The sequence below is a fragment of the Schistocerca americana genome, chromosome 9, assembly GCF_021461395.2.
Source record: "Schistocerca americana isolate TAMUIC-IGC-003095 chromosome 9, iqSchAmer2.1, whole genome shotgun sequence".
NCBI classification, from domain to species: Eukaryota; Metazoa; Arthropoda; class Insecta; order Orthoptera; family Acrididae; genus Schistocerca; species Schistocerca americana.
In genome coordinates, this window is record NC_060127.1 from 103,315,953 (window position 1) to 103,383,665 (window position 67,713).

Below are 67,713 nucleotides of genomic sequence, written 5' to 3' on the forward strand. Positions count from 1 at the left end.
TCAAATGTTATTGCCAAATATGATCCAGTGTTATCAGAAGTCCAGGTCTCTGTCGTTATAGCCATAAAGTTCGCTCTACCCAACGTTAACACTATGTTACTTTTGCAACATTTATAAAACTGTCGCAACATACTTTATCAGCTGTTTTCATGAAGACAATTTGTATTTTAAGTTAAGTTTATAAACTAACTCAAGGTACCTTCTGTTTCAACAAAACAACAATGGCTTAAGACTTGTTACAATCATTTTCATCTTGATTCACCTGAACTGCCACTGCTGCTTTCCTGAAAATTTCCAATCTCTTCTGTCACATCGTGCCATTCCCCAGTATTTCCTAAATAACTTAGTTCTTTGTGGCACTAGCTGCAATAAACTGAAATGAGTTGACCACCCTAGACAACTTCTTCACAAAAACCACCAGTACATCAAGCTTATTCCTTCTTGAAGACATGATCAATCCTGAATTCAATATTCGCTAATTTTTAAAGGCACTCAACGGTATCACAGTCTCAGATACCAGATATGTTCCTACAAACAGAGATAACACGAGAACATTAGTCCTGAGCCACGAACTCCTGAGTACTGAATTCACTGACTGGGTAAACTGTTTTTCAGGGATGGCTAGAACATGTAATGGGATTCCATACAGGAATTCACCTCCATATACTCAATATAGAGAAAGATCCTCAACAGCAAGCTGTTCTGTTATTGGCTTCAACCATGAAATGTGCAGTACAAAAACGGATTTACAAAAGTCAGTGTAAGTGTTTGGATGATTAAAGAAAATTACTAGACCCTTTGCAGTATATGCCAAAGATGCTGCAACTTTCTTGTTAAATATCCACACATTTATTTCACTTTTCATTCCCTTTTGTAGTGAACATGAGAGTGACAACTTCAGACTGCTGATCAAACAAACTGTATTAAGAGTTTGGCACCATCTGTTGCCACAGTGCTTTGAATGCACCACTACACACATTCTGAAAAAAAAAAAAAAAACAAGTCATTGCAATTAAAGCAACCATTTTCCTTAATCCAACAAAAGCTGCCTTTTGTCAAAGTTGGTTCTAATTAATGCATGCTTGCCTTTTTACAGCAAACACCTTTTACAAACTACAAGTTTGAGAAAAGTTAAAGGTAGCTTTTCAATGTCAGTGCTAGTAACAGTTTTGAATGAGATAATAGTTTATATGATTTTGCTTATAGTCAAAATGTTTTGTGGCCTACAAAAACATATTGTGAACAGTGTTGCGATTCTTCAGCTTGCTGGGAATAGGAGACATTTCAACTTCTGAATTGCTTCTCATTACTACTGGTGTCAAAAATTTGGTTATAGTGTTCCTTTCTAAAAGGTAAAAGAAGATAATATTACATGCATTCATTAGAACCAACTTTGACACAAATTACTCACATATTATCCACAACCTGTCTCCGAACACATCAAGTATTATATTCAGTTTGTACAGTGGGAGTGATTACAGAAAATTTTCAACATTTTAAGCAAGTAACTGACAGTGATTTAACAATTTTTATGGTGAAGCTGGAACAATCAAAGTGCAGACCCATTAAACATGTATGGCAATGTTGTCCTGGTACTGTGCTAAATTTGCCAAACACTTGTACTAGACTCGTATAAAGCTGTCCATCACGCATTTGAGAGATGCTGTGTTTCTAATGTGCTTGACGGCACAGAGGACAATGCTCTCTACAATGACAGTAGCGACAAGGAATTGAGTGACAATTCAGGATCATCTAAATAATGATTACAACAGTATGTATATGTTTAGTTGTTCACTAAAATTTCTGTTTTGTACTTTTGCTTTTCATTTCTAACAAGGGGAGGCCGCCAATTGTGAAATTCAGATTCGATTCATACTGCGCATAATAAAAGCTCATGGCCAGAGGTGTAATGTGGCAAAGCACCAAGATGCACTTCTCAGCCGTTGTCGAGAAAATCGACAGTTAAAAGAAACCGTTGCGGTGAAATACTCTCTACGATTAGCAATTTTCCACAGCGTCTTGGCGCAGGGGTAAGCGCTCGGGTTCGTAATCCGAAGGTCGCCGGATCGAATCTCGCGCCATGCAACCTTTTTTTTAGTATTTGTTTTTTGTAATTCAAATGCATGTGCATCAAACCTGACGAACGTTAGAACAATTTTTCAGAATGTCAATCAGGTGTGTTTCCCAACAAATAATTTAAAAAACAATTGTTCTTCTAAAAACGTATCGTTTATCAGATGTGCTCGATGTCGTGCTGTTTTCTGCTTTCCATGTTTCTATGATAACTGTCACTCTGGTTCGTGCGATACTCCAGCTACTTCTGGTCACTAATTGTTAATTATGTGCGAGTGTATACCAAACTTTTCAATAAATTGTATCCACTTGAATATTATTTGTGATATTGTGTTTTATTTCAAGTATTATTTTTCCACGACAAACGACTTTCAACAACTTATTATATGCGTAATTGTTGCAACTAATAGCCGGGAATTACATATATACAGGGTGTTTCAAAAATGACCGGTATATTTGAAATGGCAATAAAAACTAAACGAGCAGCGATAGAAATACACCGTTTGTTGCAATATGCTTGGGACAACAGTACATTTTCAGGCGGACAAACTTTCGAAATTACAGCAGTTACAATTTTCAACAACAGATGGCGCTGCAAGTGATGTGAAAGATATAGAAGACAACGCAGTCTGTGGGTGCGCCATTCTGTACGTCGTCTTTCTGCTGTAAGCGTGTGCTGTTCACAACGTGCAAGTGTGCTGTAAACAACATGGTTTATTCCTTAGAACAGAGGATATTTCTGGTGTTGGAATTCCACCGCCTAGAACACAGCGTTGTTGCAACAAGACGAAGTTTTCAACGGAGGTTTAATGTAACCAAAGGACCGAAAGGCGATACAATAAAGGACTGTTTGAAAAATTTCAACGGACTGGGAACGTGACGGATGAACGTGCTGCTAAGGTAGGGCGACCGCGTACGGCAACCACAGAGGGCAACGCGCAGCTAGTGCAGCAGGTGATCCAACAGCGGCCTCAGGTTTCCGTTCGCCGTGTTGCAGCTGCGGTCCAAATGACGCCAACGTCCACGTATCGTCTCATGCGCCACAGTTTACACCTCTATCCATACAAAATTCAAACGCGGCAACCCCTCAGCGCCGCTACCATTGCTGCACGAGAGACATTCGCTAACGATATAGTGCACAGGATTGATGACGGCGATATGCATGTGGGCAGCACTTGGTTTACTGACGAAGCTTATTTTTACCTGGACGGCTTCGTCAATAAACAGAACTGGCGCATATGGGGAACCGAAAAGCCCCATGTTGCAGTCCCATGGTCCCTGCATCCTCAAACAGTACTGGTCTGGGCCGCCATTTCTTCCAAAGGAATCATTGGCCCATTTTTCAGATCCGAAACGATTACTGCATCACGCTATCTGGACATTCTTCGTGAATTTGTGGCGGTACAAACTGCCTTAGACGACACTGCGAACACCTCGTGGTTTATGCAAGATGGTGCCCGGCCACATCGCACGGCCGACGTCTTTAGTTTCCTGAATGAATATTTCGATGATCGTGTGATTGCTTTGGGCAATCCGAAACATACAGGAGGCAGCGTGGATTGCCTCCCTATTCGCCAGACATGAACCCCTGTGACTTCTTTCTGTGGGGACACTTGAAAGACCAGGTGTACCGCCAGAATCCAGAAACAATTGAACAGCTGAAGCAGTACATCTCATCTGCATGTGAAGCCATTCCGCCAGACACGTTGTCAAAGGTTTCGGGTAATTTCATTCAGAGACTACGCCATATTATTGCTACGCATGGTGGATATGTGGAAAATATCGTACTATAGAGTTTCCCAGACTGCAGCGCCATCTGTTGTTGAAAATTGTAACTACTGTAATTTCAAAAGTTTGTCTGCCTGAAAATGTACTGTTGTCCCAAGCATATTGCAACAAATGGTGTATTTCTATCGCTGCTCATTTAGTTTTTATTGCCGTTTCAAATATACCGGTCATTTTTGAAACACCCTGTATATATATATTATTATTATTATTATTAGCGAATGTCCCCATGGGAGAACGATAAGCAGGTGATTAACATTTCTTAATGTTCTTCTTATTTCCCCAGTATTTCTTCATTGCCTCCCCAAAGGCCTTCTTCCTTTCTTCGGTCCACTTTGGTCGGACAGGTTTAGATTCCGTCTCTGGAGTAAACTTCCACTTGTCGATTTTTCTTCTGAATGTATCCCGGTCTGATGTGTTTGTTATGTCAATTTTTGCCTTTTTCAAATCCTTCTTAACTTCAGTTACCCAGGGTATTGTTGCCTTAAGTGATGTCATATAGTCCAATAGACGTTTAGTTAACCTGTTTCCAGGTAATCTGTCTATATGTCCATAAAACTTCATCCGCCTCTTCCTGATATCTGCCTCGATGTTTGATATTTTTTCGGTTGTCTCGGTAGTCTGCAGCCTGTATCCATCTTGTGTGTATCGTGGTCCTAGGATTTTTCTAATAATTTTTCTCTCTACTTTCTTAATTTCGTGTAAATCTAATTTTCTATTCAGGGAGAGTGTTTCACTTGCATATGTGACTGTTGGTTTGATGACTGTGTTGTAGTGTCTGATTTTAGTGCCTTTTGATAGACATTTCTTGTTATATATATTTTGAATAAGTCCGAATACTTTCTTGATTTTCTGTAATCGGTTTTTTTGTGCTATTTTCTCAAGTCCTGTTGGTTCAATAACTTCACCGAGATACTTAAAGTGCTTGACTCTAGTTATTTCACCATACTTTGTTTTTAGTTTCGAAATATCTAATTTTGAGCAGATGAATTCTGTCTTCTCAAAGGAGATTTGCAGGCCAACCTTCTCAGCACATTCTTTAAGTGTCTCAATTTGTTTTACTGCTGTTTCTTCACTGTCAGTTATAATTGCCAAGTCTTCTGCAAACGCTAAAAAGGGATGTTCAATTTTCCTTTACCTCTTCCTAGTTCAATTGGCTTCCAAAAGCTTTGTTTCCTTAGTGTTACTTCCCACTCTTTCATAACTTTGTCCAAAACTATATTGAATAATAGTGGTGAGATCCCATCTCCTTGTCTTACTCCGGTTTTAATTGAGAATGGTTCCGAAATTTCCCCTCTGAATTTAATTTTTGATTTGGTTTCTGTTAGTGTTTGTTCAATTAGTTTTCGGGTTTTAGTGTCTAGGCCTCGTTCTTCGAGAATGTGACATAGAGACTGTCTGTCTATGGAATCGTATGCCTTTTTGAAATCAACGAATGTGCAGATTATTGGTTTTGACCTGATTGCTTTAATCTTTAAAATAGTTTTAAGGTTGAATATCTGTTCCGGGCATGATCTATTAGGACGAAAGCCTGCTTGGTAGTCTAAAATTGTATGTTCTAGTTGTTCTTGTGCCCTCTTTAGGAGACATGCAGATAGAATTTTGTAGGTAACTGGTAAAAGTGAAATGCCTCTGTAGTTGTTTACGTCTGATCTTTCTCCCTTTTTGTGCAATGGGTGAATTAGTGCACACTTCCACTCCTCTGGGATATTTTCTGTCTGCCAAATTTCTTTGATGATGCTAGTGATCTCTTTTAACGAATTTGGACCAAGGTTTTTCAGTAGTTCAGCTACAATTCCATCTTCTCCCGATGATTTATTATTTTTGAGTTTTCTAATGTGACTATAAATTTCTTCTTGAGATGGTGGTAGTGAAGTCTCATTCGTGTGTTCTGGTTGTAATCTGGGGAATCTTGTACTTGGTTGTGGGCAATTTAGGAGTTGTGAGAAATATTTAGCTAGTTCTTGGCAATTTTCTTTGTTAGTTAGTGCCAATTTTCCATTCTGTTTCCGGAAGCAGAGATTTTGTGGAGTGTATCCTTTGATTTGATTTGCGAATATTTTATAAAAATCTTGAGTGTTGTGGTTCTTAAAGTTTTCTTCAATTGTGTTTAGCTGTTCATTAAGGTATTTTCTTTTAGTTTGTCTAAGTATTTTAGCTGTTTGTTTTCTCACTTTGAAAAATGTTTGTTGTGTGGTTTCTGATTTGTCACAATTGTAATTTAAAAAGGCTTGTCGTCTCTCTTCTAATGCGTTATCACAATTCGAATTCCACCATGGATGCTTGGATATTTTCTTTAACGGAATCAAATCTCTTGCTTTCTGTATAATTTTCGTTCGGAAATCTTTCCAGTTGTTTGTTGGTTGTTTATCCCATATATATATATATATATATATATATATATATATATATATATATGCAGTGAAATACTGCAGTGAAATACTCTCTACGATTAATAATTTTCTACAGCATCGTGGCGCAGCGGTAAGCGCTCAGGTTCGTAATCCGGAGGTCGCCGGATCGAGTCCCGCACCAAGCAACTTTTTTTTTATTATTTGTTTTTTGTAATTCAAATGTACACACACACACACACACACACACACACACACACACACACACACACAGATATATATATGAGCCAAGAGGGAATAGTAACAGTGGACGACCAAGAACGAAGCGCTCGGGAGTATATATATATATTATATATACCTAAAAACAAAGATGATGTGGCTTACCAAATGAAAGTGCTGGTAGGTCGACAGACACACAAACAAACACACAAAATTCAAGCTTTCGCAACAAACTGTTGCCTCATCAGGAAAGAGGGAAGGAGAGGGAAATACGAAAGGATGTGGGTTTTAAGGGAGAGGGTAAGGAGTCATTCCAATCCCGGGAGCAGAAAGACTTACCTTAGGGGGAAAAAAGGACGGGTATACACTCGCACACACACACGTATCCATCCACACATATACAGACACAAGCAGACATCATTTCCTACGTGGAATGTTTCCCTCTATTTTTTTTATATATATATATATATATATATATATATATATATATATATATATATATATATATATATATATATGTGTGTGTGTGTGTGTGTGTGTGTACATTTGAATTACAAAAAACAAATAATAAAAAAAAAGTTGCTTGGTGCGGGACTCGATCCAGCGACCTCCGGATTACGAACCCGAGCGCTTACCGCTGCGCCACGATGCTGTAGAAAATTATTAATCGTAGAGAGTATTTCACTGCAACGGTTTCTTTTAACTGTCGATTTTCTCGACAACGGCTGAGAAGTGCATCTTGGTGCTTTGCCACATTACACCTCTGGCCATGAGCTTTTATTATGCGCAGTATGAATCGAATCTGAATTTCACAATTGGCGGCCTCCCCTTGTAAGTCATTTTCTTTGTAAGATGTATGCCAGTATACATCCAGATGCTAAGAATGAGAAGATGTGGTGAGTGTTTATGTCATAGTTATTTCCATATTTTTCTTCTATTATTTGTTGTAAATTTGTGTTCTTGTTTGCCACATTATCAGGGGTTTTTTCCTCAGCTCAGGTCTACCGTATTTACTCGAATCTAAGCCGCACCTGAAAAATGAGACTCGAAATAAAGGAAAAAAAATTTCACGAATCTAAGCTGCACCTGAAATTTGAGACTCGAAATTCAAGGGGAGAGTGTGGTGTCACCGCCAGACACCACACTTGCTAGGTGGTAGCTTAAATCGGCCGCGGTCCATTTAGTACATGTCGGACCCGCGTGTCGCCACTGTGTGATCGCAGACCGAGCGCCACCACAAGGCAGGTCTCGAGATACGGACGAGCACTCGCCCCAGTTGTACAACGACTTTGCTAGCGACTACACTGACGAAGCCTTTCTCTCATTTGCCGAGAGACAGTTAGAATAGCCTTCAGCTAAGTCCATGGCTACGACCTAGCAAGGTGCCATTAACCGTATCTGAAGATAGTCTTATTTGTATTATCAAGAGCGATGTACCACAAGGATAGAATAAAGTTAAGTATTCGAGGAGCTGCATACTTTTCTTATTAGAATTCACTACTTATCCTGTTCCAGAATTCGCGCCCGTCTTCGTTAGAGAGCGTGCATTTTGGCCGCCTCTATCTACAAGGTGTTGGCACATTTACCAACACATCAGAGAGAAAAGTTTTAGGCTGCACCTCCAAATCGAAACAAAGTTGGTCCATTGTAATATGAGACACAATTTAGGTCAAATGAAAGACGATACAGCTACAGTAGTTTGGTTCGAGTCGTAATCTTAGCAGTTAAGCTTTACCAGGAAGCCATTGCTATGCGTCAGGCGTTCCGTCCGTATTTATACGGATACCCTTCCTTTTTCACGTGCTTCGTCTGGTTTGAATTGATTGCTTATTTTGCTTTGATCTGATAAGTGCCATTTTCTTTGTTATAGGTGTTTACGTCACTCTAAGCTGAAAATGCATTACTGTACTGTGTCATGCATTGTTTGTCGCATTCTGATAGTGCGTGTTTACGGCGTGTTGCCGCTCGCGGCATGGCTTGCTTTTGTGCGCGCTACCGCCGCTTAAAAAGAGGAATCATCTCATTAGCGAAACAATGGCAAGAGACTGCTATTTGTTGTTACTAACACTGCTGCTTTCTTTGATAATGATTAACAAGAACCAAATAATAGACTGCGTATGATAGAACATGTTCTGAACGAGAGTTAGGCGCAAATTTTTCTCCGTTTGAAAATCTTTGTGGCCGCTTCTTTAGTACATCAAATTCTGCACTGAAATTAGTCATCTCAGATTTAAAAATCTAGTCAGTTGCCGTGCTTCATTTGACTGTATCACTATTAGGCATAAGAATAATACGAATATAAACTTGACACGATATGTATATTCTTATAATAGAGGGAAACATTCCACGTAGGAAATATATATCTAAAAACAAAGATGATTTGACTTACCAAATGAAAGTGCTGGCAGGTCGACAGACACACAAACAACCACAAACATACACACAAAATTCAAGCTTTCGCAACAAACTGTTGCCTCATCAGGAAAGAGGGATGATGAGGCAACAGTTTGTTGCGAAAGCTTGAATTTTATGTGTATGTTTGTGGTTGTTTGTGTGTCTGTCGACCTGCCAGCACTTTCATTTGGTAAGTCAAATCATCTTTGTTTTTAGAGATATGTATATTCTTCCGCGTTTGCTGTTGTCTCATTCGTTTCGTAGTTTATTAGGCAGACAGGATTTAAATGAGATAGCAGCAAACACGAAAGAATACATAGCAAAATGTTTATATTCGAATTATTCTTACGGTGATGAGAATACTGCATGTGATTCACATTTCATCAGGTTCCTATTAGCAACCATCTCCTCTCACAGGTAGGAAAAAATTCAGAATGTAGAGTTGGCCATATTGACAAACATCCCTAACAGTTTTGCTAGTCGGATTTTCGTAGTACATTGAAATTCTGCTACATTCGAAGATGAACAATACGGAATTTGGTTTTACTTCATTGGATAATGTATGAAAATGCAGTGGTCGAAACTCGAGGCGGAGAAAAAAAAGCTCGTCTTCCACCCTTTTTTTTAACTTTATTTACTGGCGCAGAGGTTTTGGCGCCAGTATTTATCTCTGTGTCTACAAAGCATGCCTGTGTAGCGCTACATATATTCGACGACAGAAGTTAGTTGTGGCGGCACCTACCAACATTTTTCAGAACTTCCGCTTACTTTGCACTCGATTCTAAGCCGCAGGCGGTTTTTTGGATTACAAAAACCGGAAAAAAAGTGCGGCTTAGATTCGAGTAATTACGGTATTTGGTGTGCAATGAGCCTCTCACCACATAAAAAAACCTGAAAGAGGTAGCCATCCTTAGGAGCCTTTATACTACCATTTCACCGACCACATAAGAAAACATGAAATATCCCGGCTGTGTTCAGGTATTCAATGCCGTGAGGCTCACCTGTGACATCCCTGGTCACAGCCCACCTGCGTGCAGTTCCTAATTATGACCACCCGTATTCTAGATGGCTGTGCCCTAACTTGTTTGTCGATCAATATTGACAAGTGTAGGATATGTTGGAGGAGAAATATTTTCCACAATGACGACACTACTTACAGTTCGCATTTTGCACAGATCATTTGTGCTGCAAATGATTCTGTGTAGATAAAAAAATATCGCTTAGTTTGTTGAAAAAGTAATCTAATAAAATATTGTGCCTATCTTCTACCAGAGATGATACAAATCAGTGTCTTGAATACAGTGCAATACTCTGTCAAGCCAAAACGTAACTTTCTTGGATGAAAACACTATATTTCATTGAAAGAAAAAAATACACTGGATGACATCATCAACACACTGCACTGCAGCCCCCGCCACTTCCACAACAATGTCATTTCACGTGCTCCTAGTGCCACACCCCGCAGGCGCTGCCACCGGTCCTAAAGTCAAAGGCACAAGTGATTCACACAGGCCGATACATGCGCTTTCAGCTGTCAAACATGGCCACAAGGCTGTCAACCTGTAACGAAGCTGAGGCCTTGCCTCCATAGACCTGCCACTCTACTCCTACTATGCAGCTGGATGTGCAGAGGGTGTTTCACGTCACGTCTTCTGCCAAAGATTATTAATTCCACACCTCGCATTGGAATATCACTATGCTGGTGAAACTCGGGGACGAGATTGCCACCTCGCTTGGCATCTGCTTGTTCCACTACACTGCACCTTTATCCAGTGCCAATCACACCAGCCTGAGACTTCGGTGGAAACTTATGAATTTTGATACTATTTGCTGTGTTTGTTTGTAGTTGTGTAATCGGTAATCAGATGTGTTCCTTGACCACGAATGAACATTGTTCTTTGTGTGGCGCCTACCATGCTTTGCTCTGCAATCGGGTAATCAACTTGCTCGGTGTCTGCATTTTCTACCACAATGCGCCTTTATCCAGTGCCAATCATACCAGCCTGAGACTTCGTTGGAAACTTATGAATTTCAAGATTGTTTTGTGTGTGTGTTTGTAGTTGTGTAATCGGTAATCAGATGTGTTCCTTGACCACGAATGAACATTGTTCTTTGTGTGGCACCTACCATGCTTTGCTCTGCAATCGGGTAATCAACTTGCTCGGTGTCTGCATTTTCTACCACAATGCGCCTTTATCCAGTGCCAACCATACCAGCCTGAGACTTCATTGGAAACTTATGAATTTCAAGATTGTTTTGTGTGTTTGTTTGTAGTTGTGTAATCGGTAATCAGATGTGTTCCTTGACCACGTGTGAACATTGTTCTTTGTGTGGTGCCTAGGTAAGGACATGCTCCTACAATTCAAAGAAATGGGGAAATTTTGAAAAGTAAATAATGTCATGAAACCAAATTAAAATATATATTTATGTCTTTTAATTGCAAAAATAATGCCATTTTAGAATACAATCAGTACAATTAATTTTTGAAGATGAAATCTTGCAGATGAGCTGCTTCTCTACGCAAACATTACTGCAGTCTCTTCGTTATTTTCTTCATTGCATGACGTAACATCTCAACTAAAATTTTGGCAATTGCTTCTTGGATCTTGGCTTTCAATTCTTCAATTGTAGCAGGTCAACTAAGGAACACTAAAAGGAATAACAAGCTGACAGATCAGGGGATCTGGGAGGCCACTGAATGTCACCAGCTCTCGCAATTGCACAATCCCCAAACTATTGGTGTACAGCAGCTATTGATATTTGTGCTGTGTGTGATATTGATACCAGCTTGTGCCAATAATGTCTGCAAATCTCTATAGTTGTTGCCTAACAAAGGTTTCAAACTGGACAACATAACAATTCAATGTGACTGTAATCGCATGACCATTCTTGTCCTCAAAAAAAAAAAAAGAAAAACAGGGGCTTTTGCATCATATGATGACACAACACACCACACAGTAGCTTTGTTGCTGTGCAATGCAGTGGATGCAGGCGCAGCTCCATAGGATTGTCTTGTGATCAGTATCTAAAATTTTGTTTGTTAACAAATCCACTGAGGCGGGAATGGGCTTTGTCCGACATCCACAGTTTGTCAGTAAACTCCTCGTCCTCGTTCACCATTTGAAGCATTAATTTACAGAATTGTCATCACATAACACAATTTCTGCACTTCAGTTTCTGGACAATCTGCAACTCGTGTAGGTGGCATTAGAAGTCCTGTACCAACATTCTGCGAACACTTAAATTGTGCAACTGTAAAGATGCTGAGTGAGGATGGATTGACGAACATGGACTTCCCCATTTCTTTGAATCATCCTATGCTACTCCCCACAAATCTCAGAGATGGGACCACTTTATCCATCAAGTGATGAGCCGTATCTATTTTGTGTTTTACGTGTTGCTTGAAATGAATACTAAAGAGTAGATGGGTAGCTTGTGTAAATAATGAGAAGGTACTGAACAGCACTCAGGAGAAAAAAAAAACTTGCAGCACAACCTGACTAAAAGAAGGGGTCATTTGATAGGACATATTCTGAGACATCAAGGTATTATCAATTTAGTACTGGAGGGAAGTGGGGCTAGGGTAAAAACTGCAGAGGAAGACCAAGGGTTGAATACAGCAAGCAGTTTCAAATGGATGGAGGTTGAAATAGTTATTTGGGTATGAAAAAGTTTGCAAAGGATCGACTAGCATGGAGAGCTGCATCAAGCTGAAGACCACAACAACAAAAAACATTTTCACAAATGAATTCATCATAAGTCAGTGAAAGTAATGAAGTGGCAGAAAAGAGAGAGAGAGAGAGAGAGAGAGAGAGAGAGAGAGGGAGGGAGAGAGAGAGAGAGAGAGAGAGAAAAGAAAAAGAAATTGTAACTGAAGATGACTTGTCGTTGGCATTTGGCATTTATCAGCTTTTAATGAACATTGTTGGAACACTTATAATGAACATTCTGCACTACTGAGTGCAGCTCATTACTTGCACCCTATTATAGACTGCATTGACAAACATTTTGATTTTGGAGAAAATGTAAACCAAGCTTTCAAACCATTTTTGTTAACATAGAAGATTAGAAGGAACATGTCAATACAAATTTCATGTTGATGACGATCTGATGTTCAAAGAATGTGTGCAATTAAGAACTTTTCCAAAGCAAGAGAAAGAGAGCCTTTTTAAGCTGAAGTAATGAGAAATTGGCGCAGAATTTCACTGTCATGCAAACTACAAGAACCTGTTTACAGATGTCTGTTTCATGTTATCAGTATTTCATCCTAATGCTGCTGAACTGTTAGTCAATGACTACATTAGAAGTTTAATTAATGGTGAAGGACAACTAGTCATTACTATGCCAGCATTTCCATTGGTTTCTCAACAGGGAAAAAGAGAATGACCTACTAAGAAGGTTGAAAAGCAACCAGAAATATCAAGAACATAATATGCAGTACTTTGCTGCAATTCAAACTTCGTCTAGATTATACCTTTTGTGCTGTCATAACACTTTAAGGATTGAAAATAAACCACAAATTGTACAATATATGTTTGAATTTTACACCTGTGTGTGTAAATTATAGGCTTAGAGATGTTAGTTAAAAAAATCACACTTTTTCAGTGTAGGGATGTCCCAACTCTGCTTTAAAAAAAGCTGGTAATCCTGGATAAAAAGTGCTGAACACACAAATGCAGCAAGGCCCTTGACCCTCGCTACTGCTACGTCTTTCCGGGACAGCATTATCAAAGCAATAATGCTGGCCACACAACGCCCTACACATAGTTTAACTAAAAGACATGGTAAATGACCTTGCACCTGTTGATATTGTATCAAAAGTGGCTAGTGAATTAACAAAAGGAACAGGAAGTCCAATACTTTGCAATTTCTCGCATGACAGACTATTTCCATTACTTTCAACAAAATGTGCTGTTATGTATGTGCTAAAAACCATCAATATGTACATGTTCCCCCATTTTTCTTTTTGCAATGTGTGTTTAGCAGTAACATTGATGTGCTGTCTTGGAGCCTTCCACCAGCAGGCACACCAAAGTATCATTACCTGAAGATGATGAGCAGATGTCCTGATAAAATTTTGGGAAGTTTCTGTAGAACATTTGATGTAACCCCTTCTCCTCCCCCCCCCCCCCCCCCCCTCCCCTGGGCACACAATAAAACTACTTCTACATACTAATCCTACAACCAACTTTTTCCATCACTTCTGTCAATGCGGTGACTACGTTTTAACTGAAGTTATAATATGACATAGTGCTCAAAGAGCACAACTCATGACTAATAAGATGTTTAAAAACTGAATAGAATCATCATCATCATCATTTGTTTTCTTCTTCTTCTTGGCGTTACGATTTCCAAAACATGACTACTTAACTGGGTGATGTGTTTTTATAATGTTTCACTATACTGGCACCAATTTCGTAACAACTCCTTGTGCAAATACCACAAAACTATCACCTTCAAGGCTGCTTCACAAAATTCAACAAAACTTTCCAAGTTGCCAAATATTAATGGGAACAAGAGAGATCATGTAGACTCTTCAATGTAGACACAATTCTTCCACAGACTTCTTCCTGTGAACCGAAAATAAATAACAGAAGTAATCAATTAAGTGTTTACATGAACAGCCTTAGAGTTATGTGCTAATTCACAATCTATGCAGAAAGCTGTTTATACACTTATGCCAGCTGCCAGCAGTTTTTCAGTCCATGAAACTCTTCTGGAGTTTATAATGTAACAGATTGAGACTCATTTAATACAAATTATACATCTGTTCAGGGAAGAACTCTTATACGCTTTATTGTGATGTTTATGTTGTTATTATGTGACTACATTCCACATTTACTTTTAATATTGTATGAAAGAATTATGAATTGTATGTTCACCTATATTAAATACTATGTGACTTTGTCAGTTTCACAAAATGTTAATAATTTATCATGAGACTGTGTCTGGCTGAAACACTAATTTAAAAGTTTATTATTTCAATTTTGTAGTGCATCTATGTTCCTGTAAAGGGGGTTATCATTTTGAAACTTCTAGTAAAGTAATATTACACCTTTTTAGTAGTATCAATCTTTTTTCACTATATATATATATATTTTTTTTTTTTTTTTTTTTTAAGTTGCCGCCACTTATACCTCACCTGTCATTCAACAACATCTTTGCCCCTGCACTTCTGCCTCGACTGACATCTCTGCCCAAACTTTTGTCTTTAAATATGTCTGCTTGTGTCTGTATATGTGTGGATGGATATGTGTGTGTGTGTGTGTGTGTGCGCGCGAGTGTATACCCGTCCTTTTTTCCCCCTAAGGTAAGTCTTTCCGCTCCCGGGATTGGAATGACTCCTTACCCTCTCCCTTAAAACCCACATCCATTCGTCTTTCCCTCTCCTTCCTTCTTTCCTGATGAGGCAACAGTTTGTTGCGAAAGCTTGAATTTTGTGTGTATGTTTGTGTTTGTTTGTGTGTCTGTCGACCTGCCAGCACTTTCATTTGGTAAGTCACATCATCTTTGTTTATATAAAAAAAATAGAGGGAAACATTCCATGTGGGAAAAATATATTTAAAAACAAAGATGATGTGACTTACCATACAAAAGCGCTGGCAGGTCGATAGAAACACAAACAAACACATACATACACACAAAATTCAAGCTTTCGCAACCAATGGTTGCTTCGTCAGGAAAGAGGGAAGGAGAGGGAAAGACGAAAGGATGTGGGTTTTAAGGGAGAGGGTAAGGAGTCATTCCAATCCTGGGAGCGGAAAGACTTACCTTAGGGGGGAAAAAGGACAGGTATACACTCGCACACACACACACATACCCATCCGCACATACACAGACACAAGCAGACATTTGTAAAGGCAAAGAGTTTGAGCAGAGATGTCAGTCGAGGTGGAAGTACAGAGGCAAAAATGTTGTTGAAAGACAGGTGAGGTATGAGCGACGGCAACTTGAAATTAGCGGAGGTTGAGGCCTGGTGGATAACGAGAAGAGAGGATATACTGAAGGGCAAGTTCCCATCTCCGGAGTTCTGACAGGTTGGTGTTAGTGGGAAGTATCCAGATAACCTGGACGGTGTAACACTGTGCCAAGATGTGCTGGCCGTGCACCAAGGCATGTTTAGCCACAGGCCCCAAAGGCCTCACACTTAAAGTTCCCATCACTGGCTGCAACCCTTCATTCCATCAGTCCCTATACCAGTTCCAAACTGAACAATCCATTGCCCTCACCCACCTAATCCTTCACCTACACATCAACTCAGCCAATGAACACACCCGTCAACTCCTATCCTTAATAAAAGTCCTCAATCTTTCCTCTCCCGCATCCACACCGGCTGTTCAAAGCATCCTCCTACAGGCCAACTGCAAATTAGAACACCATGCCACCCTCCACCTCAAAAAATTATCCAATCTCCTGGTTTCCCACATCCGGAAAGGCAACTCACTCACCCTTCACAACCTTTCCAGCAAACCTCGACCTCCTCTCATTGCACACAAACCCAGTCTCTCCCATCTACTCAATCTCCCACTTCCAGCTCCACTCCCTCCAAAACCTCAAAATTCCAATCAACGCAATCTGGAACCACAACACCCCAATTCAGTAGTTAACCTTTCCTCCAAACCTCTCTCCCAACCCGAAACCTCTGTCCTAGCCAAAGGCCTCACCTTCAGCCCCACACCCAGATTCAACCAAACAGCCCTCGTCACAGATTTACTGTCCTACACTCGTACTCTCTGCTGGAAATATCACTTTGCCACGAAGAAAAATGATCCTAATCCTACTCCTAATGATCCAACTCCCCAAGACACTATCCAAATTGAACCCTGCCTGGAACAGTTCCGTCCTCCGTCACAGCGGGACCCACCTCCTCTTCCTCAAAATCACCCTCTCCAAACCTTCCAGGAATTTCTGACTTCCAGTCTTGCTTCTCAATCCTTCTTAAAAAACCTTAATCCTACTCCCAACATCACCACTGCTGAAGCCCAAGCTATCCGTGATCTGAAGGCTGACCGATCCATCGTCATTCTTCCGGCGGAGAAGGGTTCCACAACCGTTGTACTTGATCGTCGGGAGTAAGTGGCTGAGAGACTGCGTCAGCTTTCAGACAACACCACATACAAAGTTTGCCAAGCGGTGGCTAAACTGGCAATGCCCAATCCGCAACCTGGCCAAAAGGACCTCCTCTCACCGAGATGGTCAGGAAGAGGTTGTCCAAGCTGTTGGGAACAGTTTTATGGCCCGGAGCTTATTTTCTCGAAGTGACGACCAAGTATCCCACCATAATGACACAAGCCTCTTACAAACCACCCCACTAATGTCAGACGATGGGACACAAAGGGAGGCTGGCCGAGGCAGGAGGACTGCAGCATCAGCAGCCTCAAAACCCAGGCACTCCTACATGGCCTGGAACCCACATAAATCTAACAGGAGAGACATCATCAGCAAAAGAATGGAGGGATTGCTGGACACATTGCACCAAGGGATGGACCAGATCTGGAGCTCCAAGGCTCTGAAGAGCTCTGAGTGAATCAGAGCAGAGTACATATGGAGAATGGCAGTGGTGGCGGACATACTGAACGGCCTGATTGAGAGCAAAATGCTCGGCCGTAAAGCTGGAACACTGGTCGAGGAACCGGTATTTAAAGGTGACGTCCCCGACAACAAAGTCACAGCCAACACCATCGTCAGTTTTGGAGCCATCAGTGTAAATAAAGGTGTTACTGGAAAGTTGCGCACGAAGTTAGACAAACCGTGAGCAATACACTGCACCCGGAGTACCCTACTTTGGGAGCGAGCTGAGGTCAAGATGAATGTGAACTGGAGCCTGGAGCCAAGATGGTGTCGGGCTCTCACCCTCTCTGAAGATGGTAGGGAGGGCAAAATCCAATTGTTGAAGCAGGCAACGAAAGCGGACTCCAGGGGGCAGCAGGGCAGACACATACAACCCATACTAACGGTCAAGAGAATCAGCGAAGAAGGACTGATAGGAGGGTGGTCGGGCACTGACAACAGCCGGCAGGCATACTGACAAAGCAGTAGTGTGTGTGTTTGAGGTTTACGGGCGCTAAACAGCGTGGTCATCAGCGCCCGAACGCATAAAAACAGGAACACATGCAGTGAAGGGACTAAGACGAACAGCGAACAAGGAGAACGGCTAAAAGACACAGACCTGACGCAGGTCCAAATCCTCACATACAGAGGCAAAACAAGAGGAGAAGGAACACACTAAAAAGGAAGGGAAACAAGGAAAAGAGAACAGAAACCGAAGGGAAACAAGGAGGTAATTGTGACTGGCTGACCTCTTACCTAAATCCTGGGTGAGCCAGTCACCCAGCAGCACATTAAAACCCTCTCCCTAAAATCTGAGGCAACAAATTGGACAGGACACAAGACCGTAAGACCTTAACTACAGTCGCTGCGTCATCTTGTAAAATAGAGGGCAAATCCGGTGGCAAAGAAACCACCGCCCTCTGGTCAGAGAATAAAAGACAGTCAAGTAAAATGTGGCGAACAGTAATCTGGACGCCACAAGCACTGCAGATTGGGAGGTCCTCCCACCGGAGTAAAGAACCATGCGTTAAGGGACTGTGCCTGATGCGGAGGTGAGTGAGGAGAACCTCACCCCGCCTGCATGACTGGTAGGGCGTACGCCATGGTCGCGTGGTGGCCTTGACCAGACGCAGCTTATTTTCACCGACTGCCAGCCACTCCTCTTCCCACTGACGCAGAACACGAAAACGCAGGCGGGAGGTAACAGCATGGAGGGGGACGGCACATGTAACAACGTGAGGGAGGGAACATGCATCTTTGGCAGCCACATCCGCCGGTTTGTTTCCCCTAATACCCGCGTGCCCCGGCACCCAGCAGAAGGAAACCTCCTTCCCCTGCCGTTGCAGGTGGAGTAGGGCATCATGGATGTTATGGACGACCGTATCCGCTGGGTACAAGTGTTGCATGGTCTGAAGGGCACTCAGGGAGTCAGAACAGATGAGGAACTTAAGACTGGGAACACATCTCATCTGCTCCAATGCCCGCAAGATCGCAAACAATTCGGCATCAAAGATGGTAAAAGCCGCAGGAAGCCGTAACTTGACGACTCGATCAGGGAAAACAACAGCACAACCAACAGAGTCCTCCTGTTTAGAGCCACCCGTAAATACTGGTACATGGTCGGAATGCTGGTTTAAAATATCATAAAATAAGGAGGAAAAACAAACGCAGGAGTGCAGCTCCTCCGGTACTCCGACAAGTCTAAAAGGACGCTGGGCCCCTGGAGCAACCAGGGAGGCAGGCGAGTAAAACCTTGTCGTTGGGGGGCCACACGCTCCACACCAAGGGACTCCAAGCAAATGCTTGGCACGAATTCCAAATGGTCTCGTTGCCCTGGGACGACTGGAAAAGAGACGTTCCATAGGCGGTCGGGCAACGGTAGGGTATGCAGGGGAGGTAGGACAGGCAAGGAATTGACACACCCGTCGCACTATGAGGAGTTTCTGGCGGATGGCGAGCGGCGGTTCCCCTGCCTCAGCACACAGGCTGGGGATGGGACTGGTACGGAAGGCACCAGTGGCCAGCCTGATACCCTCATGGTGTACTGCGTCAAGAATCTTCAGATACGAAGGCCTTGCTGACCAATACACAGTGTAACCATAGTCAAGACGCGATCGGACTAAAGCCCTATAAAACTGCAGCAGACGCGCCCGATCTGCTCCCCAGGACCGATGGCTCAGACACTTCAAAATATTCAGTGCCTTAAGGGCCCGCACCTTGAGGTCTTTAAGGTGAGGCAACCACGACAACTTGGAATCAAAAGTGAGGCCCAGGTACCACACAGTGTCGCTAAAAGGAAGAATGGTGTCCCTCAGACGCAATTCAGGGGAGGTAAACTGACGTCGAGAACGATTAAAATGAACACACACACACATTTGTCTGCCCAAAAGGTAAAACCCGTCTTCGCAGTCCATGCCTCTAATCGCTGTATCGTAAGCTGCAACTGTCGACTAGCAGTGACAAGACTGGAGGAAGAACAGAAAACAGCAAAATCGTCCACAAACAAGGAGCAATGGGCAGGACTCCGGATAGTGGACGTGATACTGTTAATGGCGACGGCAAAGAGGGTGACACTTAAAACGCTTCCCTGAGGAACACCATTCTCCTGCACATACAAATCAGACAACACATTACCAACCCTATATCGAAAGAGGCGGTGGGAAAGAAAGGACCGAATGAAGATGGGGAGACGGCCACGAAAGCCCCACTCATGGAGTTGATTGAGGATATGGCGGCGCCAAGTGGTGTCATACGCCTTATGAATGTCAAAGAATACACCTAGACAATGCTGGTTACGCAGGAAGGCCTGCTGGATGGCCAACTCAAGCAGGGTCAAGTTGTCTATAGTTGAACGACATCTCCAAAAGCCACACTGACAGGGGCTAAGGAGCTGCCTGGTCTCGAGCAGCCAAACCAGGTGACGGTTGACCATGCGTTCCAATGTCTTCCCGACACAGCTCGTCAAAGCAATACTCCGATAACTACTGGGATGCGTTCAGTCCTTCCCCGGTTTGAGGAGGGGAATCAAAATCGCCTCCCGCCACGAGTCAGGGTACGTGCCGGATAACCATATCATACTCAAACAATTCAGGAGAACTTCCTTGGAAGGCAGTAACAAGTGCTGCAGCATGCTGTACCGGATTTGATCATGACCAGGTGCAGTATCATGAGCCACAGACAGCGCCGAATCCAGTTCCCACATTGTGAAGGGGCAGTTGTAGGGCTCAGAATTTGGAGACCAGAAGTCCAAGTGACCCCTCTCGATGGCAGTGCGGTAGCAGCAGAAATCTGGATCACAGTTAATAGTGGCGGTAGATGCCGCAAAATGCTTGGCCAGTGTCTGGGCAATGTCTCTCGGCGCCGTGAGAAGACTTCCCTGATGCAGCAATGCCGTGACAGGTAGTTGGCTGCGTTTCCCGGAAATCCTCCTGATGGCTTCCCATACTTTCGTAGAATTAGTGGAGCGGGAGATGGAGTTCAAGAACGATTGCCATGACCGTCGTTTGCTCTAATCACGCGCCGCGCTTTGGCCCTTGCCACCCGAAAGGCCGCAAGATTGTCAGCTGAGGGACGGCACTTGAAGCGGTGCAGAGCTGCACGGCGGGCTCGGATGGCTGAGCGGCACTCAGTGGTCCACCAAGGGACAGGACGCCTCTTGGGATGACCTGATGACCGTGGGATTGACAATTCAGCAGCATGGGAGATCACGGCTGTAACATGGTCTACCCATTCGTGGACTCTGGCACGGTGTTCCAAAACAGCCAGTTGGCTGAAAAGTGTCCAGTCAGCTCGGCAGAGGTGCCACCGGGGCGGCACTGGTAATGCCATAGCCTCATCCAGGAGGTGAATCCAAAGGGGGAAGTGGTCACTAGAATGGAGGTCAGCAGCAACCTCCCACAGAGCAGAATCTGCGAGTGCTGGAGAGCAAAAGGAAAGGTCAATAGCTGATGAGGACCCAGAAGCAGTACAGAAATGAGTGGGAGCACCAGAGTTGAGGATGCACAGTTCTTCAGACATCATGAGGCTTTCCAGAATGCGACCCCTGGGGCAAGTAGTCAAAGAGCCCCATAAGACATTACGAGAATTGAAGTCCCCCAGAAGAAGAAATGGGCGGGGGAGTTGGCTAATAAGGTCTGCGAGAGCCTCAGAGTCTATCGCATCCTGAGGTGGTAAGTAAAGTGAACAGACTGTGAGCCTCCGACCCACAAGAAGGTCAACTGCAACTGCTTGCAAGTCTGTAACGAGAGGGAGCTCAGATGAGGGGTGCATGTCACGGACAAAAACCGCAACACCACCCTTTGCCCTTTCCCCCGTCAGATCATCTTTCCGATAGACGGTATAGCCCCGTAAAGAAGGAGCATCAGTGGCCCGAAAATGTGTCTCTTGGAGACGTAAGCACAAAGGGCACTCTCGTACAAGGAGTTGTAATTCGGCCACATGCGTCCTGAACCCATTCAGGTTCCACTGTAATATGGGAGCCAGTGATCAGGGGGGCTGAACTCTCACCCTGCCTCTGTGCTTTGGAGGAGAGCCCATACTGCCCGGAGATTTATTCCTGGGGCGAGAAGATCGCCCCCGGTCGACTTCAATGTCCATCAGCTCCGATGACGACCCACGGGAGATGTCAGACAGTACGATGCCCTTGTCATCGGACCGACCCTGACTAGTTTCCTCAGGTGGCAAAACCTTCAGCTTCGGCGTCTTTGTCTTGGGGGGCTTAGAATGCAGAGCCTTGTCAGCAGGTGGAGCATTACTCGCCTGGGCAGAAGGCCCCATATGGGGAGAGGCAGGAAGTACCCCAATGTCAGCAACCACGGCCTTGTCCGACGTTGCGGGGAGAGCCGCAGGTTGCAAAACAACCGCAGCAACACAAGTGCACTGGCAAACGCAGGTATTAGTGCTAACACTAGCACCCTCCGTTTGCGTAGCAACAGTGGCCAGTTGTACTGGTTTTTTCAGAGCGGAAGCGAAAGATGTAGTAAACACAGGAGGTTGCATGGCCTTAAAGAGCTTCTTGGCCTCACCATAGGGGATGCGCTTAGATGTTTTAATCTTCTGTATCTTCCGTTCGTCGAGATAGATGGGGCAGACCCGGCTCCAGACAGGGTGACTCCCAGAGCAATTCACGTACTTCACAGGCGATGAACAATCAGCTCCTTCATGGGCAGGCTGACCACATTTACCACAAGTGGCTATCCCATTGCACCCCAACGTAGTATGCCCAAAGCGCTGACATTTGAAACAGCGCATTGGGTTGGGGAAATATGGCCTTACTGGCAAACGTAAGAACCCCGCTTTAACATGCTCTGGGAGTCGTGGGCAACTGAACGTGAGAATAAACGAGTCGGATTTGACTAGGTCCCCATCGACTCGTTTCATAATATGCTGCACGTCAACAATACCTTCATCAGCCCATTCAGATTTTAACTCGTCTGTGGGGATATCCACCAAGTCCCTACATGCCACAACACCCTTACTGTAGTTCAGAGTGGAGTGGAGCTCGGTCTCGATAGCATACTCACCGAGACAGGTTGCTTTCCGAAGAGAAGCGACTTGACAGGAACTAGATGTCTCAACTAACAGAGTCCCATTGCGCAGTCGCTTCACAGATTTAAGTGTTCCTGCAATTCCCTCAAGACCCTTGTGGATGTAAAAGGGAGAAACCCTCTCAAAGCTACCCTCGTTCCGTTTAATAAAAAAAACACATTCTGATTATCAGCATGTGCTCTGTTACAACAGTCTGATAAATCTTGATCAAAACTAGGCGCTACAGGACTCGCAGCACGAAGTCGCTTCTTCGATGGGGTGTGTTTTCCTACCAGTGCCCCACCCAAGCCACTGGTAGGGGGGAATGTAGAGGTCGAAGGGTCCACTGCGGTCCCACGAGCAGCTAGGGAACTAAAGGTCCACTCAGACAGAGCCCCGCGTGCCTGAGTAAGCCTTATACAACTGGGGTGCGGCAGGTGCCCCAGAGGCTGCCCGCTTGCGACTGTTCCACCTCAACAGCCATGCATCTCATAGGCTTGGAGCACACCAGAAGATTGAGGGGATTTTATAGAGGTTGGCCTTCCTCGCAATCCAGGCGGTCAAGCCAAGATTACCATTCCCCGCAGCACACAACATTCCACCATCGCGCCATACGGTGGTCGCTGAAGCATGTCCGGGGGTTACGGTGACAGGAGACTGGCGGCGCCGACCAGTCCCCAGCTCAGGACCCCAGGGTTGCCAAGCCCGTACTCAGCAAATGAATGCTGAGCCCCTGGGGGCGACAAAGCAGTATGTCGCACCGGTACGTCAATGGTAATTCGGCAGCTTCAGCATAAAGACTCTCGACGGGACTAGTGTAGAATTCTCCGGTCACAAGATGTAACCCCCGACGATGGATGGAGTTGAGACGGCGTAAGAGGGATGGCCAAGCAGACAACTAGACAAGGCTCCCATAATACAGCTTTGATTGGACTATGGACCGATATAAGTGAAGCAGGACAGTGCGATCTGCTCCCCAAGATGAACCACTAAGAACACGGAGGACATTAAGGGAACGTGTACAACGGCCACCCAAATAAGAGACATGCGGAGACCAACAAAGTTTCCTGTCCAGTGTGAGCCCTAAAAACTTCGTTGTCTCCACGAATGGGAGAACAATGGGACCGAGATGTAAGGATGGTGGAAGGAATGCTTTATATCGCCAAAAGTTGATGCAAACCGTCTTCTCTTCAGAGAACTGGAAGCCATTAGCCACATTCCAGGAGTATCGGCTGTGAAGACAATGCTGAAGGCAGTACTCCAGGAGGCATGTTCTCTGGGCACTGCAATAGATCGCGAAGTCATCGACAAAAAGAGAGCCTGAGACGTTAGGTGGAATGCAATCCATAATTGGATTGATCATGTGGTGTCACCGCCAGACACCACACTTGCTAGGTGGTAGCCCTTAAATCGGCCGCGGTCCATTAGTATACGACGGACCCGCATGTCGCCACTGTCAGTGATTGCAGACCGAGCGCCACCACACGGCAGGTCTAGAGAGACGTCCTAGCACTCGCCCCAGTTGTACAGCCGATGTTACTCGCAAAGGTTCACTGACAAATACGCTCTCATTTGCCGAGACGATAATTAGCATAGCCTTCAGCTATGTCATTTGCTACGACCTAGCAAGGCGCCATTATCAATAGATATTTAACTTGTGATGCCTGTACCGTCAGACCGATGTTCTTCAATTGTGGATTAAAGTTAAGTATTCAAAGAACTACGTTCTTTTCTTTATAGGATAATTACTTTACCTGTTCCAGACCTCACGCCAGTCTGCGTGAGCTTAAAGCATGCATTTCGGCCTCCTCTAGCAACATGGTGTTGGCTCTTCTGCCAACACTTCAGATCGCTATGGCAAAAAGGGCTACACTCAAAATGGAGCACTGAGGCACTCCATTCTCCTGGAGGAAGACGTCGGACAATACGGAACCCACATGTACCCTAAACATTCGATCTGTTAAAAATGAATCAACAAAAAGGGGCAGGCGACCACGTAGGCCCCACCTGTGCACAGTGCGGAGGATACCTCCTCTCCAACAGGTATCGTAAGCCTTCTCCAAATCGAAGAACACAGCTACCGTTTGGCACTTTCGCAAAAAGTTGTTCATGATGAACGTCGACAAGATCACAAGGTGGTCAACAGCGGAGCGACGTCGACAAAAGCCGCATTGAACATTGGTAAGTAGCTGTCGAGATTCAAGAATACAAACCAACCGAGCGTTAACCATGCGCTCCATCACCTTACAGACACAGCTTGTAAGAGAAATGGGGCGGTAACTAGAAGGAAGGTGTCTATCCTTCCCTGGTTTGGGTATGGGAACAACGACAGCCTCACGCCAATGCATGGGGACCTGACCTTCGGTCCAGACGCGATTATAGGTACGGAGAAGATATCATTTGCCTGCCGGAGAAAGGTGTGTCAGCATCTGAACGTGAATGGCATCTGGCCCCGGAGCTGAGGACCGGGACAGTGCAAGTGCACGTTCAAGTTCCCACATGGTTAAGGGGGCATTATAATCTTCCAGATTCAGCGAGTGGAAGGAAGGTCGCCGAGCCTCTTCTGCCTCTTTTCTGGGAAGGAAGGCAGGGTGGTAATGGGCGGAGCTTGAAACCTCCGTGAAAAAGCGGCCGAAGGCATTGGAGACATCCACAGGGTCCACAAGTACCTCATTACCTGAAGTCAGGCCAGGTATCGAGGAGTGGGCCTTAATGCCCGACAGCTGGCGCAGGCCACCCCAGATGACAGAAGAGGGAGTAAAACTGTTAAAGGAGCTTGTGAAAGAGGCCCAACAAGCTTTTTTGCTGTCTTTGATGACTCGATGACATTGCACTCGGAGTCATTTGTAATCAATACAATTCGCCAGTGTAGGATGGCGGCGAAAGGTTGCGTAAAGCACATTGTCGAGCACGGATAGCGTCTCTGCAAGCCTCATTCCACCAGGGGACTGAAACATGATGTGAAGAAGATGTAGTACGAGGAATGGAATGTTCGGCAGCATTGATGATAACAGCCGTGAGGTATTCGACCTGACTGTCACTGCTGAGAAAATCATGGTCTGGAAAGGTCACCAGGGAGGAGTAAAGTCCCCAGTCAGTTTTCGGTACGTTCCAGCTCGAGGGACGTGGGGATGGGGTGTGGTGCAGGAGACGAACGACACAGTGGAAATGGTCGCTCGAACAGGTGTCAGAAAGGACATACCACTCAAAGTGACAGGTAAGAGTGGTAGAACAGATCGAGAGGTCCAAGTGGGAGTAAGTATGAGTAGAGTCCGAGAGGAAAGTCGGGGAACCAGTACTGAGGCAGAAAAGATTTAGATGGTTGAAAACATCCACCAAGAGGGAGCCTCTCTGACAGGATGCAGGAGAACCCCAAAGGGGATGATGGGCATTGAAGTCGCCAAACAATAAAAACGGTGGAGGAAGCTGAGCAATGAGGTGCATCATGTCAGCCCGACTAACTGCGGATGACGACGGAGTGTAGACAGTACATACAGAAAAAGTAAAGGCAGAAAGAGTAATACGGACAGCTATCGCTTGGAGTGGGGTGGTCAATGGGATGGGATGGTAATAGACATCGTCCCAAACGAGCAACATGACCCCACCATGAGCTGGAATACCGTCTACAGGGGCTAGGTCAGATCACTCTGAGGTATAGTGGGTAAAAGCAATACGGTCAGTTGGGCGTAACTTCGTTTCCTGGAGACCTATGACGAGCGGAAGGTGCAGGCGGAGGAGCAGTTGTAATTCCTCCCGATTAGATCGAATACCTCTTACGTTCCAATGTAACAGATCCATCTCGAATCAGAGAAAGGGGGGAACGAAACGGGTGAAGAGCTGGTCACCTCGAGAGCCGCGGAGGGCCAGGTTTCGAGGGAACATCACTACAACCGTCGGGAGGTGGATCCTGTACCATCGAGTCGTCGCCAGCTGCGGTCACATTCCTGGGTTGCGCAGGAGGGGCAGCATTGTCCGCCGACGACAGGCCAGCTGAGCGCCTGGCAGCAGAGCGTCCTGGTGAAACTGAGGACGGTTGAGAGCAGTGACTGTCGGATGGAGCATCAGACGAAATGCGCCGGGGTGGAGAGGGGGATAAAGACTTCTTCTTTGAGGCCTTCTTGGAAGACCGATGAGCCACAGGGATGGTGGGCTGTGGGGCTGGACCCGAAGAAAGTCCTCACACTCTGGGTCCTTTTTGGAACGCCGGACCTCGGAAGCCGGGGTCCGTAACGTTTCCACGATGGACACCTGAGAAGAGGATCGCTTCTCGGGCGACGGCGGAGGAGGAGGAGGAGGAGGAAGGGTGGACCCTGGGGCAGAGGGGACAGGGGCCGCGAGGGAGGAGGATTTGGAAGGGAGGGATTTGGAAGGCGGAGGCATAGACCCCGGATGCGGTGAGGAGGTAGAGGGGGGACAGGATAGGGGTGAGGATACTGCGGAAGAAGTGGACATGACTGAAGCAAACGACATTGTCAACATCACGGGATGGAGGCGGTCATATTTCTTCCTGGCCTCAGAATAAGACAGGTGGTCCAAGGTTTTCAATTCTTGTATCTTCTTCTGCTTACATCGAAAGCATCGCATACGAGGCGGGACGTAAGGTCGCATGTCGCACCGGTAGCACATCATCTTTACCTTCTCCGGGAGAGCATCCCCCTCGAAGGCGAGGATGAAGGCCCCAGTGTCGACGCGACAGTCTTTGGGGCCGCACTGGACGAAATGCACGCCACGGCGCTCCAGGTTGGCCCTGAGCTCCTCATCAGATTGCAGCAGGAGGTCCCGATGGAAAATAATCCCCTGCGTCTTATTGAGTGCCAGATGTGGGACAATGGACACTGCAATGTCCCCTAGTCGGTCGCATGCCTGGAGCGCTGCTGACTGCGTAGGGGAGTTTTACTAAGAGCCTTGATTTCTCCGAAGATATCCTCAATATGGTGTACAAAGAACATGGGCTTGGAGGTGGCGAACGTCCCCCCATCGGTCCGAGAACATACTAAATAGTGGGGGAAGTATTTCGCCCCAAGCCGGCGGGCCTGTCCTTCCTCCCAGGGAGTGGCCAAGGGGGGAAAAGGTAGAAGTACCAGAACCAGAGACAGAGAGAGAACCTTTCCTCTTGGAAGACGCGGCCGCAGAGCGAACTGATGCATGTTGACGTTTTATCTGCGAAATGTCCACCCCGATACCACCCACTCCGACCAGGGGCTCTCTCCACAGGCGCCACCCAGCCTCAGCAAGGGCCACCTGGCAGGATGACCGTTGCCGGGAGTCCTGATGCCCCAGGTAGACAGGCATCTACTCCTTGGCTGACGTGGGGAGAGTGCAGTATCGGCAGTACAATCCCTGTGTTGTCAGGGGGCTACAACCTAGAGGGTACATGACGACCCCACCACAACGGACTGGCTACCGTGCTGGATTTCGGGTGCCATGGAAATCCATCATGATCGTAGGTGCAGATGGGGACGCACTACGGCCGTAACTTGTGCAACCCATCAGGTGTTTAGGCCCAAATTGACGAACAGTGGGTGCAGTTATGACGCCGTTACGATGATGAGTGCCAAGGTCTTAGTGCACTGAGGACCGATGGTACACTACGTAAGGTGTCCTTCCCCAAAAGGCTCGTACTTCTGTAGAATTTTGAAAAATAGAGGTCGAACCCCAATGGGGACCATTACATTGAAGGCCGAAATGGTTGAAACTCCTTTCAGTCACCTCTTATGACAGGCAGGAATACCTCAGGCCTATTCTTACCCCGGACCCGCAGTGGGTATTGTCAGGGCTAGCTCTCCCAAGGCTATCAGCAGTTCTTTAGCACACTGGACTCGCATTCGGGAGGACGACGGTTCAATCCCGTCTCCGGCCATCCTGATTTAGGTTTTCCGTGATTTCCCTAAATCGCTTCAGGCAAATGCCGGGATGTTCCTTTGAAAGGGCACGGCCAACTTCCTTCCCCATCCTTCCCTCATCCGAGCTTGCGCTCCGTCTCTAATGACCTCGTTGTCGACGGGACGTTAAACACTAGTCTCCTCCTCCTCCTCCTCCTCCTCAGCAGTTCTAATGGAATGTTGTCTACTCCCGGGACCTTGTTTCGACTTGGGTCCTTCAGTGCTCTGTCAAACTTTTCATGCAGTACCCTATCTCCCATTTCATCTTCATCTAGGTCTTCTTCCATTTCCATAATATTGCCCTCAAGTATATCGCCCCTGCACTGACCCTCTATGTACTCCTCCCACCTTTACGCTTTCCCTTCTTTGCTTAGAACTGGTTTTCCATTGAGCCCTTGATATTCATACAAGTGGTTCTCTTTTCTCCACAGGTCTCTTTAATTTTCCTGTATGCAGTATCTACCTTACCCCTGCCTCTACATCCTTCCATTTGTCTTCTAGCCATCCCTGCTTAACCATTTTGCACTTCCTGTAGAACTCATTTTTGAGACATTTGTATTCCTTTTTGCCTGCTTCATTTCCTGCATTTTTATATTTTATCCTTTATTAAATTCAATATCTCTTTGTTACCCAATGATTTCTAGTAGCCCTCGTCTTTTAACCTGCTTGATTCTCTGCTGCCTTCACTATTTCATCTCTCAAAGCTACCCATTCTTTTTCTAGTGTATTTATTTCCCCCATTCTTGTCAATCATTCCCTAATGCTCTCTTTTTAACTCTCTACAACCTCTGGTTCATTCAGTTTATCCAGGTCGCATCACCTTAAATTCCCACCTTTTTGCAGTTTCTTCAGTTTTATCTACAGTTCACAACCAATATATTGTGGTCAGAATCCACATCTGCCCCTGGAAATGTCTTACAATTTAAAACCTAGTTCCTAAATCTCTGTCTTACCATTATACACTCCTGGAAATGGAAAAAAGAACACATTGACACTGGTGTGTCAGACCCACCATACTTGCTCCGGACACTGCGAGAGGGCTGTACAAGCAATGATCACACGCACGGCACAGCGGACACACCAGGAACCGCGGTGTTGGCCGTCGAATGGTGCTAGCTGCGCAGCATTTGTGCACCGCCGCCGTCAGTGTCAGCCAGTTTGCCGTGGCATACGGAGCTCCATCGCAGTTTTTAACACTGGTAGCATGCCGCGACAGCGTGGACGTGAACCGTATGTGCAGTTGACGGACTTTGAGCGAGGGCGTATAGTGGGCATGCGGGAGGCCGGGTGGACGTACCGCCGAATTGCTCAAAACGTGGGGCGTGAGGTCTCCACAGTACATCGATGTTGTCGCCAGTGGTCGGCGGAAGATGCACGTGCCCGTCGACCTGGGACCGGACCGCAGCGACGCACGGATGCACGCCAAGACCGTAGGATCCTACGCAGTGCCGTAGGGGACCACACCGCCATTTCCCAGCAAATTAGGGACACTGTTGCTCCTGGGGTATCGGCGAGGACCATTCGCAACCGTCTCCATGAAGCTGGGCTACGGTCCCGCACACCGTTAGGCCGTCTTCCGCTCACACCCCAACATCGTGCAGCCCGCCTCCAGTGGTGTCGCGACAGGCGTGAATGGAGGGACGAATGGAGACGTGTCGTCTTCAGCGATGAGAGTCGCTTCTGCCTTGGTGCCAATGATGGTCGTATGCGTGTTTGGCGCCGTGCAGGTGAGCGCCACAATCAGGACAGCATACGACCGAGGCACACAGGGCCAACACCCAGCATCATGGTGTGGGGAGCGATCTCCTACACTGGCCGTACACCACTGGTGATCGTCGAGGGGACACTGAATAGTGCACGGTACATCCAAACCGTCATCGAACCCATCGTTCTACCATTCCTAGACCGGCAAGGGAACTTGCTGTTCCAACAGGACAATGCACGTCCGCATGTATCCCGTGCCACCCAACGTGCTCTAGAAGGTGTAAGTCAACTACCCTGGCCAGCAAGATCTCTGGATCTGTCCCCCATTGAGCATGTTTGGGACTGGATGAAGCGTCGTCTCACGCGGTCTGCACGTCCAGCACGAACGCTGGTCCAACTGAGGCGCCAGGTGGAAATGGCATGGCAAGCCGTTCCACAGGACTACATCCAGCATCTCTACTATCGTCTCCATGGGAGAATAGCAGCCTGCATTGCTGTGAAAGGTGGATATACACTGTACTAGTGCCGACATTGTGCATGCTCTGTTGCCTGGGTCTATGTGCCTGTGGTTCTGTCAGTGTGATCATGTGATGTATCTGACCCCAGGAATGTGTCAATAAAGTTTCCCCTTCCTGGGACAATGAATTCACGGTGTTCTTATTTCAATTTCCAGGAGTGTATAATCTATATGAAACCTTCCAGAGTTTCCAGGCCTCTTCGACGTACACAACGTTCTTTCATGATTCTGGAACCAAGTGTTAGCTGTGATTAAGTTATGCTCTGCAGAATTCTACCAGGCGGCTTCTTCTTTCATTCCTTACCACCATTCCATGATCTATGGAACACGTAACTAACTACACCACAACTTATTGCAGAACAACATTAACTAAAATATTCAACTCCTGAACAAGATCTGGTGTAAATGTTAGTAAACTTAACTATGTAATTAAGAGGGAATCTATTCTTTATAGCTAACTGTTTACAAATCATAATTTATAAAATTTAGTGAAAAACTAAAATCTCATTCAAATTCAGCTTATGTTAAACATTTTCCTTCTTTCTGTAAGGCATAATGCCACATCTTAAAATTTGTGAATAGGTAAACTGTAAGTTAACTAATGTAACTGTTTTAATAACACATTTGTAATTTTGGATTGTTATGTCTTTATACATTCAACAATTATTGCGTCCACATGAGACAGTCTGCACAATACAGTTTTTGGCACAAGTGCAGCTCAGTTTAAGTTGTTTAGTCACGAGTCACATAATTTGTTATAAGGCAATCTAGAAGACTGGAATGAAGCAATGGTTGTACATAATTTGTGAGTATTTTTGACACATCTATGAAGAATAAATCAAAAGTCACATTGAAATTTGTCAGGTTATATTTATGACAAAGAACCCAGGACATCAAGTTAAGTTTTAACACTGCCTGATCAAATATTGATTATGGGTGAAGCAAATTAGATTTATGTTCCAAACAAATCACCTGCAAAGTAAAAACATCTTATTTCTACAAATATAATTTTTTTATGCAAACAATACTACAGTGCTTAGAAACTTGATCTTTGAGATAGCTTTTAGCTTGCTTAGAGAAGTTATTTTTTCACGTTTTCTTTATTTTTGTGAACAGAAATAGTCATATATGGCTGTGTCTGGTGAATATGGAAGCTGGGCATTATTACAGTATTGTTTTCACTCAAAAATTTAGGAACTGGCAATGAACTGTGAGTATGTGCATTATTATGGTACAAAAGCCAGTAATTGTTCCACCACAAATCACGGAATTTTTCAGATTGCTTCAAGCATATGGTGCTGAACTTACAAGTAGTGCTCCTTACCGATTGTTCAACCTTGCAGCAATAACGCAAGATGCATTAAGCTGTTCATTCATTCATTTCTGTATAATGGTCAGCACTTCCAGAACACAGCAACTCTGATGGCCTTGTTATTTGCCTCAATCAGGTTGTATGTTGTGCAAGATTGTTCCAGTAGAGAGCATATAAGCAAGTGGCTGCATCTCGCATTGTTCCACCTCAAAGGAAAGGTCTGCATCAGTTGGGAGGATCCCCCATTTTTGTATGTTGGTCTCGCAAAGGGGCATGACCACTTTAATATGACTGAGTGATCTCTGAACAGGATAGGGCAGACTGTGTCCTGGGGCTACCTCTTCTTTTGCAGGGATATCCATGGGCAGCATACTTTTCCATCTGGTGATGCGGTTAAGATTCCAGAGTTCCCACCAGTGGTGAGCCTTAGAGAAGAAGCTCTTTCTAGATTTCGATCAACAGACTGCAACTTGATGATCATGTAGTGGACGACAGGATTCATTTATGTGTTTCATTCTGTCAGCAACAGCAGATGTGGCCCTTCTGACAGCAGGGAGGGATGGGAGTAGGGGGTGGGCACAAGCTATTCCAACAACTGTGTAGAGCTTGCCAACTGGTGTTGGCAACACACACCCCGACAAGATCTGGACAATCTCATTGACTGCAGTGTTGACTAGCTTGGTGGGGCTACATGCACACTCCAGACACCCCTCTACAGCTGACACACATAAAGGAAGAGCACAAGTTCACAGGATGTGAGGACTAGTTCCCCAAGTGGTGGCTGTGAGCTTCCACAAAATATTGTTCCTTCCACTGACCTTCAGCCTGGTGTTACAGTAATGTTTCTCGAAGAACAGTGTATGGTCAAGAGTAACACCCAAGCATACAGATGGTGGACAATGTTGAAGTCATTTCCCTTGCCATGTGATATCCATTTCACACCGAGCTCGTCTATTCGTGAAGTGAAATGTACACGCATGAGTCTCATTGGGATTTGGCCTTACACGATTGACCTCAGAGTGAAGGCTAAGTATATCCAATAACAACATCAACTTATCTTCCGTGTCTTCAAATGTCTTCCCTTGGACAGCCACTGCTGTATCATCCGCACAGCTGAAACACCTGTAGAGTTCCATAGAGGACTGATCATTTGTGTAAATATTAAGAAGCAGAGGAGTGAGCATACTACTTTGAGGTAGGCTGTTCTTTTGTATGGATCATCAGGCCTTCTTAACCAGTGGGAAGATCTGGAATCTTCTTTTCCGGCAGGAGAGTGCCTATGAGGGATATTACTTGGCAATCACTGGTGAGCTGGTAAATTTTCTTCAGCAACTTTCTTTGGCTGCTAGTCTTACAGGCAACTGTTAAGTCAACAAACACAACTCCAGCTATCTAGCAAAGTTCGGAACCATTCTTAGTTTGTTGAGTGAGGTTCAGTATCTGACTGTAGCACTATCTCCAGGTTGAAAACCAGCTAGTTGAGGAATGAACATTCCTTTGATTATGCTGTTAATTCAGTTAGGAACATGATGTTTAGCCCTAGTTTTGAATTCGTGTCCATAAACCTATGTGTCATCATATTATGACATGTTTCTGCAGTTTTTCCACCACTGCTGACACCTGAGCAACCTGCATTCACTACTGTTTTGTTCAAAATTCAACAATTTTGTAACAAATTTTGTTGTGTATGAGCCAACTGATATGCCAATATTATCAGTAACTTCTCTCATTGTGATTTGGTGATCATTTGTAATCACTGCTTTCAGTTTTTTCCACAATTTCATTAGTAGATTATGTGCTTGAACATCAATGGTGCTCATCTCCTTTAATGTCTTCATGAGCGTCTTCAAAATGGTTGCACCAACAGGTGCTTTAGTTAGTTTATGTATATCTTGCCTTGTTACACATCCCTAAAATTTCTCCTGTATGAAAAACTCTATGGAATACATTAGTTGAATCTATGATGCATTTTACTGCTTTTTTGTAAATTAAGTATTCTTTGAGCTTTTTCTTTCTTTCTTTCTTTTGAAGTTCAAAATGTGAGAAATGGTCCTTCAAACATAGGGGCTATTTACTTGTGCCCTGTAATGTTAAGCAATTTTGGCCACGTGAATAACCAGAAATGTGGACCATAAATGCGAATCAGTAACATTTAAAAAATGGCAAAGCAAAGATTATATCACATGTCACTTTTGCAGAGCACTTACCTGGCAGTCTGAAGGTTAACCAACACGAATGTTAGACATCCAACAATGTGTAGGGCTTTCGGAATGGACGATCTCGACAACCGAACCTCAGCTGCCCAGATTCCTTCTTGCCACCAAAACCTCCACCTTGGAGAAATATACATCTTCTGTAGAGTATTTGCAGTGACAGTACAAATGGAGATAAAAGTGCACTCACTATGTACCCAGATTTTCTGTTGTATGCTGCAGTTGATAACTGTTTGTGCAAAGAATGATACGAAATTAACACGATGAATCAGGCAAGACCTGGGTAACCAGTGACCTTGCCCATTTGGAATTTCCTTTCCTTCATAAATGAAGTTAGCTGGTAATTTGTTTAAGCTGTTCTGTTAACCCCAAATCTAACCACAACCTCAGAAATCATGACATACTCAGAAAAAAAACAGCCAAGTATTAAATTACAAAATTCAATGCTCTCATTTTACCACCCCAATTTAAGATGTGGCATTAGGCTGCCTTACAAATAGAGAAACATTCAGAAGAAACAGTTAAATATTTATGACAACCAAGATTACAAGCTCAAGTGATCTGGCTAGTGAATACTGTCACCCGATGGGCTGTGACCAATGATAACAAATTGTTAATAGTAGCACACAATGAGAGAGCCAGGTCCACTGTAACTACACTTTAGGCCAACCAAAAATCAAACTACAATTTATAACATTAAATTGCTAGCACCTAAGGTCCAATGTCTTCCTGAACTAAGGCTCTTCATTACATCTATGGAGCTAGTTTTCCAATCTACATTGCAGTCTATAAAATGGCCACCGCCATCTTGGCTCAGGACACTGTTGTTGGTCGCCGCATGGGACAGACCTACTCTTGAATTCGCGATGAATCAGTAGCTTCATATAAGTGTTAATTAAAATTTCAGAGTTCCACTTCATGGACTTACAGTAATTTTCAGCAACAAAATGGCTCTGAGCACTATGGGACTTAACTTCTGAGGTCATCATCAGTCCCCTAGAACTTAGAACTACTTAAGCCTAACTAACCTAAGGACATCATACACATCCATGCCCGAGGCAGGATTCGAACCTGCGACCATAGTGGTCGCGCGGTTCTGGACTGTAGTGCCTAGAACCGCTCGGCCACTCTGGCCGGCTTTCAGCAACAGCACTGCGAACTTACAATTATTCTTAGAACAGTCAGGGGGCATGTAATATTTCACAATACAGCACTGTGGACTTGTGATATTCACTGAGAAGTTTTCACTAGTCAGAGCCAGACAGATTTCGTGAATGCCAGCACTGAACTTAGAATATTTTTGTCAGCTCACAAAAGAACTTTAATCTTCTCGTGTGAGCAAGGGTTGAGCTAGCAAATTTTTGCTAATTAACATAGGAGGGCCTCTGATTCTCCAGAGCAAATGCTGAGCTTCTGCTTCTCTTCACTTAACTAGAGTTGGACTTATAATTTCTGCAAGTTAACCTGTGGGACTTGTAAATTTTTTGCCAATTACCCTGGTTAGGACCTTGACATCTGAATTGAAGCTGTGGACTCCTATTATATTTTTGATAGCTATCTAAAACTTAACATGGTGTGCTGTTCTTAGCGATCTGATGTAAAGCATTTTGTTCTGTCAACAACTGAATTCAGGAACTTAAACTATTTAATAACCTTTATTTATTTTTAAATACAATTCATCTGAGATGTGAATTGTATTTAAATTTATCACCATTCACAGTCCTACCAGCAATTATTTAACTTTCTGTGTTGTCAGTATGCCGATTGACTGGGTGATGAAACGGGTGTGTGGCCGTCCCCTAAATGTAGCTAAATAACTTTAAAAATGTGGGCAACACACCTGCTACCCCTAGCTTGCCAGGACATTATGTTACGTGCAGCACAGAGGGGCAAATATGTTGCAATGCTGCCTGACCACTGCAAATCGTGGAGCTCTGCCGAACCACCTTCTGATGACCTCACACTCCGTGCCCAGCGACTAACTGTACTCCAGTCGACAGCAGATGCTCCACAGACTTTGCACGAGCGTTTGTGAATATCCCCCACAGTTTCTTTCTCTGCAGTGATATATTCAATGACAGCATGTTGCTTGTAACATACATCACATACAAACACCATTTTGAAACTCTTCTACAGCTACGCTACCTGTCAGAAGTGATCGAAACTTGGCACGCTCCCTCAGGAGACTTCAAATAATGCATACACAACATTTCACATTCATAGCATTGTTTAAGGCTGAGAAAAAAAATGCAGTACATTACTTTCTGGGCAACCCTCATATGTTGTTAAAAAAAGTGACGTGTAATTCTGGCATCACACCTGCATGAGAATAACTCAACAAATGCTGCCATAGAAGATAATCAGAAGTCATCCATAGCAACATTATACAATATCCGCTAAGGTGGAGCTGAGAGTACAGATAAGTTGACCATTTCATGCAATGTTGCAAGAAATGTTCACCATTGGCTCACCATTAAATTTTTGGCAATAATCAATATGAGTAGAACCAATACGCAAGTAATTTATTTTTGCAACCACAAAAATTTTTTCAGAAGAAAAGGATTCCTGAAATGATTACCCAATGCATTAGCTTTGCTTCATTTAGCTGGAAAAAGTCTGGACAGCTCAAGAATTCACATGGATCTTCAGCAGAGGCTAAAGCATTATAGGCCAACATGTGACGAAGAAGAAGAAGAAGAAGAAGAAGAAGAAGAAAGAAGAAATGAAGGAAATAGAACTGTGGTCACGAATAAAAGGTGAAATACTTGCACAATAAAGAAAAGACTGACATATATTATTGTCACAAAATGTGTCATAAGCCATTCGGTTCAATACACATTAAACTTTTTGCTCTGACGCAGTAAAATTCCTTATTTATTACCACAGTCCAACAGTGATGACTAATATTTCTGTTGTTGTGCTTTTAATGTCACCTTTGTCTTTCTGTAAAGATATTTGCCATTAATAATGGTTTCAATTATTGAAATTAAAAAAAAGAAAGTGAAAAAGGGATGTGATCAACTTGATACACTGCGCCCAATCTTGGTGCGGAGAACACCACACCAGCAGAAGGTTAAGTACAAAGTTAAAACCATCACCAGTGAGACTGTTCCCATTTAGACAACAAATTAGTGCAAGACCATACTACGCTGCCATCTTACCCAAACGTCGTGGAACCCATCCTGGAAGAATTCTCTCTTGCTCATAATCAACAAGGACCTCCTTCCCCTGGATAAGAAGACCCTTTGCTTTGCCATATGCATACACAGCATCTCTCTCGTGCTTGAACTCGATAAATGCATAACCCTTGAAAGCTCCTGTGACAATGTCATTAACAAGTCGGCAATTCCGAATCGTTCCAAACTTTGAAAATTTCTAGAAAAGAAAAAACAGAGAGTATTAGTTATGGGAAGAAAAACAAAGTGCAGTACTGTCCATTACATTCAAATATTAATACCTGTTCAATTGACTAATTTTAGAGCACCGAGGCCTCACAAAATAACAATGAAATTTAGTGGGGTAAGCCCATCAAGTTCCAAAAGGAAAAAAAATCTAACAGCTGCAGTTTGGAAAGCACGCTTTCAGTACAAAGAACCATCGGGGGAAAAAAAAGATGGTAGAAGTTATGCCAACGTGAACATAAATTAAATTTTTTAAAAAGCTGAAAACACACTCCCACCCCCCTCCCCTCCCCCTTTTGTTAACTTATATAATTTCTTTGCCATGGTAAAAGAAAAGAAAGGTCATATTAATTAAATTAAATGGAAAATTTGCTTAACAAAACTATAAAATTACAAGAAAACAGAATGGATGTCTGGCATTTACCTCCCTGTAGGATGTTAAGTTGCAAGTCCTGTCAATACACACACTGAAAAGCAGAAGATAACTACACTTATCTTTCAGAACTAATAGTTCCCTCTTCATGGACAGAGAGGGGATACAATAATCTTATGCATCATGGGTTCAATTTTCAAGTAGAAAACATGAGAGTCACATATTTCTTGCATTTTAATGATTCAGATTTGCAATTGTTTCCACAATGTACATGTAACACATTAGTTTCCCCAACTGACAAGTGGGACTGTGTGAACTAAGAAATATGTGACTCATAAATTTAGACAACATTGTCCTTTGAGTGCAACAATCTGGTGCTATACTTTGGTCAAATTAATACTCGATATCGCAATAACATCTGTTTATTATGACCGGTTTCGGTTTATTTTAAAGCCATCTTCAGGGTTTTTTGTACCCCCTATGGCTGGTGCTGGCAGCTCCCCAGTTTTTCACATGGTACGAAGATCACACACTGTTACAATGCATGATCATGGTATCACATGAAAAACTGCGGAGCTGCAAGCACCAGCCATAGGGGGGCCAAAAAATCTGAGGATGACTTCAAAATAAGCCGAAACTGGTCATAATACTGAAATGTTATTGTGATCTCGACTGTAGATTTAACCACAATAAGTGACTATCACGATATTTATATGATTTTGTGATTATTCAAGTACCTTTGTTATCTGCGAGTGCAGGCTTTCACGACAAATTTCATATATGAAGTCTCCACAGGTTGTCAGCCGAGTAGCATCGTCGTCTCGTAGCAACGTTTCAATGGAATGCGTCTCCATCATCTTCAGGCCTGAAGATGATGGAGACGCATTCCATCGAAACATTGCTACGAGATGACGACGCTACTCGGCTGACAACCCGTGGAGACTTCATATACGCCTTAATGTGTTTCAGCCTCAGCCATCCCCAGAATCATCAGATAAAGAGAGCAGATGAGAAGTAATATTTCTACCATTAAAACAATAATACATTTATAGAACAAAATGAAGACATACCACATTTAAAAACCTTGATACACTGTATCTCCTCAATTTACCTGTACATTTGGACCATGACATGCTGTTTTGCGAGGCAGCCTACCTAACTACCTTATATTACAATCTGTGCATCATGTGGTGTTAAATCCAACTGGACTTGTCAACCGAAACTCAAATTGCAATAAGCATTCAATGAGTATGTGCCAAACAAGATCGTAAGAGATGGAAAAGAGCGACCGTGGTGCAACAACCGAGTTAGAAAACTGCTACAGAAGCAAAGGGAACTTCACAGCAATCATTAACACAGGCAAAGCCTTGCAGACAAACAAAAATTACATGAAGCGAAATGTAGTGTGAGGAGGGCTACGCGAGAGGCATTCAACGAATTTGAAAGTAAAGTTCTATGTACTGACTTGGCAGAAAATCCTAATAAATTTTGGTCTCATGTCAAAGCGGTAGGTGGATCAAAACAAAATATCCAGACGTGACAAAATGATAGGTATCGAAATAGATGACAGAGGGATAGAAAAACAATTAAAATTGCTGAAAAGAGGAAAGGCCGCTGGACATGATGGAATACCAGTTTGATTTTACATAGAGTGCGCGAAGAAACTTGCCCCCCTTCATGCAGCGGTGTACCACAGGTCTCTACAAGAGTGTAGTGTTCCAAAAGATTGGAAAAAGGCACCGGTCATTCCCATTTTACAAGAACGGACGTCAAACAGCTGTGCAGAACTATAGACCTATATCTCTAACGTCGATCAGTTATCGAATTTTGGAACACGTATTATGTTCGAGTATAATAACTTTTCTGGAGACTAGGAATTGGCATGGGTTTCGAAAAACATGATTGTGTGAAACCCAGCCTCAGAGGGTCATAGACAAGAGGTTCCAGGGTAGATGCCATGTTTCTTGACTTCCGCAAGGCATTTGATACAGTTCCCCACAGACACTTAATGAACAAAGTATGAGCATATGGACTATCAGACCAATTGTGTGGTTGGATTGAAGAGTTCCTAGATAACAGAATGCAGCATGTCATTCTCAATGGAGAGAAGTCTTCCAAAGTAAGAGTGATTTCAGGTGTGCCGCAGGGGAGTGTCGTAGGACCGTTGCTATTCACGATATATATAAATGACCTTGCAGATAACATCGTAAGTTCACTGAGCCTTTTTGCAGATGATGCTGTAGTATATCGAGAGGTTGTAACGATGGAAAATTGTACTGAAATGCAGGAGGCTCTGCAATGAATTGACGCATGGTGCAGGGAATGGCAATTGAATCTCAATGTAGATAAGTGTAATGTGCTGCAAATACATAGAAAGAAAGGTCCTTTATCATTTAGCTAAAATATAGCAGGTCAGCAACTGGAAGCAGTTAATTCCATAAATTATCTGGAAGTAGGCATTAGGAGTGACTTAAAATGAAATGACCTTATAAAATTAATCGTCGGTAAAGCAGATGCCAGACTGAGATTCATTGGAAGAATTCTAAGAAAACGCAGTCCGAAAACATAGGAAATAGGTTACAGTACAATTGTTCACCCACTGCTTGAATACTGCTCACCAGCGTGGGATCCGTACCAGATAGGGTTGATAGAAGAGATAGAGAAGACCCAACGGAGAGCAGCGCGCTTAGTTACAGGATCATTTAGTAATCGCGAAAGTGTTACAGAAATAATAAACTCCAGTGGAAGACTCTGCAAGAGAGATGCTCAGCAGCTCAGTAAGAGCTTTTGTTGAAGTTTCAAGAACATACCTTCACCGAGGAGTCAAGCAGCATATTGCTCCTTCCTACGTATATCTCGCGAAGAGACCATGAGGATAAAATCAGATAAATTAGAGCCGACACAGAGGCATACCGACAATCTTTCTCTCCATGAACAATACGAGTCTGAAATAGAAGGGAGAACCGATAGAGGTACTCAAGGTACCCTCCGCCACACACCGTCAAGTGGCTTGCGGAGTATGGAAATAGATGTAGAAATTAACATCCACAAATTTAGCACACACACGATTCAAAAATTAATGAATTGGAATGGTCACACTATATTCACCAGCGATAATGGTCATCAATTCGTATGATGATTTCATGTCCTTTATAGACAACTGATGCTTGCACTTTGCGGTATCTTGTAAAGCAGTCGAAAAAGTTTTGTTTCGATTTTTTTCTACAAACCGCTCCTGTAGTATACAACATTTATACAGATATTATATAATGAAACTTTACCGATGACAGTGTGGAGCACCAGTGGTAGACAAGAAAATAATGAAGAAATACTTTGCATCAACTATCTCCTGCAAGATCTCTTCTGTGAGTCTTCCCTATACTATTTATATTTTCTTCATGAGTCCTAAATGATAAATACGAGTTGTTTCTTTTATATGGGTTTTCTTATTTAGCTGTATGACCAGCTAAGAATCGATCAGATTCAGCTATCAGTTCTAAGCACATCATAAAATTACCTGTCCTTAAAGAAGAAGTCTGAACTTCATCTCCATAAAATGGCAATGCCCTAGAAGAAAGTTGTTCCATTATAGCCAACACCCTCTGAAGTACATTTCACTAATACTTTACTACTTCTTGCAACTGAGTAATTAATTGTTTATCAACACAACGTACAGTATTTCTCCTTTCTTTGAAACTTAACACAATCATGATGTGCACAGGAATTTCTATGCCCAATTACCCTTTGATTAGTGTGTTTCCAACCACTAAGGCCACTTGTACCAAATTGGGATTAAATCCCAAACAGTTTACATGGTGCACAGTAAAGGGACCCCAGACTGGAAGAGTAAATCAAGTAATCATGTTGCACCACATCTCCATTCAACAATTTTCTTTCAAACAAATTCTTGGAAATAAATCTTCATTTATCACGATATATTTGTTCTGGCTTTGCGAAATCACAGTTTCTATTCTTATTAATTCTGTTTTGTACTATGTAATCTTGTGGTTCTTTTCTTCCCAAAAGAAGGGCTCTTCATAAATTGTAAACACCCCTAGACTTAATTCTGGTTCACTTGCTGTGGAATTTTTCATATGTTGGTTATCAACATTAATGTTGAGCTTTTCATCCACAACTGCCGTGCACTGAGTATCATTTCTAGGTTTCAAAATGTCAGGAAAGGAAGAGCTCGAAGGAAGGACTTGCAGCTACAGAATCTAGTTCTTTGTTAACGAAAATTGTGTTTACCACTGGTATTTGATCTAACACTTCCTTTTCCCTTCTCCCCTTTTGCTCAACTAATTTCCTATAACCTGTGCAAATGAGACATTTCCAACAGTATATAGTCACGTTTACTTTACACCAGAACTTCACCAAATTAATAAAACAGGAGGAAATACATACAAACAATAATAAAGATACCAAGCTACATCAAAGCTTCTGTTTCCGCATCTGATGCATCCTTGCCACAAAAATACATTGCAGAGGCAGCATTGACAGTTGCATAATGCACACACCTCCATCCGTCTTCCTACGATTTCCCTTTCACTAATAAGAATTTCCACAACCATTACTGCTCTTCTCCTTTTTTTCTGGCACACACAATTTTTCTTGCTAGAAAAATTGATGCCCTAGGCCTGGACCCATGTGTAAATACAAAGAGAAGTATGAAACATGTGTCACAATTAAAGACAATTTGTTCTATGGAAGGTGTTTAAAAGTGACAAAAAAATTAAAAATAAATAAATATATAAATAATAAAATAAAAATTAAAAAATAAATAAAATAAAAAATGCTTGTACTTAAAATATATCTGCCCAATAAAACTGTGTGTCCACTACCGTAGACTCCATCCACGTGTGTCATGACTGTGGTGAGTTGTGAAAATCGCTAGTTGGCATTTACCTCTACTTTAGGACAAACTAAAAGACCTACTACAGGACACAGGGTATTCACTGGCTAATGATAGTGTAGCAGATGAGGACTGGGAGGTTCTGCCACAACCCTTTCATGTATGATTTTATTTTAAATTGAATACAATTTCATGAATGATTAATTTTAACAAATAATAGTTACGAGTAATCAGAAATCATTTATTGATAATTTTTAGGTGATTATATCAAATTGTATGATGTCGACTATAGTGGAAACAATGCAACCATGGAGTACTTTCATAAAGATGGCTACATAAATTTTTGGGTGTGAACATTTTCAAAACAACCAGGGCACAAACTTTCTTTGCATTTAATACATACGTATTTTGTTTTCCTTTTTCAAATTTAATAAGGACAGAAATTTGCATTTTTGACATCTGTCAGTTTTGGCCAATGGTTCCCTGCACGATGATAATTTCATCTGCTGTTCTGGTTACTGGGCGTCATTTTACTTCAGATATGGTTTCTGGGCGTCATTTTACTTTAGGCAGAGTTAGGCCTGGCCTGCTTCCTTATACACTGCTTCCATCGTGTGAGTCAATATTTCTTAGTGCTCTTGCTAATGACAATTTGAAATAAAAAAGAGTCGAAGTATGTTTCTTTGCCCTGTGTACGAACCAGCAATTTACTACACACATATCACGAAAACGAAAAAATGCTCACAAGGTACCAACCATTTATCACGGTAGTGGTGTGCGTACCATGCCAAACATTGGTCCATTAGATCAACGACACCCGTGTGTGCACTGTAGTATGTAGGTGGAAAATGTGAATAGCTTTATTTTCTTTCGTGCTCCATTACGTTATAGTGTTCTGGGGTTCACTATCTACTGCTGAACCAGCATGAACAAGAGCTGCCAAGCCAGTGTGCAACTGTAACATTGTTTTCATTGCTACTGCTGAAAATGTCATGCAGCCTTTTTTCTTCAATTCCTTCTCCAGAAGAAACCCAGATCGAGCTCCTAAGAACCTATTCCTCGGCGCATTCCTGTGTATATTTCACATTTCTTCAGTTCCTCGAATAGAGGAACACTAGTGAACAAATTATCGAAAAACATTTTACTGTTTTTGTGTTATATGTCATCACAGAATCTCAGGATGACACCTGCACGGGCACTTAATGCATTCAATATTTCTCTTCCACCACTACCTCCCTGGTGGACGTCAAATCTGTGCATATCTCCTGAGCTATCTGCAGGAATCCACACCTTTTACATTTCTTTGCTGCCTGTTGCTTCAGTGTAATTTGACACTTAACAGGTATAATTTGCTCATCAACAGACCCAACTTTCTTCTCGATCAGCTGCTTGCAGAAATGATTTCCGAAGTGAATCTAAAACTGGGAGAATCTTGTACAGCCGATCAGTGCTCGTTCACTGTTATCGGCAAAATGAAGAACTCTCACATGGCTACTTCAAATCAACTGACTGGCGTACAATTTTAGCCTCCTGTGGCATAACCTCCCGGTCCTCAGTTGCTTCACTATCATCACCCAATGAACAGTCTGAGCATTCTGGTAGGTCTTGAAGCATGTCTCGAAGTGGAGTCAAGTGCTAACTAGCAATTCACTACAATACAACACACATGCACAGAGTCCAATGCAGTGGACATTTAAAGAAGTTCATTCTCTGCAATAATATGATGTTGCAAAGCACGTGAATATATTATAAAATATAGTTTTCTTACCACGTTTAAATGCGTTCTGTACAACGAGTTGCCTTCAAATGTGAACGGATGTGAAGACTTCTTCCCAGGCACCGTCTCTCTGACATGGGCCAGTTCTCAGACCAACAAAAGCCCAAGTACTAGCACCACTGGCTGCTAATTAACACAAGTGAGTAGCTAATGTTCGCCCAAAAGGACAGAGGCATTGGAAAGAGCAATAACAGGAGTGTATTAAATAGTAAAGTTGGCATCCACTGAAGTGGATACTAAGTGTGAGAGGACTAATGAGCTTCCGACATTTCTGTAGAAGCATTTGAAATAATTATATGAAATAGAGAATAAGTAAAGAAAGGGATGGGATGGGTGGAAATTTGTGGCTCCCAGCATCAAAACCAGATTTAACACTTCTCAAGAACAGCTGCCCCAACCACTTCATCAACTGGACACAGTCCACGACCGACTCAAATTTTCAATTTGTCGCACACTGAGATGCACCATCCCTCATGCATTAACCCTCTACTCGCAAATGACCGATTCCCGTTACGAGTTCGTACAACATTACTGTGTCCGCACTGAAATAAATGTCAAGGAGCCACATATATATTTAAGCAGTGTGTGTTATCTCGGGCATATCTGACAGAACAGACACCACTCGTGATGACATGGCTGTGCATCCATCTAAACATGATTATGTTTGCAAATATGATCCCAATACAACACCTAATGTTCCAGACAAGTAACTCAAAATTATCACGAGAAACGCACAAATGAAAGCTGAGTTAATAGGATACCTTTAGAATTTCTTCCTTATCAGTGTGAGGTGGTAACCGGGCAAGAAACAGAGTTGCGCGGGGATTACCAACTACCCGAGCATTAGGCTGGTACTCGGCCTCCATGGCACGTGCAATGCCCCGGTCGTGTGGTTCCGTGTCTGTGCCATCTATGCTGCCGACAGCCAGTGGGTTGTAGAATTTCCAAGCATATGGAGACCATCGTTCAGCTTCCTGCAACAGTAAGGAGAAAAACTTGAGGCTAAAGTTTGATATCTCTTCATTTTCCACACCACAACAAAACTGAATTAAAATCGCAGACAGTACACCACTACAAATTACAGACTTTATTAGGGTTGGTAGTTGTGATGGTTTATTATGTGAAATTGCTCTAAATGTCTTATCTGAAAACTACCTTGGGCAGTTAATCAGAGAACCGAATCATGAGGGTACCAACTTTGATCTCTTTGTTACAAAAATGTCCAAATTTTTTAACTAACATAGAGATGAGAATCTGTGATTGTAAGGTCATTATAACAGTATTGACCATGGTTGTCAATAGAAATGTAAAGATGAAGGAAGATATGATGGTTTGCAGAGTACGTCATATTTTAGCAGATACGCCATAGTTGTTTTCACTTCATATCAATGGGTCTCAGACATCAAGGAAGCCATCGAAATCAGAATTTGTGTTAAAAAGTTTTTTAAATTCACATAAGGTATGTGTATGTTCATGGGTTTGATAGATAAGACTGCAGAGGGGTATGCAACATATTATACAATATGATGACAACAATGACACTGTCAGCATTACATCACTGTTGGCACTGCTGTAATTTCTGTTTGAAGGAAGTATTTAGCTCTGTTAATTTCTACCATCTCTGTGACAGTCAGTAGTTCTCATAGTGAATACAATAGTGGAAATTATCAAATGCCTGGAGTTTTTCTGACATGAAAAGTTCAGCTAGAATATTTCATACAACAAAATCATCACAATCCTGTTACCCATTGTATCTTAACAGCTAATTATAAGCAAGGGGCAAGTACCAGGATGCTTTGAAGTGACATTCATAGAATTCCAGAGTCTTCAGTAAAAATAAAACATAGGTTACTGATATGGATTTGCCAGTTCTACTGCATGCTTTTAATTAAGGATATCAGCATATCACACTGATGATTACGATTTGATAAACACACACACACACACACACACACACACACACACACACACACACACACACACACACCAATTATACCAAGTGGTGAAAATTATGAAGAAATCTCGGAAAATTCCAATTACATCAACCTAACTGAAGACATAAAAAAGGTAAAATTAGTTGAAAGCAAAAATATACAGATGCAGAAAACATTAACCTATGTTATTGAAGACCATCACTTGTAATGACATCCTCAATGCCAACCAGCATCTCCCACTTTTCTATCATGACATAGACATACTGAAAGCTTTGGATCAAGGCAATCACATAGATGCAATATTTCTCGATTTCCGAAAAGCAATTGACTCAGTACTACACCTACGCTTATTGTTAAAAAGACAATCATATGGGATATCAAGTGACTTTTTGGTAGGGAGGACGTAACATGTTATCTTGGATGGAGAGTAGTCGGATGTAGAACTAACGTCGGGCGTGCCACAGAGGAATGTGTTTGGACCCTTGCTGTTCATGTTGTATATTAATGACCTTGCAGACAATATTAATAGTACAATCAGGCTTTTTGTAGATGATACAGTTATCTATAATAAGTAGGCTACTATATGAATAAAGCTGCATACATATTCAGTTGAATCTCAATGAAATTTTAAAGTGGTGCAGAGACTGGCATCTTGCTTTAAATGTTCGGAAATGTAAAACTGTGCACTTCACAAAACAAAAAAAACAACATAGTATCCTAAGACTACAATATCAATAAAGTGCTGTTGGAACCGGCCAACTAATACAAATATCTGGTTGTAACACTTTGTAGGGATATGAACTGGAATGGAATGACCACACAGGTTCAGTCGTGGTATAGCAGGTGGCAGACTTCAGTTTACTACTAGAATACTAAGAAATGCAATCACTCTACAAGGGAGATTGCTTACAAAAATCACTTGTGTGGTCGATTCTAGAATATTGCTCAAATGTGTGGGTCTTGTACCAGATAGGACTAACAGGGGATGTTGAATATATACAGAGAAGGGCAGCACGAATGGTCACGTCTGTTTAACCTGTGGGAGAGTGTCGCAGAGAAACTGAAGGAACTGAACTGGAAGGCTCTTGAAGATAGACATAAACTATCCCGAGAAAGTCTATTAACAAAGTTTCAAGAACCGGTTTAAATGATTACTCTACGAATATACCTCAACCCCCTACGTACTGCTCACATAGGGACCATGAAGATAAGATTAGAATAATTACTGCCTGCTCAGAGGCATTCAAACAATCATTCGTCCCGCACTCCACGTGTGAATGGAATAGGAAGAAAACCAAATAACTAGTACAATGGGATGTACTCTCTGCCTTGCACCTCTCGGAGGTTTGCAGAATATACATGTAGATGTATATGTAAACAATTTCCTCTTCTGCCATACAACAGCAGCATTTTTATTTTTCTAAGGAGTTCATTCTTAACATGTTTTAAACCACAAGATAATGCAATTTATAGAAATAGCTCTTGTGTCCTTCATATAGTCACTGATCATGTGTAAATACCTCACTAGAATAACAGGTTTAACAATAGCAAACTTTTTTTTTGAAAATAATGAAAATGATCAAATGATGAGATATAAAACAAACTGTTTCACAAATATGTTATGCTAATGGAAAATGGAGTGTGAAAACAACAGGTTAAATCACGGATCGATAAGGATGCTACCTGCTGATGAATTATCAGTGACGCATAAGAACATTTAAAGTATAAAAAATGGAGCAACAGATGGAATAAAATAACTCAAATTTATAAATAATGGAAGAAGATGAGGGAACAACTCACCTTATAGCTGAGGCACTGAGTGATCTGTAAGCACACAAACAAGAAAATGTCGAAGCTTTTCGATGAAATTATTCTTCAGTGCTAACTAGTATCCACAAGTCCTGGCCAACTATGTTGTACGGGCACTGCAGAAAGTTGAACTAAACCCGCCAGTGCAATGTATCCAGGAACGTGCACACTTATATTTATTCTTCATTGGTTAAAGCAAGAAAATCAAAGAGAAATATGAAGGACACTTGGAACTATATTCAATACGAACAAGTTAATACGAGATTGTACATTCCAACTGCAGCAAAATGTGACACTTCAGACACAGGCAAGAAAACATGAATTTCTCCTTATCATCAAGACAAGAATAAAAATGAAACTTCTCCATCCATAACGTGGACTGATATGTTGCCTGACCAGTCATGGCCCATATGTTTTGTATCTTTACAAAATCAAGAAGTCATTGGTCCCTTGTTCCCGGTAAAATAATTACACAAGGGAAAGGAGATGCACAGCACAATAACAGGAAAAAGGAAGAACCAGAAGAATGGCAGAACAACCAACACTACTATGAAGAAAACAGGAAAATAAAACCACAGAGAAAAGCCAGAAACAGGTAGAAGGGGTAAAAACAAGAGAGCAGATGACCGTGGCTGGCCGACCACGAAAATAAAAAGGAAAAGCCAGCCACTCTGCGACACATTAAAACATCCACCCAAAAGCATTAAAGTGCATAACACAAAGGGACAAAGGACATGTGCTAAAACTTACATAGAAAGATAAAACCCACTGTCATGTATAAAATGTGAAACCAAATTAGCCGATGAGGCACTGTCAGCTAAAATTAATGGCAATGAGTCCAGTAACTGAAGAATCTGTCGGAGGGCAGCCAAAGAAGAACAGCTCACCAAGATATGGGCCACTGCCAGCCGGGCACCGACACTGAGGTGGGTCATCACGGTGCAGGAGGGAGCCGTGTGTCATCCAAGGGTGGTCAATGCGGAGCCGGCAGAGAACCACAGAGTCCCTGCGAGAGACCCGCACGGAGGACTGCCACACATTCGTAAGCTCCTTAATGGCACACAGTTTGTTGTGTGTGATGAGGTTATGACATTTCATCGCCCAAAGCCGCAAAACCTGGCAGCATAGTACTGAACGCAGCTCAGTTGCAGAGAAGCCAATCTCCATAAGCAGTTTCCACATAGCCTGTTTGGCCAGCCTGTCGGCAAGTTCGTTGCCTGGGATTCCAACGTGACCTGGGGTACATACAAACAACACTGAATGAATGGACCGTTCCAGGGCATAGATGGACTCCTGGATGGTCCCTACCAAAGGATGATGAGGATAGCACTGATCAATAGCTTATAGACTGCACAGGGAGTCAGTACACAGAAGAAACGACTACCCATGGCATGAACGGATGTGCTCAAGAACATGAGATATAGCCATCAGCTCGGCAGTGAAAACACTGCAGCGATCAGGCGAGGAATGCTGTTCAATTTGTCCTCCATGGACAAATGTGAAGCCAATGTGAGCATCAGTCATCAAGCCATCCGTGTAAACCACTTTGTGGCCTCGGTACATGTCAAGAATCTAGACGAAGTGGCAGCGGAGAGCTGCGGGGTTAACTGAGTCTTTAGGGCCATGTGTAAGGTCCAGGTGAAGCCGTGGCCTAAATATACAAGATGGAGGTCTACACGAATGGACCTCGAGTATAGGTGGTAAAGGCAAGGACTCCAGTTCGGAAACAACGGATCGGACACGAACTGCAATTGGAAGCCCTGACCTGGGCTGCCGATACGGGAGATGAGCCGCCGTGGTTGAGAAAATGAGACGGGAATTTGGATGCGCAGGAGAACTACTAACATGTGCAATGTAACTGGCCAGCAGTTATGCACACCTAACCTGCAATGGAGGGACTCTGGCCTCTACGAGGACACTGGTCACCGGACTCGTCCTACAAGCTCCTGTCACCAGGTGAATGCCACAGTGGTGCACTGGGTCGAGTAAACGCAACACTGAGTGCGCCGCCGAGCCATAAACAAGACTCCCATGGTCAAGGAGGGATTGAACAAGGGCTCTATAGAGCTGTTGCAGCATAGAGCTATCTACACCCCAGTTGGTGTTGCTCAGGTGACGGAGGGCATTTAGGTGCTGCCAGCACTCCCACTTAAGCAGATGAAGGTGAGGAAGCCTAGTCAATCGGGCGTTGAAAACCAGTCCTAAGAATCGATATGTCTCCACTACAGTGAGTGGATCGTCATTAAGGTAAAGTTCCGGTTCTGGATGAACGGTACAACGCAGACAGAAGTGCATAACACATGACTCTGCGACCGAAAACTGGAATCCGTGGGCTAGAACCAACGACTGCACCTTGTGGTAGGCTCCCTGTACGCACCGCTCAGCAACACCAGTACTGGTGGAGCAGTATGAAATGCAGAAGTCGTCTGCGTACAGAGAACGTGAGACGGACAGCCCTACAGCTGTTGCGTACTAAAAGCTGAATACTAAAAGCTTGTTACCAACAGATAAATAGGTTTCTCAGCTTCATATGTAGTAGCTCACTGCAACAGGGCATTTTTCCAGATAGACTAAAATACATCATTGTTAAACCATTGCATAAGAAAGGAGATAGGTCTTAAGCTAACAACTACCGCCCAATCTCACTTCTGACAGCTATATCCAAAATTCTTGGAAAAGTAATGTATTCAACAGTAACTTCACGTATTTGTAAAAATGAAGTATTAACAAAAGTCAATTTGGTTTCCAGAAAGGCTTTTCCACAGAAAATGGTATATATGCTTTCTCTAAACAAATATTAAATCCTCTGAATAACCGAACATCACCCATTGGGATATTTTGTGATCTCTCAAAGGCTTGTGACTATGTGAATCATGAACTTCTTCTAGATAAGTTTAAGTATTGTGGTATGAGTGGGATGGTGCAAAAATGGTTTAATTCATATTTACCTGGAATAATGAAGAAGATTGAAATTAACAGTACAGGTAGTCTGCAAAAATCGGCAGAGCCCTATACTGGAAAGGTATCAAGAGTGGTGTCCCACAGGGTTCAGTCTTGGGTCCCTTATTGTTCTTAATATATATCAATGACTTGCCAATCCTTATTCATGAAGATGCAAAGCTATTTCTTTTTTCTGATGATATAAGTTTAGTAATCACACCCAACATGCACGAATTAGTTGAGGAAATTGTAAATAATTTCTTTCAGAAAAGTCTTAAGTGGTTCTCTGCAAATGGACTCCGACTAAATTTTGAGAAAACATCGTATATACAAATGACATAACACCATTGACAAATAGAGACTTTGAACACTAGTCTGTTGCTAAGGCAGAATATTCAAAATTTCTGGGTGTGGGCACTGATGAGAAAGTGAACTGGAAGAAATACATTGATGATCAGCTGAAACAGTTATGTTTAGCTGATTATGGATCAGGGTTACTGCAAAATTTGGTGATAAGCATATCATTAAATTAGCTTACTATGCCTATTTTCATTCACTGCTTTTGTATGGCATATTTTGGGGTAATTCATCATTAAGAGAAAAAGTGTTGAGAGTAATAGCTGGAGCCCATCCAAGATCACCTTGGGAGCTCAGGATATTGACAGTACCTTCGGAATACATATTCACACTTACGAAATTTGTTGTTAATAGCCCATTCCAATTAAAAAATAATAGGGAAGCACATAGCTACAATACTAAAAGAAAGAATGATCTTTACAGTTTTGGGTTAAATCTGACTTTGGCACAGAATGGGGTAGTTATGCTGCCATAAAAATCTTTGGACATTTGCCAAATAGAAACTGACAGATAGGCAACCCATATTTACAAAATTAAAAGAATTTCTGAATGACAAATCCTTCTAGATGAATTTTTGGATATGAAGTAGTAGGTGTGTGTGTGTGTGTGTGTGTGTGTGTGTGTGTGTGTGTGTGTGTGTGTGTCATTTGCTGTACAGCTACTGCACCAAAGTGCGGCACGTGGATGGTCCTCAGCTAACATTTTCCAGTCTCATTTATCTGCCTCTCTTTCCATATGCTGAACTCCTACACACCCTGTTTTCTCATAACTCTGTAACATGATTGTTTATCTCTCACCTAAGCTCTTTCGATAAACTTCATAAAAATACATATGAGTTTGTAGTTACTGGCACAAGTTCCTGACTTCCTACACTGCAAGTTTTATGAGATACAATCTAACGATACTAAGCTTGTGTGTGTGTGTGTGTGTGTGTGTGTGTGTGTGTGAAAATTACAAAGATTGCTATGAACTTTAGAATAACATTAATCATTCAGAAAATGGTAAAAAAAAATGTTTTCTGTTCTTAAGTTGTCAGGCTTTTCCGTGATTGATTAAATATCAGGCTACGAATTTTTGGGGTGATCAGCATAACTCTCCAAGCTCAAGCTCATGATATATTATGTAACCCCATCTGAAATCCAATCTGCCTATTGGAAACATGGCAAGTAATTTATGGACAACGTGGGTGGAAGAGTACAGGCTACTGATTGATTTAATGCCAGATTATATAAAATTGTAACAGTATGATTCTTTAAGGGCATATGTGTTTCAATCATCTAACACATTTTAAACTTCTGATATCCTTAAATTTTGGACCTACTGTATACATGTAAAATGTGGGTAACCTGTGTACATTTAATTAATGTATTACTTGCATTTTCCTCGAAACTACAAATATATACACCCAAATCATTCCAGACAATGAGGGAAGTAACAAGCTATTAACATGGGCACTTAGAAGTGTAGTCCTCCAATAAAGATTAGCTGGTTAAAGAGATTATTCCCCCAGACAGACATACAAAAACATAGGCCTAATAAATTACCGTGTCACCTCTCCTTATTAAGCTACTCAAATCTTTGAAATGGACCTATGACCATGGCAGTCTGGTCCCTTTCATCCCCCAAACCAACCAACCCAAATCTTTGAAAAATTTTTACATTCATGATGATTACGATTATATAATAAATAAATCTAATGACAAACAACCAGATGTTGGCTCACCGCTAGTTTAGACTTGTCTCTCGAAATCACTCTTTTGTGTCCTTCTGCAGGCCGTGAACATTCGCCTTCAGACCTAAAACATGGTTAAAGGGCATGGGGTTCTTACGTGAAGACAAGTCAATGTCCAGAAACAATTTAAGTAAACAAATTAAACTCTTACTCTCTTTTCCGGTATTCTCTGCTGTATTTTTCACTTGAGATCTCTCTTTCACGCTTTCCTTTCCGAATGTGTACGCTACTCTCCATCCTAAATTACTTCACAGTAGCAAAAATATTTAGTCACATCTAAACACATTGTACGCTATACAACACATTACACTTTTGCCGCAATATTTTGGTTTTTTGGAAATACATGTGCAGGCGCATATCGATATTTTGCGAACAAATCGATTATGGCTACCGAATCGAAACACCAGCATTTTAATTTTCAAAATATTCATACAATTTTCTGGCCCGTAGCTCTGTTTTAAAAAATTGGTTATCATTTTATTACGTTTAAACTGCCCTAGAAATTCGAGCTACTGTGACATCTTTCCACAAACCAACGTCTCGTTCTGCTAATCATCTCGTTCACCCAAGATGAATTAACAAATCACTAAATTTGTTTATTTCCTCAGGAAGCTATAATGCACCTTCAGTGCTTTTAGCTCACTACCCCTTTCTTTGATCAAATCTACAGCGAGGTCCTAGATTTGATCAAATATTGGACGACATTTGACAAAGTTCCTATAACACCATCAAATATTTTTTACAAAGAAATTTGATAGTGTAATACCGGCCTAATGTAATGGTGGTTTTGTCACGATGTATGTTTGCTACTACATCGGTCCTTATGTGATTTTGCCTGGCTCTAAAATTTTGGTTTTCCCTGTGAATGTGTATTAACAGGATCGTGTACCAGTGTTCGTAATGCTTTCTTGACAAGAGCCATTATTGTCAGTTTTAAAGTTCTGACATGTATACCGTTTTTTTTGTTTTTGTTTGTTTTTTTTTTTTTTTTTTATTGAGTTTCGATTCCCTCTGAAGGGGGCGGGCTGGCAGTAGCTTAGTACCCCGCTCTTCAGCCTATAGAATTTGTTTTAAAAAGATGAAGATAATAAATAATAAAAGTTGGCGATAAAATCGGTGACTTAAAGGTAAAATGGCGGAAAATTGTGGAACTTAACATAAAACAAAGGGTTGATGATGATAATAAAATACACAGGAAGCAGGAAATTATAGACAGACAAGAAACATGGCGAGAGTCTGTTTTCTGTTCGCAACACTTTGGAAAGACGCACAACACTGAACACTCATTTAAACACTGCACTCAGAAGGTGCCACAAATATGACATACCACAGCCGAGAGCAGGTGGGGGGGAAACTGGACAGATGATGGGAAAATAAAAAAGGGGGGAAGAAGAGGAAAAGCGAAAGGGCGGGGGGCAGGAGGGAAAGGAGCCAATGCAGGATGAGGTCCCATAAGAGGGGTGGGGGGGTGCTGAGCAGACGCGACAGGGAGTGGGGAAGTCAAGGGAGGGGAATACAAAAGGATTCGGGGGGGGGGGGGGAAGGGTGGTAGGGAGAGGTTAGGCGGGAAGAAAACACAGGATGGAAGAGGGAGCCCAGGGAAAGGAGGGGGGATGAGGATCAGAGTTGATCAGAGGGATAAATGGAGGGAGAGAGGGCATCATCCGGGAGGGGGCGTTGACGGAAGCCACCTTAGGAAAGGAGATGAAGGGTGTAGAGATGGAGGGTAGGGGGGACACAACAGTGAAGACGTGGCAGGGGGCGGGGATGAGAGAGGAGAGGAGAGGTGCAACCAGGAGGTAAGGGGGATCAAGGCGGTGGGAGGTGTAGAGTATGCAGATATGTTCGAGGAATAGGAGCAGATGGGGGAAAGGAATGAGGTCGTAGAGGATCCGTGTGGGGGACAGGTGGCGTATACAGAAGGCGAGGCGGAATGCATGACGCTCAAGGATCTAGAGGAACTTATAGAATATTGGGGGGGGGGGGGTCAGAATCCAGGTGGGACTGGCATAACAGAGGATGGGACGGATTAAGGATTTGTAGGTGTGGAGGATGGTAGAGGGGTGCAACCCCCATGTCCGGCCAGAGAGGAGTTTGAGGAGTCGGAGGTGGTTGTGGGCTTTTGATTGGATGAAGCGGAGATGAGGGATCCAGGTGAGGTGACGGTCAATGGTGAGGCCAAGGTAGGTGAGGGTTGGGTGAGGTGAACAGAACGGGCGCAGATGGTAAGGGAGAAATCCAGGGGCCGGAAAGAGCGTTTGGTACGACCTACTATGATTGTCTGGGTCTGATACCTTTTGTGGGCTTCACTAATATAGTAATGTGATTTTTTTATATTTTGGCTGTATATGTCACTGGGCGTAAGTTTCTTGGCGTAAGCGCCACCTGCCTTTTTTGGTGTATAACTACATTATTTGTACCAATGCTCCCATACTGTGATAACGGGAGTCATAATTTCCTTCCTTTTTTATTGTTACTCTACCTAAGGACGTTATTAATATTGATAATTTACACATTGCCTTTGTACGCCAATTGGCACATGTTTCTCGGCACAAGCACCACCTGCCCTGTTTTCAGAGTAACTACGCTTGCCGATTTCACTCAGTCGGTTGTGAGTGCTGCAAGATCCATGAGCTATTTTATATTTACGTGACGAACCCTAATTCTAGGGCTATATTTTAGTTTTGACACATGGATCTATGCCGACAATTGTAAAAACGGCGATGATACATTAGTCCTTACTAACGTAAAATTGTAAGTACCAGTTGTCATTATCACACTTCTGTAATGCAAGAGTTCTCTAATTTGTGTTAAAATTTATTCTTGGCTTCAACCTTTTATAATGTAAGCTATGATGATCATTGTCCTTAGGCTACCTTCCAAAGAAGACAAATTTATATTTGTCAAAACCTAGGTAAAGAATTTCTTTATCCATTGCAACTGGTCGGCTGTTTATAATTTTATAATTGTAGATTTAATATCACCAGATTCAACACATTGTAAAATATCATCAACTCCAGAATCCACTATAATGAAGATCGTGTTTTCCAAATTGGTACTTCTTCCTGCACATCCTTCATTCTAATTTCTGATTGTCCAATCTTTTTTCTTTCGTTCAGAATTTGGTTCTTCAGTTGTTCTATTAAGAGTTGTCGTGTCATCAATATATGTTAACAGTTGCCATACGCACTTTTAATAGATTTGCTGCTTGCTAGTTCTCTGTTTTTCTACTTCAAGGCTCATCTTATTGTTTTAGTAATAGTATCAGAGACGTTTTATCTTATTTTTAGTTCCCACCAAGTCAAACTAATACTTAGCGTCAGTGCACCATAGACATATTTCAAACTTTTATTCAAATAATAAATAAAAAAATCTAATTATAAATAAAAATTTGAAGTAATCTTTAACTGCCTTGTCGTCTGATAAACAGTGTAAGTACGCAAGAGATTTCCACCAAAGCTGGGAAACAATGCATCCAAGTCGAACACTTTTTGAATGCACAAAAATGCATGCGTGCTTGCACTGTTGGAAATAGCTCAAGCGAATGGATAAAAAAGGCATCGTGTTGACCACCTTTATATCCTTCTTCTCTATGCTTGTCGTACTCAAAACTCTGTCGATCATAAGTAAATACTACTGGTACTACAAACCACTGATATTCTGACAACGGATTCCCATTACTTGTGTAGTAATTATAGAGAACTATCTGAACAAGATGAAGGAAAGGCAGAAGACTTTAAAGTGCACATCCCTGTGAAGGACAACGCACAGGTGCTATTGTTCCATGCACTTCCTGTCCACCTTACAATACATTGAGCGAAGATAGCAAGACAGTGGATGTATCAAACCCGTTTCAGCAAGCTAATGGGCATCATCCTTGGTCATTCTGAAGAAGTCTTCAGGTGGTTCATGTTTGTATTGTGACATTGGGGCAACAGTAAACCCACAAACTGTAGAGGATTCTTTTCCTGTTCCTGGAGGTACTGACAGTCTGACTGGGACAGGGCAGATGCTTTCCGAAGATAGATTTGAGAGAGCCGTATATACAGTTACCACTGGGCGAACATTCCAAGAATACTTTGTGATAAACACTCACTTAGGTTTGTTCCAGTTTCAAAGATCACCGTTTGGAGGTACTTCAGCTCCTGTAATTTTTCAGCGGTTTCCGGAACAGTTAACAGCGAAAGTCCCTACTTTTGCTAGCTATCTGGATGATATTGTTGTCGCAGGTCGAATGCCTGCAGAAAATTTAGCAAATTTAGACTTTGTGTCAAGTTCTTTCTGCATCTGGTTTAAAATGCAACAAAGGAAAGTGACCCTTTTTCCATGTAGAACTGAACTATTTAGGTCACGTAGTACATGTACAGTGTATGCATCCAATGCTTCGCACTTGGTCCAAAGAATGCCAGAACGCATTTCAGCTATTGAAAGAGGCACTGTTAAGTCGTAGATGTTTGATTCATGCTGACCTTGCTAAGCCTGTCATGTTGGCCTTGTAAGCATCTTCTTTTGGAATTGGAGCGGCGCTCTTCCGTAAGATTGGTTATTCTGATAGACCTATTGCTTTTACCTCGAAATCTCTTAACAAAGTGCAGGGTAACTACAGTCAGAATGAAAAAAAAGGTGCTCACCGTTATCTATGGTGTTACAAAATTCCGCCAGTATTTGTACTGTCGGAAGTTCTATATGCTGACAGACCATCGACCTTCGATGACGTTGATCAATACTGCCAACCCTGTCCCACCTTGGACAGTGTGAAAGTTGCAACATTGGGCTCTGATATTGTCTAATTACCAGTATGAGTTGTTGTACAGGCCCACTGCCCAACATTCTAATGTTGACGTGTAGTCTCGATTACCGGTCAGTAATGAGACAGAGGTTGATTCATCTGAGAAATCGTGTTTTCATATCGATTCTCAGGATATCGAATGTCTTCAAAATTTTCCTCTCAACTTTTGGCGTGTTGCTGCAGCAGTTGCTTCTGATGCAGCTGTGAGTCACTGGTGGCCAGACAGGTTGAAAGTAATTCCCCACCCAGTGGCGTGACATTGTTTCTTTTCGTCACAAAGATCAGGTGTTCTGCTATTAAATAGTGAGACCGATGATGCATGTGTTATGATTCCTCAGTTTCTACAGCAGGCAGTTCTGTCTTTATTTCACCAAGATCACTGGGACATAGTTCGCACGAAGCAACTTGCCCACCATCATTTTACTTGGCAGGGCATGGACGCTCAGTTTGAGCAAATGACCACTCATTCCAAAGTTTGTGCAGAAAATGAGTCAGCTCCCCTGCAATGCTTTTTTGAGTGGCCATGACTGTCATTCATATTGATTTCATGGATCCATTCTGGAACATTCGACTGTCGTTAGTGTAGATGCTTACAGTAAGTTTGCTTTAGTTGTCCCCTTGACATCCACCACTGCTGGAAGTACAGTTTCAGCTTTGTCTTCTATTAGTTGCTAACCAGGGAACTACCCCATCGCCCCCCCCCCCCCCCCCCCCCCGTCAGATTTAATTATAAGTTGGCACAGTGGATAGGCCTTGAAAAACTGAACACAGATCAATCAAGAAAACGGAAGAAGTTATGTGGAACTATGAAAAAAATAAGCAAAATATACAAACTGAGTAGTCCATGTGCAAGATAGGCAACATCTAGGGCAATGTCAGCTCAGGAATGCCGTGGTCCCATGGTTAGTGTTGAGTAACTGCGGAATGAGAGGTCCTTGGTTCAAGTCTTCCCTTGAGTCAAAAGTTTAATTTTTTATTTTCAGTTTATGTGACAAGCTCTTATGTTTTCATCACTTTTTTTGGAGTGATTATCACATCCACAAGAAAACCTAAATCGTCAAGGTAGGAGAATCTTTTTACCCATTCGCCAAGTGTACAAGTTAGGTGGGCTGACAACATATTCCTGTCATGTGATGCACATGCCGTCACCAGTGTCGTATAGAATATATCAGACGTGTTTTCCTGTGGAGGAATCGGTTGACCTATGACCTTGCAATCAAATGTTTTAGGTTCCTATTGGAGAAGCACGTCCTTACGTCTACTAATTGCATGGTTTTGCGGTGCGGTCACAAAACACAGACACTAAACGTATTACAGTGAACAGAGATGCCAATGAACGAACAGACAGATCATAATTTTGTGAAATTAAAGAAAGTATACTTTTCACTTTTTTTTGTAACCATATATTTATTTGAGAAAAAAACAAGAAATAAATCATCTTTATGCTTGTGAATTACAAGTTTTCATATTACTTTTTGTTGACATGCTTATGGTACTTCTTACTCTTATTTATTTATTTATTTTTAGTTGATAGGACATGCTGTCCATTTGCTAGGTTTCCCTTCATTCTTTTCATTTTTAAGAACATCGAGGGAAGACTTGAACGCAGTACCTCTCGTTCCACAACTGCTCACGCTAACTATGGGACCACGGCGCTCCTGAGCTCACACTATCCTTGATGTTGCCTATCTTGCGCATGGACTACCCAGTTTGTATATTTTGCTTATTTTTTTCGTAGTTCCACACAACTTCTTCCTGTTTTTCTCGATTGATCTGTGTTCAGTTTTTCAAGGTCTATCCACTGTGCCAACTTATAACTAAATCTGAGGAGGGTGTGATGGGGAGGTTCCCTTGTAAGATGATCTTCCTGAGGTCACTGTCTCAGACAAGAGTTCACAATTCAGGTCAGCCGTTTTCCAACAGTTTTGTGCCACCAATGGCATACACCATGTGACCACAGCTTATTTTCACCTCCATTCAAACAATGAGGCGGAATGGCTTGTTTGAACATTCAACATTGCCCCCACACATGGGAGCAGGCATTGAAAATTTTTTGGTCCTCCTACTGCTCCTTTCCACATGACGGGATGTCACCATCAGAATTGTTTCACTGTCAAAGGCACCATACCCTGATACATATTCTGCAGCAACTGTACACACAATTGATTCCATAAGGTCAGACTGAATTTCAGCCATACGATGAAGTCTTTCACAAAGCCTTTGACAAGCAATAGTGGTGGAAGCATGGAGTCATGACAAAAGCAATCAGAAGTTCATCTTATGTTGTGCACGGTTCTGCTAGGCTACTGCAGTGCCACCAAAACCAACTGCACCAATCAAGTTACTGATTCTTTCATAGAATGTTTATCCACAGGCCCAGCATGTCACTGGAGTTCACACCTAAAGTTCTCTCTCCACCAGTCGCAGTCAGTACCTTCCTCTGTGGTTTACATGGAGATGAACGTGCCACTGTCATAACCAGCAATGGTTCTCACCCAGCTGCTCAACTGATGTCCATGGAGGTGCCACCCCCAGAAGGTCTTCACGCTTCCACGGAAGATCCGCTCCCCTATGGTCAATAGCATCTGCCTCTCTGGATGCGGGGCTGCACGATGCTTTTGGTTTTTCGGCTGATATTCCTGGACGCCCGCGTGGTGGACACTGGGATGCAGACGGGGAGGTGCCTTCAGTAGCAGTTACTATCTCTTCCTCCTTTAGTCCTCCCCCACCCTTGGCAAAGAACTGTATCAATGTTAAGTAATTCTTTTATTCATTTATGTAATAAAGTGAACTACTATTTCATGTGTTCTAATTCTATTAACCTTCACCCAGAGAAATTGAAGAACCCAGAGAAGAAAGTAGTTTCATCTGGACACAACAAAAGCAGGAGAACTTGGCTGCTACTGCAGTTCATTCATCCATTCATTCACACATTGCATTCCATAAACCCCATCCTGAAAGAAAGCCTTTAAGGATGTGGAAAGAATGAAGTTATGCCGGGTGATTGTAAATTAGTTACCTAAAAGTAACATTAGACAATGCAGGAGATTTACTTACTTGAAATGATGAATTTTTACTTCTGAAATTGACAGTACATGAAGTTTCTCTCTGCAGATGTTCATGTGGCTTCCTCTTGTCACATGACAGATACCCCATCTGTACGAAATATCTTGCCATGTGTGTGAGAGCATGCCAGCATCTACCTCAACCAGCACACCACTGATCTGTTTGTAAAGCTTATCAGTAGTTGCAGGAAGTGAAGGAATGTACAATTTGTCTTTAAAATATCCTCACACGCAAAAGTCTTAGGTGTCAGACTAGGAGATCTCAGTGGCAAAGCTATGTCCCCACCTTGTCTGGAAAACTGGAGACAAGTGGTATCAATTCATGGAGCAACATCACAAGAACAAAAGCTGGAATATGGAGTACCCCAAGGGTCCGTCATAGGGCCTCTCCTGTTCCTTATTTATGCCAATGATATGGGTTATAACAACAATATGTTACAGTTTGCTGATGACACCACCCTTTTTGCCAAAGGAAGAACTGCTGCAGGATCACTCCAAGAAACAGATGTACTCTTCCAAAACAAAGAATGGTTCATCAGAAATAAAATGAAAATGAATGAAGAAAAAACACAACATCTGATATGCACCCTTAACAACATCGGATGTCATGATAATATGGAGGCTGTCAAACTGTTGGGCTTCATGATAGAGGGGAAACTAACAATGAACGAACACACAGTGTACGTGTGCTCCAAGCTCTCCCATGTAATATACCTTCTGAGGAGGTTAAAAGGTGTATTGAGTGACCAATATTACATAACAGTATATTATGCCCTATTCCATAGCCACATCAATTATGGCCTACTGTTATGGGGACATTCTGCAGGTTGTAAGGATGTGCTAATCCTACAGAAAAAAGCTCTCAGAATAATCACATCAAGCAAAAGACAGGAGCACTGCTGACCTATATTCAAGAAGTTAGGAATTACGACAGTCTTCAGCCAGTATGTGTTTTTATGTCTCATCAGCGTGGAGGAATACCAAGGAGTCTTCAGCATGAGGCAAGGTATACACAATCACAATACCCGTAACAAGAGGAGCATCGAAATACCCAGGTGTCGACTGACAGGAACGCAAGACAGCTTTCCAGTGGTTGCCCTAAAGACGTTCAACTCACTGCCTCAAGAAGTGCAATCCTTGCCGCTAGGAACATTCAGAAGGAGAGTAGCACAGGACCTGAAAGAACGCCCATTGTACTCCATTGGTGAATTCTTTAATAGTGATCAAAGTGAATGGACAAATAAATATTGTTTCTATTATGTATAAATATCTTAATTTTGTGAATATTTTTTAAGTGTATATATGTAATTAATCTTGATGCAGTCTGTCCAGTCATGACTGGTAAACGACACAGATCTAGTAATAAAGTAATAATAATAAAATGGAAATAATGCAAGATAGGTACACTGTGACCTCTCAGTAGTAATGTGTGTGTTGGGGGGTGGGGGGAGGGGGAGGGGGGGGGGGGGGGAGCATCTTGCTGGTAAATGAAAACACCCTTGTCCTCTGGAAATTGTGGCATCAGGTACTTCTGCAATCTAGATAGAAGTCAGTGCTCAAAATACATTCACTTTTGACGAGTTTTGTGTATTTTCCAATATCTCAGTAAGTTTTCTGCACCCCAAATCCACACAGTGTGGTGGTCAATGTTACAACTAAGGTGGAGCTTGGCCTCATTACTGAATACTATCTTGTCAAAAAAATTATCCTAATTTTCCACCCTGTTCATCATCTCCACACATATGTTACACTCTCTCTGGTTCTCATTGTCACATATCACCTGCAGTAGTTGCAACTTGTGTGGCCTGCACTGTAGTCGTCTGTACTGGAGGCTGAGGAACATTCAACTCCAAACTTGCTCTCCCTCTGGACTACCTTGGACTCCATGCGTACATTCCACTCATGGCTTTGAAGTTTGGTCTGGATGACCTGGATTTTTCTCATGATGTACCACACAACCTGTTTCCACAAACTGATCACACTGTGCTTTAGTAGTCTTTGCCTGAGGCAGAACTTTGTGATACTCCATTCTGAAGCATGTTCGTACAACAGTTGGTGACTGCATTTCATGGTACCACAAGCAACACATCCCACACCGCTAGATGTCTGCATTGTTATTGTGACCATGCATTTTTTCTGCACAATGAGCAACATCTGGAGTTGGTGGACTGAAACCTGAGAACACAGCATGAGGTTTGAAGACTTTACAGAGAATAATCAGTCAATGGTTTCAAAATTATTTGTTGTTAATTTTAAATAAATAATTTAGAACAACCTCATACATTAAGTAATTACTTCTAGATAGGAGAAGAATAGCTACTTTGAAAAAACCCATTGCTCCACCTTCTATACTACTTGGCTCATGTTGTTATACTTCAAACAAAGTGTTTTAGCTTTACACAGACTGTTATTAGCTGTCTGTATTCTGGCAAAATCAGGATCTGACAAGTACAAGTATTAGGGTTAGGCAGAGTTTATATTCCTGAGACCAAGTGTTCAGATAAATTATAGAAGGAATGACTAATGTGGTACTCTTTTAATTTTATTTTCATCTTCCTGCCTGATGTCTACTGCCACCTTATTATAGACTTTTGCACCAGAATACAGAACTAAGTTCTGAACTCCAGAGAGGAATGCATAGTCTAGGATGTGAATTGCTGTGTTCACCTTAAATTCACTCTTGTTATTAACCATAAATATAAGGAGAAAGTGTTATTTATGGACAAACACACACAGGACGAATCATCTAAAACTTGCACCATAAAGATTGCTGAAATGGAAAGTGCTATTGATTTGCAGTTTTCACAGACTAGATTGCTAGTTAGGGACTCATACTGTTAGCCAATAAACATAGTGTAATAATACTGAGAAAAGGGTATTTTTCACGCAAACATACACTTTTTTAAATGGAACAATGCCTATTGACATTAACTAGCTAAAAGTAGGGTCTATTAGAACATCAGCAGCACTTCTTGCGAGGTTTTTGTGTGACTCATTTATGAGATATTATATTTTGAAAAGTTTTCACACCATCACTTGTTTGTGTCATTCACCCTGTGTAGTTGCTAGGTGTGACATTATGTTTGCTTACTCTGTGCTTGTGTGTTCATTGAATGCACTGCAACTTGCTATTCAGTTAGTGTGTGACAGTCCAAGCAGTAGGTTGTGAGTAGATGATGGGATTTACCAATACAGAAAAAGTCAACGTGCTCACTGTGTATGGAGGGTGTAGGAAGGGTGCAATTCATTTTTGTACAGTGTATGCAGCAAGATATTCCAATAGACATCAAGCATTTCAGTGATTATTTATCACCCTCTCCAACTGATTGCATAAAATTGGTACTATAACACCTACACAATGTAACAGAAGGAAAGAAGTGAAGATGTGATGACATTAGAGTGGAGAATTAATGTTCTTTCTGCTGCTGCAGTTAATCTGCATGTTAGCTCTCGCGCGATTGTGAAAGGTAGTTGCATGAGTCAGACAAGTGTCTTATGCATTCTCCATCGACATAGGTTCCATCCCTATCACGTCTTTCTCCATCAAGAGCTTCATGGATATGATTATGAAAATCATGTTAACTTCTGTACAAGGGCATTAAGACAGGATACTCCAGATGTGTCATGTGCCTTGTTTAGTGATGAAGCCACATTTAACAATCATGGCCAGGTAAATATGTACTATTGACAATCCCCATTGGCTTTGTCATGTGGAATGTCAAAAGTCCAAGGAGTGTAGACATGTGGTGGAGATAGTGAACCATCAGCTCATAGGCCCAATTACATAGATGGAACATGGGCATGCATATGTATCGTAGCCTCTTAACAGACCATCTTCGACTGATGCTAGAAGACATTCCTCTGCAGACTAGAAGGAACCCATGGTACCAACATCATGGCTGTCCAGCCCATGGTACATGAAATATTACAGCATGTCTTAACAATTTGTTTCCAAATCATTGCATTAGATGCAGGGGACCTATATCTTGGCCGGCCCAGTCCCCAGATTTGATGGCTGTACCAGTTACACCCAATGATAAACAATTACTTATTACTGCAGCCTGCTCAGACATCTCCACTGAAATGCTAGCATGTGTGCAGCAGTTGTTCAATAGTAGGCTGGAAGCGTGCATTGCCGCTGCTGAGTCCAGAGAACTGGTAAACTTCAGAAAAAGAGAAGCAAACAATTGTGTGTTTTAAAAGCGCATATGAGAGAGTGAATTCACATAAAATGGAAGACATTTGATAGAAATGAAATAACCAAAAATTACACAGTAGTTGTTTCCAGCACTGAGATGAAGCATTAAATGAACACAAAGGCTAACTGTGAGATCTTGAGACATTTAGAGAAAGAAGCTCCGTATTTGTGAACCTACCACAGAAAAATGACTATTCAGGAATTCCACCTCCAACAAGGGACTCTTCCACTGACAACTATGCCCATGTCTGCCTGTCAGTTCATTGAATGAGTAGTGGCTTGTCATTCAATTTTAGTTGCTGCTTGCATTCATCTTCTATTTATGAAACCATAGCTAGGACAAAGTAGCCTTAGCCACCATTACTGCTCATTTTGATTATGTACGTTTAAACATTACTAACATAGCTTGACACCTCAGTTTTTGTCAAATTCCGATTCAGTATGGTACTGAAGGAATGCTGAAGGATATTGATTTAACCCTGAGACCCAAGAGTTCAGGGGGATGAGAGGACTGGATATAATTGAAAATACAAAATAGGAGATACATAAGAGAAATATCTACAGGTTTCTATTGACAGGCCGGTAGCAGATCACTATAGTACACACACAACAATTATTGTTAGACATGTGGGGCATATTCTGTGAAAAGTATCAGTGGTGTTTAATGCTGTGACTTGTAATCCAACACAAAGACCAAATTCAGTTCATTCAGTCAAAGTTACTCTCTGCTTGTCTTGCAGTTTGAGCAGTTACTTTGCCACATTCATTTGTGTGGCAGTACGGTGGACATTGAAAGCTATTGGTTTATAATCATCTTAATCACTGCACTGCAAGCTGCATTTAGCATTATTTATGGAATTTCACACTCCTGCATGGTAATGGTAATCTATTGGCTGGTTCCAGGAATGGTTTTCACTTACTGTTCATCCATGATTGATCTGTGTTTACAGATAAACAGACTTGCCGCTTTCTAGCTGCCAGAATGTATCAACCTAAATGCTTAAGTAGTTGTTACATGTGAGGCATGATAATACCCTGTGCATGTTGAACTTGATTTACTGATGTGGTATCTTGCTGAGACAATATCTAATCATGCTAATCAAATGAAGAAACTGCTAACATTTGCATAGGAAGTTGCCAGGTGGAGACGTCAAAGAGTGATGTTGGGTACAGTCTTTTTATATGTGGCAATAACACCCAGACAACTTGTGGGGTGTCAGCAACTGTGGATGTACACCTTGAAAATGTGATGTCAGCTGAGCCATAGTCCCATCGTATCTACTAAGTTCCTAGACATGATATCCTTTTGTGAGGCATGGTCAAGAAGTACTCTGCACTGATACACCTTCCCAGAGTTTCCCAGTGATGTTTATAAAGTAAGTGTGTCAGCCAGTCATCCACAATATGTCCATTGTTTTACAATCTGCCGTAAGTGTGTCACATAGCCAAGTGCTGTGTGTTCATCACACAGCCATCAGTTGTGTGTGCCTTGCTTACCCATCTGCCATGTGTGTGTCACTTGGGCATCTGCTGTATGTGTACCACTTAGTCATCTGGCATAAATTTGTTGCTTAATCACCTACCAGTTATGCATCAGTTACACCCAGACCTCCATATGTGAGACACTCAGATCATTACCAAACGTTGTATGTCAATAGAGTATCAATGAAAACATTGATTTAGTTCGCATTCTGTGCTATAGTCCAGCAAAACATGTGCAAGTGGTTATGAAAAGTATCACCAGAGCTACAGAGCACAGGAAAAGTGTAGCCTATCTGTGAGTGATTGTATTGCAGATGTTGCATGGGTGAGAAGCCAGAGCATTCAAATCCCACTGATGATAATATTTTTTAACTGTTTGTGTGTGAAACTGTTATATGGGAGAACATTTTCCTGACATGTAAAGGGACTTTTTGGAGTTTGTAGCTATGTTATTTTGGCAGTCTGGTTTCGCTTCATT

General features: G+C 42.5%; 1 protein-coding gene across 2 annotated transcripts; it reads right to left on the reverse strand.

Annotated features, from left to right (window-relative positions):
* Positions 1–888: 888 nt before the first annotated feature.
* Positions 889–54,097, reverse strand: LOC124551074 (U11/U12 small nuclear ribonucleoprotein 35 kDa protein-like). Of its 2 annotated transcripts, none has more exons than XM_047125970.1 (6): positions 53,853–54,097; positions 53,693–53,765; positions 45,691–45,903; positions 37,688–37,901; positions 34,521–34,646; positions 889–980 (listed from the first exon to the last, which is right to left on the reverse strand). In XM_047125970.1, exons 1-5 carry the CDS (start codon positions 53,936–53,938, stop codon positions 34,552–34,554), a joined length of 681 nt encoding a protein of 226 aa, XP_046981926.1. In that variant the 5' UTR covers positions 53,939–54,097; the 3' UTR covers positions 889–980; positions 34,521–34,551. The 2 variants fall into 2 exon arrangements, with proteins under 2 accessions (XP_046981926.1, XP_046981924.1); XM_047125968.1 differs by lacking the exon at positions 889–980 and adding an exon at positions 14,153–14,392 and having other exon boundaries at positions 53,853–54,095.
* Between the last annotated feature and the right edge of the window lie 13,616 nt (positions 54,098–67,713).

Bases quoted from the DNA above. Each gene is read 5' to 3' on its own strand.
- LOC124551074 (XM_047125970.1), bottom strand. From the start codon at position 53,938: ATGGAGAGTAGCGTACACATTCGGAAAGGAAAGCGTGAAAGAGAGATC. The intron at 53,766-53,852 runs GTAAGAGTTTAA...ACCATGTTTTAG, and splicing joins AGAGAATACCGGAAAAGAGA to GTCTGAAGGCGAATGTTCAC. The intron at 45,904-53,692 runs GTGAGCCAACAT...TTACTGTTGCAG, and splicing joins GAGACAAGTCTAAACTAGCG to GAAGCTGAACGATGGTCTCC.